Source organism: Hermetia illucens, chromosome 3, assembly GCF_905115235.1.
Source record: "Hermetia illucens chromosome 3, iHerIll2.2.curated.20191125, whole genome shotgun sequence".
Classification (NCBI taxonomy): Eukaryota; Metazoa; Arthropoda; class Insecta; order Diptera; family Stratiomyidae; genus Hermetia; species Hermetia illucens.
This window is the reverse complement of record NC_051851.1, coordinates 26,685,699-26,750,515: the sequence shown is the minus strand read 5'-3', so window position 1 is coordinate 26,750,515 and position 64,817 is coordinate 26,685,699. Positions and strand designations below refer to the sequence as shown.

Sequence of the window (64,817 nt, the reverse complement as noted above, 5' to 3'; positions counted from 1 at the left end):
CCATTAAAAATCTCTTCTTTTTCAGGAACGCATCGCGTCCATATAACTCAAGTAAGAAACTAACATCGCCCACGAGCCCATTCCAGGTGGAAGAACGAGCGAGCAGCAGCGGCACAGGTGAGAATGGTGGCTAGCAACACACAGCATACGCTTGTGTTGGTGTTATGAGTAAACATCAGCTGATGACTGGTATTTCTGCAGGTCTGCACACAACACAACACTTGCGCAGCGATGCGGGTAAGCCATAACATGATGCGGTGTGGAAACTCGCTTCCGACGAGCTAATATACTCAGAGATGGCGTTCTGTGTCGAATTGAAAAAATATAGCGGGAATTATGTTAAACGCAGCCAAAGGCGTGTATAAGGACAACAATGGATCACCACAGCCCAAGAAAAATGCTCTGGAATGGAAACTGCGTCATTTTACCGTGGAACAAAAAAATGTTTCAGCAAGGAAAACTACTCTGGAAAACACATGTCGGAAAGCCACAAGGGCTCTGATGACTTGCAGATCCATAGCAGGAAAAAATGGGATCGCAGCCTGAAGATACTATAATACTTTGATTACTTATGTAGGCAAAAAGGGCAATATTCAGGATCGCCGGCAGTTTCAGTGAGGCGGGAAGCTGCCTAAACTGATGGAAGATTGATATTCTTCGGCAGTATCCCGAATTACTGATACCAAGGGATAACATGACAACGAGGATTCACTTCGATAAGAAGTTTGAAACACGTTGGAGTAACAAGGCAAACTGGGAGAGTGTGGCTGCGACATACGGCTTAAACCAGCCACTGATTACTTGGTACACTGATGGATCCCTCACAGTAGAGGGAGTGGATGTCGGTGTCATTGGTCCAATGAAAATGTACTTTGAGCCAATGGGCAGGTACAGTAGCATATTCCAGGCGGAAATATACGCCATAGACAAATGTGCCTCCTTTAATCTGCAAAGAAACTATAGGGGGCAGAACATAGCTATTCTCACCGATAGCCAAGTAGCGATCAAGGCACTTAGGTCCAACCAGGTGAACTCTAAACTTTTATGGGAATGCCTTTAGAGACTGAATACACTCGGCTCGTTCAACAAGGTCTGGATACTTTGGGTTCCAGGCCATGCTGGGTTGGAAGGCAACGAAGCAGCGGACGAACTAGCCAAGAAGGGAGCAGGGACGCCTTTACACGGGTCAGAACCCTTCCGTGGGATCGGAAACGGAATTCTCACTGGTCATTGTCGGTTGAATTGTCACGTAGGGAAGCTAGGGATATCTATGGACACTGCCTTCAGGTTTTGTGAGGAGTATGACGAAATCTCTATACACGTCCTGGGACAGTGTCCGGCACTTCTGCAAAGTAAGTCGAGGAATCTTGGAGAACACTTAATACCAGATGCAAAGCTGAAAGATCTGGAAGTAGGGAACATACTAAAGTTCCTAACGGTTATAGGCCTGCTTGAGATACTATGATCAATAGGTACACCATAACCAGTAAAAGGGGCACAATAGTTCTCCAAGGACGCGGTGGGACTTTCCCTTAACAGAATAATGAATAAGGAAATGTTTAACGTAGTACGAGGACTTCCTATGCGATAGAATCCATCCTATGCGGAAGTGAGGCAGCGTCTGACGAATTGTTTCTGCTCTGGATGAAATCGCCAGCCATTCTTTTTTAAGGTTTTGTGTGAAACAAAACCTTATTAGAATCGATTCGATATCTGTCTTTTTTTTGGCGTTGGAAAGTGCAAAGGTTAAAAACCTACCGCTAGCTCCTACCATATGATTACGTGAAACTTTTACTCAACAAAACTACCTCCTTCGCTTACCCCGCGGGACTGCCACTTCGGTATTACGTCGTGGGGCAGCATCAGTTACGAACTGCGGCTTGTGCCGTTATTTACTACTTTGTTCCGATCCTCTTCCTTCTTCAGCAGGATCGCCTTCATGAATTTTTCTACCGCTCTCCAAGTTTTTTCAGAGGTTAACATTTCATTCAAGATATTCTCGGGTGATAACCGGCGAACCTGGGCCTGTTAAAAATAATATGCTTCGCATCCTCCGGAGACACCTCGCATGATGGGCAATATGAAGAGTCGTCACGCCCGGAGTGATAAAGGTATGCACGGTACCCTCTGCGCCCGCTTAGGAATTGAGTCAGGTCGTAGCGAACTCCACCGTGCCTTCGTTTGATCCATTTTGAGACCTCTGGAATAATCCTATGAATCCAGCGTCCTTTAGTTGAATCATCCTATTTCCTTCGCCACTCCAAAATCGGTTCACTTCGGGTTAATTGCCGACGACAGGTGCAGGCCTCGCCGATTGCATATGGTGAGTCATAGAGGCGTCGACCCTCGTTTGCCAAGATGTCGATGCGGATCATGCCTGCTATCACACATGTTGCTTCGTCTTATGTACAGTAAGCGCACGACGTTCGCATTGCACTCAATCGATATGGGGTTGCGATTTTTCTTCTATTTGCTTCTAGCTTTAATGCCGATGCCCAGACTGGAGCTGCATAAAACAAGATTGAGCTGATAACTCTCGAGATAAGAAGTCGACGGTTGTGCCTTAGACCACCTTTATTCGGTAACATTATTGCCAACAATGTAGCAACCCTAGAAGCCGTTGTTACCAAACTCTCAAGATGGCGTTTGAATGTTAGTCTTTGATCAGCGATCACTCCTAGGTATTTAAGCATTGGTTGCCAATGTATGACGTGTTCGCCAATTCTGACTTTTATCGATGTTTGCTTCCTTCGCTGAGTGATCAAAACTACCTTGGTTTTATGCTCTGCGAGCACTAGACCAGCGTCTTTAGGCCAAGACCTGTAATGAACTTAAAGGAAAATTGGAGGATCAGACGATCATCCTGAGTGGCTGAAGACAAAGGGAAGAGTTATCCCAGAAACCTAAAAAGTTGGCAAAATTGACCGTGAAGGTCCCCCCGCAAAGACTGAAGCTCCATCAAAGTGCTCGGTTGACAAGTTCTTGCACGCCTCTGTGCTAGCCAGGCTCGAGAATGGGGCGGGGGGGAGGGGTCTTTTAAGCTCTTTGATTCTTCCTTGATCCATTAGTACAAAATTAACGTGTCTATACCGATGCGTGAGTTCACACCGTATCTAGAAATCTAGAAATGTTTGTTATCAAACGAAGGAATTGGCGACGGCCTAACGAAAAAACTAGAACGCGAGCTGAACTTGGAAAGTAAAAAAACGCCTCTGGACTCGAGTGCCGCGATCGAGAGGGAAGAGAGGGATCACAGGCCCGATCATTGCTTCCTCTGCCTCAGATAGTTATTGAGAGGGGGGGCCATGAGGTTCCCTCCGATCTTTGACATCCTCAGGCTATTATTTACAGGATGTCCCTATAAAGGTTTTGCAGGGCCAAAGAGAAGAAAGGGAGGAAGTCCTCATGTTAAAAAAATATTGACTCCATTGACAGTAAATCTTGTCTTTCGGAATCCGAACTGCCTATATGAGATTCCGTGATCGGTGTACGTCTATCGTAGATGCTCTGTTCGAAAAGCTTGCCAACGCCTTTTAATAGGCATATAGGCCTATAAGACGAAGGAACACCCAAAGGTTTATTTGGCTTTGGGATTAGGAAAAGCTTCTGTTTCTTCTGCCATGATTGCTTTATATACACTTCCCCATGGGTTGGAGTCTGCTTCCTGGATGGCTGCTTGCAGTTCTCCCCTCGTCTTCTTACTTCGGTTATGCAACTCTTCAGCTTCATGCTGATTTCTGCTACGTTAACTGTATCCCCTGGCTTTGAGGTAAACTTTGCGAAGTTCATCTAAGTTGGGCATTCGTTTCTTGAGCACAGTGCCGCATGTCACGAAAGCGTCATATGCTTTTTGTATCCTTCTATGAGCTTGCGTCACCTTTTTTTCTGCGTTTCCTATTGACATCGCTTCTTGCAGAAGTATTTCTCCAAACATTTGCTTGTCAAGTTTCATGGATGTTTTATCTACTACTGCAGTTTTCTTGATACGTTTTGCTCCAGCCCTATGCTCCAACTGGAAGATAATAAACTGATGGTCGCTGTAAGTATATTCCCCGCTCACCTGTCATTGGAGATGCTTAGATTGAACCGTATAATCGCAATTATCTTTAGTAGCTTTGTACTGATGAAAGGGGTAAATTGCTCCCGAAATATATATTTACATTGAAAACTTAAAATTGTAGTTTGGAGGAAGCTACCCTTGTCTATGTTGGTTTTCTGCTTCTGTCTGACATAAAAACACCACTATGGAGATCTTTGTAATATTCACATACGATTGCAACATCAATTTTATTTTCAAGCACGCTTTGGGAAAGCAGGTCCTAGCTGCCTGACATGGTTGGTTTGGTTTTAATGGTTTTAATTCAGCTGTAGGAATTTCATTTATGAAAAGCTGAAATTGTCTTCTCGAACGTTGGATACGATATGACTGACATTTCTCTCCTGTGTTTCTCTGCAATATTCCCCTCCACGCCGTAACTTTGGCGTAACTTCCTATCGTGCTTGCTTGAACAGTTTCTCGAAATATGTCCAAATTATAGGTATTTGAAACACCTCTTTGGCAATATCTGCTCTCGGCTCGTCCGAGTAACACCATATGCATTAAGTAGCCACATTGGACTCAAGGATCGAATCTAGTCCAAGTTGAGTTTTTAAAAGGCGGCGCAGATTTCCGCTCTTTTGGTGATCTCATCTAGGTCCTTGCACTCAATCAACATTGAATCCTGGCTGACCTTTACCTCCGCTGCTTTGCTTAGTGATGATTCGATCCTCTTATGGAGATCGTAAGACTTACTCTACGTGCGTGTTATCCTGTTCACCCAAGTCCAGGAGGGAAGTGTCTGCCTTAACTGTCCCCAAAATTTTCGCTTGTTTTTATAATCAACGCATCTGGCCGCTTTCTCTTTCGCGACTCAAAATACATCTCATTCCGATATCTTCACAGTTAGTAATATCCGGAAACCCCCCTTAAGTTCATCCTAAAAGTACAGGCAGGGGGGAAGGTGTTGTTTGGCCACGTCTTCGATGTCTTTGCCAAATTCAGCTTTTTCCACCAATCGAAAAATCTGCAGTCTACTTCTATCGTCCTTTTTTGAAGAGATAAATCCATTTTCGTTCGTCATAAACCATAGGGAATATGCCGTCACCCTTACCAGCTTCAGAAATGACGAAAAACCTTCTTGTATATCGAACTCCTTGAACACGCTGGAAAAACACATCACGTTTTAAGCTACATCATCGCCTGCGAGACATTGAGGAGGCGGAACTAGGAAGGGCTAGGGCGTATGTAGTGTGATCCGGATCCTGCAGCCATTCAGCGAGCAATACCGGACCAAGCACTCGAGAAGAAAGTATCACTGACGTAACTTTTGCGTTGAAATCTCTAGCATCATCAACGGACGGGCAAGTGACCACGATTACATCGTACTCGGTGTGGTTAACGCTATTTGTCGACGTGCACCAACCCGGCGCTCTATCTGCACGTGAAACGTCGTGAGGGTGAACATCGGGAGATTCGTCGAAGCTCTTGGAGCAGGCAGAGTCGCGCTGGAGGATATTTCGGAAGCCAAAGCATCGCCGTAAATTCAGTGATAAATCTGATACCGACAGCTTGTGAAGTTTCCACACCCCGGACCGCCGCGGTGCTATTCCCTATTCCCTGCGCATCCCTTACGACTTGATGACGGCAGCGTGGAATACGCCGAGGACTGCTCACTTTTCTCTATACAAGAGTTGGAAGAGGCAGTCGTTTCTATGAAAAACAAGAAGGACTCAGGACTTGATGGTATCTTGGCAGAGATAAGCAAACTGGTGCTCCAATATTGGTTAGACTTGCTGCTGGGTATATTTGGCGCTTGCCTGAAAGAGGGCAGTTTTCCTTGTCGCTGGAGGTGGCGGGTTCGCGATAATCAGTAAAGGGAAGGGGAGACCCTGAGCTGCCGTCTTTATATCGACTGCTGTGTATGCTTGACACGGCTGGGAAAGTGCTCGAAAAGCAGGAGATTCGCTGAAGCAATCCGTGCTGCTGTGGACTTATGCCTAAAGCAGTTCGGGTTTTGAGTATGGAGATCCATGGTAGATGCTGTTATGGAGGTTGTGGACGCGGTTCATTGAGCCGAGGCCGATTTCGACGGATACTCATAACGTTTGATGTCAGAAATGCCTTTCAATTCCGTAAGATAGACAGATATGTTAGACATATTGGAACTCATTACACGTTCTGAGCTACCTCTGCGGATATTTAGAGATTATCTATGAGATCGCTTCCTACTCTATGAGACGCTAGAGAGCCAGAGAGGGATGGAGATCAGGACGGGAGTAGCACAGGGATCCATCTTGGTCCGGACGTCTGGAACGCTTCCTACGATAGTCTACTTAGACTCGACATAAAGAAGAGTCGCGCCTGTTCGGTTATGTAAACGATTTTGCGGCGATTGTTGCCGGAAGCAAAACAAAGGCGCAAGTGGGTCTTGGCATATTGATGCGATGGGTAAACGGATGGATGACTGATCATGGTTTCAGTCTTGCGCCGGAATAAAATGAAGGAGTCAGACAGAGAAACCAGAACTTGCCTTTAATATCGATAGGCGAGTTGATTGCAGAGTCAAAACCATTGGTTAAATACTTTGGTTTAATGCTCGACCTCAAGATTCTTCGAGCAAATCAAAGAAGCAGCGGACAGAGTTGCAGCTGGGGTCTCGACACTGAATGAGCTAACTGTGAATGTAGGGCCCCTATATCTACATACCAGGAGGCATCTTATTGGTGCAACGCAGTCCGTACTATGCTTCGGCGCGGAGGTATGGGTTGATGCCGTTGACAAGGAGGTGTATCGTAAACGCCTTGTTGTTCTCTGCTTTCTTTTAGTAACCAATTGCAGTTTGGCAGCCCCAGTTTAAATAAGTTCAAATAAATAAATCAAGCCAATTTCCAATATAGTATAACCAGCAACAACTTTATTCCAATATCTCTATCGCAGCCAGAAAGAAAAACATTGCCTAAATTAAACTTTACATCTAAAGTACACAATCTTTTTAAAGTACACATAATTTTACCATATTCATATCATTTAATGAATCTTTCTTAACTTACATCACTAGTTCGTGCGCTTTGCGTTCGCATTGGATGCAGTCAAACTATTTGCCCAATGGTTTCCGACATTGAATTTCATTTACTAAACATTTCCTCGACCCACTTGTCGCCTATTACGTCCAAATGTTGCAAATAGTTCGAAATGAGTTTTGTATTTAGAACATAACAACAACTGTTTATATACATACAATATAAAGTTTAGATAAATAAAATAATAAAAATGCTATCAAGAATATTACTATCAAAGTAAACGAGGCTTCGTAGAAAGGAATGTATTTTGTTCATTTATCCGAGCGGCTTAAAGAATAAGTTGAGTCACAAAACATTTGGGGTGAATTTTCGAGCTGTTTCTGTTCAACGTTCGACGCGGACAGTATCTTCCTCTCAGCTCCCGATAAACTAATTGTATTTTCCTTGCGGTACTTCGACGACTAAAATAAGATACACTGGTTCCATTCGCTGGTATTGCTTTTCGCCAATTGCCGGGGACTATTTTGCGATCTTTCCGTCACGGTGAATAATTTATGAATTCGACTATCTAATATCTGAGTAACTTTTCCGCACCGACCGTTTATACAAAGCAAATATAAAATATGAAATTACAAACAACTTAATAGTCGACACCTAAAAGCATAGTAAGAAATATTGAGTTGCATCCCTTAAAGTGTGTTTTGAGCACAATTTCTCTTGAAAATTCATGCGGCAGTCCCTTTACTGTCACTTCCAAGCATTGTCGTCTTGAAGTCTTATTGAATGCGCACTGGAATGGCGTTGGCACAATTAAAAACACGTGGGCGTTGGTTGTTTATGTGATTTCTAGGCAGATGCCGCCGGTTTCACTGGCCATACACCGAAATTGAAGCGCAACTGCTCGAGGAACACGAATGTAAGGATAGTTTGTGGCGCCAAACGGATGAAGGCTGGAACGTAGCCTTTGAAAAAGCCTAGGGGGCCAAGTTTAGCCGTGTGCAGGACAATATGCCAGAGTCCTCGGAATTCACCCGGCTTCGCGTTCATCGATCGTGTTTTGAGGACATCGAGTGGTTGGGTTAGGGTGGTTGCTATTGCGCCAGCTATGAGGGAGGCAGAAAAGTGAGTGATGAGGTTGTCACCAAAGACTGAAGTTTGCAGGAGAAGGTACTTAGTCTGAAACGAATGGGGATGGTCAGATGTTTGGAAGTTTTTGGTGGGGAAAGTCTAATATTACCTGATCGTAGAAAGCTATTTGTCCAATTGTCATGAGGAAACCTCGGCCAGTTGCTGTAGTTGCACCTGAGAATAATCGTCGGAAGCCTTCCTCTCTGTACACTCGTATAAGGCCATCAATTGCATGCTTGTAACTGGAAAAAAGTACAAAAAATCAGGTTAGGTTTGAAGAGGAAATAGTGTTCACATTGGAATATAATTTGCAAGGAGAATCCGTTCAGTTTGAAATTGAATACTTGATTTGAGCTGCCCCTTTGAAAAAACACTTATGGATTAAAAATATACCTAAAAAGCTACTATAATTACTTGTATTCAGGAATCCTACGCTAGATTTACTTTGTTTCAATTACGACTGAAAAATTTTTAGATAACACAGACCTCAAAGAGATTCTATGGGCCCTTGGAAGCAATTACATCCCATTACACGATGTTGGTTCTATTAAGCAGTGAAATCCGTTTTCAAAGGATGATCGGAAAGTGCTTTACATCAGAAATACATTGTGCGGAATCGTAAAGGAAACGTATAAGTTTCTCGGAAAGCGCTGAAAGGAGGTGGAAATACATGGCTAAAAAATTTAGATTTTGAAGGTGTTTAGGCGTGGCTGACGTGCTATGTGCCACGTAACACATCTGTTTTTTGGAATCCCTAAGCTTTCTAGTCGCATCTCTTTAAGTGCGGTATGGCTTATTTTTTTGGAAAACTAAATCGGGAGCTATCTAAGGGATATTCTCCTGTAAGAGGTAACTTAAGGGATAAAAAAATGTGACTCTAGAGTTATCGGGCTTCTTCATAAAGATATATACTTGCCTGGCTTTTTTTCACTATTTAGGAGTCACTCTTCCCGACAACGACTAAGGGAGCTATATCAAATATGTTTCATTAAATCAACCCAGTTTCTAATGTCTATCAGGTGACGCTTTCCAATGCCAATAGTAGCAAGTTTATATACTTCTAGAAATGAAAACTCAACATCGTCTCTGTCGCTAAAAGTAATTTTTATCCGGCATATATCGATATTTGGGGAACAACTTGTTCCCTTCTTCAGTGCTGGGTGTATATATACTTCGTTAACTCCTTCCTTTTCGTTCCTTTTGTAAATGAACGGGGGTTAGATAAGATAGCTTCAAGTACCATTTAGGCATTCAAACCTTTGCATCTGTGCTGGGAGCTTTCTGTTTTCATATTAAATTTGGCTGATAATGGATATCTTACGGGCTCCGGAAGACCAAACTTTTTCGACAAAATAAAGGAAAATTTGGCTAATTACAAAGCAATCAAAATATAACCACCAAGATCGATCAGATCGAATACATTGGTCTGCTACTGACGAGCAGTCTTATTACATCACATTTCTCTGCATTACAGTTATTTACTTCTTAACCAAGTGGAACTTTGCATCTTTCCCCGACTTTCTAGATTCCAAAATGGGCTAAGCAACGCCTTTCACTTTTTACTGTCGCAAAAAGAGTTCCTATTCGAACATAGAAAAACTCTTCACTCCCTAAGATCCGGTATAAGCGCTCACTTCCTGATGGCCGGCGAGTGGGTTGCCCTAGAGCCATGTGGGGCAGAACAGTGGAAGTATGCAAACTTCTTGGAAAATCGTGGGACTCCAACAATTCGGACAACTGAGCCAACAACGACGGACGTGTTGTACGGAAGTTTCGTCTCAAGTTGAGAGGATTGTAGTCTTAAATTCAACGTAACAAAAGCTAAAAAGTTGCGAGTTCATCACTAGTTTATTAGTGCCTGGTGCAGTGAAAACAAGGCAAATAAATGGCAGCAGAGCAGGACGGCAATCACGCAAACGCCACTTCAAGCAGTTGGTTGTGCGCAAATTTCCGTAACGGGATACGAACTGATTGCGAAAGAAGCGGAGTTTTTGCAAACGGGAACCATTGAAATTCGGTTGTTGAATAATAGAGTAAAATGCTGCAATTGTGGAATGCGTTACTGATTCTCGGCGGCCGCAAGTTTTCCACATTTTTCATCAACCGATGTCCGGCCTAGGCCTGCCTTAATAAGGAACTCCAGACTTCCCGGTTTTGCGCCGAGGTCCACCAATTCGATATCCCTAAAAGCCATCTCAGGCAGGGCCTGCCTCGTCTTCTTTTTCTACCACAGATATTGCCCTTATTGCTGGATCATCCTCATCCATACCGATTACCTACTGAGCCGTATTTTATCCACAACTTGACGGTTATGGTATCGCTCATAGATTTCGTTGTTATGTAGGCTACGGAATCGTCCATTCTCATGTAGGGGGCCAAAAATACTTCTCTCGAACGCGGCCAAGAGTTCGCAATTTTTCTTGCTAAGAACCCAAGTATCCGAGGAATACATGAGGACTGGCAAGGTCATTGTCTTGTACAGTAAGGGCTCTGACCCTATGGTGAGACGTTTCGAGCGGAACAGTTTTTATAAGCTGAAATAGGCTCTGTTGGCTGCCAATAACCGTGTACGGATTTCATCGTCGTAGCTGTGTTATCGGTTGTGATTTTCGACCCTAGATAAGAGAAATTATCAACGGTCTCAAAGTTGTAGTCTCCTCTCTTTATTCTTTCCGTTTGACCAGTGCGGTTTGATGTTGGTTGGTTAGTTTTCGGTGCTGACGCTGCCACCATATATTTTGTGTTGCCTTCATTGATCTGGATGAAGGCGGATTTATACATACATAAAATTTGGCTTTGTTAAGAAGGTCAATCCACAGTAGGGCTGGATTCTTTACGTATTATGGTTGGGAAAAATGAATATCGTTGTCGAAAGGACAAGACTGAGACAAGGCGCCTTAGGCGCTGTCTTTATGGAGGATTCTTTCGCCATTGTTATTGCTCTTGGTATTGGATATCTTATGACTTCCGAAAAAAGAGACATCTCGATTGCAGGATGCCTGGTAAGTGGGTCTTCTTAGAGGTACATGGGACTCAACAGTGAAGGGATTGTGCAAACTTCTTGAAAATCGTGGGAGAAGCTGAAGCACATTACTAGCAACCGGCTGCATAAACATGATTGATGCGCTATGCTTCACACAGAGGTTTAATGGCAATCACATACACGAGATTGAGCGCAACGTAGAATCTTATCAAGTTTTCTAGTATCTTTACTCAGTTGTTTAGCTGGTTTAACGGTAAACCAGCGACAGTTGGAGATTAAGTCCGCGTGCTTTACTCGATAACAAAGTGAAATCGGAAAAAGTCCCTCGCCGCGAGTACGGAACCCACCTTTACTCGAGGGACGCAAAACCACAGCGCGTAAAGGATGCATAACTAACATACACAATCGTCGCCTAAGGACAAGGCATTTCTAGCATCACCACACGCCTATATTCCCAGGGGTTTTTTTCTTGGAAACCAGGTCCCCTTTCAACATGTCATTCTCCGCCCTCTGAGCCACAATCTCTAACTTCTATCACAACTACTTTCGTCTTTTCCGTCAGAGTGACCCAAAGTGTATTTACAATTCCTCTTCAAATTGTTAGACAACCAAAATGAAAGTGCTTACACTCAACACTAACAACACTAATTTCAAACGACAAACGTTTCGCCCTTCACAATTTCCTCGAGGAAAATGACCCCAATCTCGCTCTCCTAAAGGAAACCAGAGTTGGGGAAACTACCAACGTCAAACTACACGTTCCCAGGCACATCACATTCGCAATGACGCGGACAGAGGCACAGCCATTCTAGTCAAATCAAGACTAAGAGCAAACACCATCCCATCTGATTCACTTGCATCAAACTGCCTGTTGGCAGTGGCTACCCGTCAGAGGCGGCAACACCCTTCGAGTCTTAATCGGCTCTCTCTACTTCCCGGATGGTACAGGTCGCCACGTCACTCCCGTTCTTTCCAAACTCTGGGAAATCGCGACAGTTTTGACGCTTTCCTCCTGGGCTCAACGGCAAGCATAAAATTTGGGGCGACTTAGTCAACAACGAGAACGGCAAAGTTTTCTTCAATTGTCATTCAGTCCCATTTCTAAGCGCGGATATCATTAACGCGGGAGTACCAACCTTTCCATGGGGATCCTCTTTCCTAGACGGCTTTATAATCTCGTTCAAGCTCTCAGCATGCATCACTAGCTGTTCCTTACTGGCAGCTCACTCCGACCAGCATGCTCTCAGTCTCTCTATGCATTGACAGCAAATTCTCCCCCCCCCCCCCCCCATCCGTACAAATGCAGATCCTTCATTCTGACAAACTGGGACGATTTTCGACGCGTTTTATCCAATGCACTGGGTCCGCCTCTGGACAAATCGTGTATTCACTCCAATGAAGAGCTAGCCACTTACGTTAGGAAATTCAACTCTGCCTTCGAAACCACAATTGATAAACATGCGCCCGACAAAGAGCCTGGGTAATATAAATATGGGTGTCTTTCCCCATCAACCCTCTTCCTAACTGAATGCCTTCTACAAGAAACTTCTTAAATCTCTCAAACCTGGCCCACCAAGTTTTCTCAATAATTAATCGACTGGCTAGAAGATCTCAACTACTCGCCGATAAAAATAGGAAACCTCCAGTTCCACTTCCCAGAGAAAAAAATATCTGCTTGCGTAGACTACTTCAGCCGCTTATTCAGAGCCAAAGCGCCCGCGGAACCCACCTTGAACTCGGTGGTGGCCACTACTGTCAACGACAGTTTGAAAGGGTCTCATCTTCGCCTCTTTTCCCCTTGCCACCCGGCTAACATAGTCAGAATCCGCCCGTTCGCCTCTTTCTTCACCTCCCAAGAAGAAGTTGAACTTGCAATCATCCGCTCCAATAATAAAAAATTATCGGGTTCTGGCGGTAACTCTAACTTCATCCTGCGGAAGTGTGCGGCCACCATCAGTGAAAGTCTCGTCATCCTCTACAACAATTGTCCAAATAACCGACACTCCCACTTCTAGGATACAGCCTGGAAATCAGCCCTCCTAATACCTATTCCCAAGAAAGGTTGCTCTAGCGATCTCAAGGATATGAGTCCTAACTCTCTCTTATCTGATATTGGAAAAATTGTCGAACCTATCCTACTAATTCCCCTCAGCAGACACTACTCCTCTATCATTCCACTTAATCAATTCGGCTTCGAAAACCTCAGATCCACCGAACAGGCAATCCTTTACTTGTAAGACTACATCTTAAATCACCTGAAAATTAGGCAATGCACCCGTAGCCTACGCCCTAGACCTTGAAAAGGCATTCGATTCTGTCTGGAAAGAGTTCTTGCTTTTGAAGCTAATCCAGACTAATTATCCCCTCCCTAGAATATTTGTAGACTTCATACCCAACAGAACTTGTCACGTGCGCTTCGCTCCATCGACTTTCGCGTAGACTCAGGAGTTCTTCAGGGCTCCATTCTAGGACACAAACTTTTTAACATCTTTCTCCAACGGCAGCCCAGGCTGAACCATTGCCGCCCTTTCTCCCCAACGATAATGGTCCTACCGCATCAGGAGGGATCCTCTTCGCGGGTGACACCAACCTGTACGTGAGTCGGCTCAGGCCCACACTAGCCTCTCTCTTTCTCACACAGCTAACCAATAGGGTCATTGCTTATTTCAGCCGGTGGGCCCTCACCTAACTCTCTGTAATTCTCATAGGTTGAGGTTATTTGCTTCAGAAACCCCAGTGGGAAGTGTTACAAACGCACAGTGCCAAAAAATACGGACAACATTAAATACCTGTGAATCTCTCACAACTATAAACTTGAATGCAACTTCTATGTCAGATCATCTATAGCCAAAGCTTCTAAGGCCTCAGTTGCCTTAAAAAAACCTCCTCTTCTCTCGGGCCCTGTTTCCTGCCATTACACCCCTTCTATAGAAAATTCTAATTTAACTAATCCTAACCTATGGTTTCCCATCATGGGCTACCATGTCACCTAACGTAGCTAAAGCCCTCCAACGCTTCGAAAGGACGATCTTCAGAAAATGCACGGCGAAATACAAGGGGCTGAACCTAAAATTCCACGAAAATTGTCTTCTGTACACCCTTTTCGGGGTTTATCCTAAATTTACGCATATGATCAAACTGTCATGCGTCAGACTGAAGAAGCGGCTGTCCCACCCTAATCCACTGACAAAAAAAAACGCGTAACGTTTCGTTGGGCGAGCGGAGGTACTACGGATCAGGGCTAGCCCTCCTCTCGGACAGTAATTCTCCTGTCAACCAACACGCCTTCCCTCACTCTTTTATCGCCCCATTTTATCAAAGCTCTTCCCCGCACTTTCACAGAGGCTAACCGCGTTAGGCCAATGCTCCAGCAATCAATTCTCGCGTAGGTGTCGATCACTTATTCATTACAGATTGCCTACTCTCGACTAAGCCAGTCAATATCAATTAGTGTTTCCTGTTCATTCCTTGGTGGAGTATAGTATCATCGCACTTAACGCTGTGTAAGTGATAAGATCACAACAGTGAGACAAATATAAGACGAACACAGACACCCATGACGATTGGGATTCGAACGCAGAGCAGTGAGATTGGGAGGCTGACGCTTTACCTTCTCAACCATCGCGCCACCTATCAGATAGCTTCTCTAATATGAGATCTCTGTCACCATAAACTTCTCCCCTGAGTTAAGGTCACTCCTTCTATACAATTAGGCTTCCCAATCTAAGTCTCCTCAATCCTCCCAACTTCTTCATTCCTTCCGTGTTTGGTCACTGTTCTTCCACAGGCCCAAATGGAGTAAAAGGTAGCCCTTTCCCCGGTTGCTATTACCAATGAGAAAGGACTGTGTTTCACTCTAAACCCCTCATTGAATCCCGCGTCCACCAGTACGGATTATTGTTTTACTTTCTTCTCTGTTATCTGATTATTTACTTACTTTCTTCTCAGTTCAGGTTTTATTTTGACATCATTCTGCATTCGTACGTTGATCATATCAGAAGGGGTACCTATGAATCCGCCGACGGCTCCTGATATACCCGCTAGCATAATTTTTCCAGAAAACGTATCAGTGTTGACTGCCTTCTTGCCTACTTCATACATCCCAAACCGAGTGGTCGAGTAAGTTAATTGTCGCATTAACGAAGCTGACAACCCATTGTAGAGAGCTAAAATTCCTGTAACCACCAAAGTAATTCGACATTAGTATCTTTTTATTAAAAATGGGTGAAACTACTACTGTATAATAATTCAAGTTTGAGATATCACCTTGCTGTCGAATTACTTTTGATGTCAACTTTATCATTGAGATTTTCCCCTCCTGTTGGGTTTGAAGCGCGACTTTTAGCAAGTCGAGTGGATGCGTGCAACACGCGGCACCGGCACTAGCCAGACCACCAAAGTACCATCGGCTTGTCTTCTTTGTCCGGTCCATGTCTGGCTCTGCAACAGTCTGAAACACAAAATAAAATTTTAAATTATTTTTAAAACGGCCAGAAATATTCATTTATAATCGTAGACACAAACCCTTTTCCTAAAATCAATGAACCACCCACTCGAAGCAATTGGAACGGGCAAAATTCTACACGTTTCACCACCCCAAAACCAATAAAACGAACATGGAACGACCCAGATAGGAACACGTTTCAGGAATTTTTAACTACTTGGAATTTGCGAATTTTCTGACAAAAATTTTGGGAGACGACGAACCGGGAGTTAATACACTTTCGGGAAGGGCGGGTAGGGACACTCCTGGTGGACAGTCATGGCGGAGAACGCAATTAAAATGAACCGCGAAAGGCACAACTGACCGCGCCACTCGACAAAACCGAAAACATGACAACGAGTGTCACTCGGGCGATGACGTTCATGCAAATTCCCCTCAATGAAACGCCGAGAATGGTGTGATGCGGACGCCAGTATTTTGTAGCGGGCACTAGTCGAAGTGAGTGTGCGAATCTGCTTGACGACCTTGTGAAGTGTGTCGGAATTTGGAGAGACGTCGCGAATTGGGGTGAGTTTTGGGTCTGAGTTTCAAGTTCATGCACGTTTGGTGGCTACGTCGGAAATTCATTTATTTATGCAAAACGGAGTCTCATTAGATGTGCACGCCCTTATCAGCGAGAATTTGAGTTTGTGAGGTTATGGCTTGAGGAAATGTGCTGTCTAAATTGTGTTTGCTGATGACTTCAAATACCTTGGTTTAATGCTCGACTCGAAGATGAGCTTCTTCGAGCAAATCAAAGCAGCAACGGACAGGGCTGCAGTTGGAGTCGTGGCCTTGATATCAACTAGGAGACGTCTCCTCATGGGAGCAACGCAGTCCGTTCTTCTCTATGGTGTGGAGGTATGGGCTGATGCCCTTGACAAGGATATGCATCGTAAACGCCTCGCTCAAGTGCAGAGGCGGGGAGCTTTGCGAGTGGCGTCTGCTTATCGCACTGTCTCCGAACCGGCTGTGATGGTGATTGCGAGAGTGATCCTCGTTGTCCTCCTTGCCAAGGAGCGCAAAGTTATCTATCGCCGTAAGGGCGAAAATTTAAGAGAAGTGGTTGCCCGTGGAGTACGTCAACGCACCCTTAGCGAGTGGCAACTTTCTTGGCAAAATGAGCCAAGGGGCAAGTGGACTGCGCGGCTCATCGACAAATTAGACCCATGGTTGAACAGAACGCACGGTGACATTGATTACTTCCTTACCCAACTTCTAAGTGGGCATGGAGGTTTTCAGTCTTACCTGCACAGGACTGGGAAAGCGCGATCTCCTGACTGTGGGTTCTGCAATGGAGTGGCGGATGATGCTGAACACACCTTTTTCTCTTGCGAGAGGTGGGGTGGCCTCCGCCAGCAGCTTTATGGAGACGCAGGGGAGCTCTCTCCAGACAACATTGTCAGAGAGACGCTGAAGAGCTCTGGCAACTGGAATCGTATTGCGCATTATGTTCGGGTTCTTCTTATTACGAAGAAGATTGAACTCGACCGGCGGAAGGATCGGACGGTAAGGGGTTCCCTGAACTAACAATAACTCCCTTCCTCCTCTCTCCTCCCGTTGGGGAAAGGAATTCCCTGACTTAAGGCTCCCAAAGCCGGGAGAGCGGGAGGGCTAGCCCGAAGTAATGTGTCAAACGGTTCAAGGATAGTTTTCTGATGACAGGGAGTTTAGTTGGTAGTCCGCGGGAATCCAACACCCTGTGCATAAACGCATTCACCTACCCTACTAAAAAAAAGTGACTTCATGGGGGCAATTCAGAAACAAACAAAGCTTGTTTCTGCTGTCCGGTTTGATTTGTACTGCGTTAAATGTGATGATGGTGAAACTGAAGCTCAGTCTTTTTGAAAGAACACGTATTAAGGAAATGACATGAGAGTGGAAGGGTTATGTGAAGTTCCACAAAGTGGATTGTGAAGCATGAAGTGGCTATGAAAGCCATATTGATGGAAGGAGGTGAAAAATAACAGTGAAGCCATTATCCGGCGCTACCTTTCGATTCAAAAGAGAGCTCCGACAAACCATACTGGATGATTATGGAAAACATGATTTTTCCACTACAAGTAGGACTCAGATGTCGCCACTTTCGGTTACGTTGCCCAGTGGGCAGAGGTGAGACAGCGTCTGATGAGTTGCCTCCGCCCTGGACGAAACCGTCAGTCAAACTTTTTTTAGGACTCAAATATTTCAAGAGATATCACTTGAATCCGTTTTGAAGCCATCATCAAACTAGACTGATCCAACAATAATCGTGAACCTTTTAATCAGGAGAAGCTTGGTATTCGAACAAAGTTCCCCAAAAACATATCTTAACACTTGCCATGACGCCACGTCACGCTGTCAGATACAGCTGCTTAATAAACAGTCCTCGACCTTGGCAGCCATTCAGCGCGCCGTTGAGGCTTCTGCTTTGGTACCGAAGTCGGATGGAGTCGCTCTACCGGCGGCTTCTACTGTATCTTCAGCTGTGTCTCTGCCAGCTTGTTCTGCCAAGGATGACCATACCAAGTCCATCGATTCGGCACAATCACTGAATTCCGCCGAAAACTTGAACCGCAACATTGGTTCAGTGCCAAAAATGCAGCGATCTACTAAGTGGCTATCTCTGTTTCCGGCGGCTTAGGAATTCGTTAGATGAGACTCTGACTTCCGAAAAGGCGCTTCCTACTGTGCCTAACAGTGGTGCTTTGAGGTGGCGGTGAGGAAGATGGGGCCGCAACCCTATCGGCCAAACCGAAACCAAGTGGCCGAGGAGAACCTTCATAGTGGTGGCACCGGGAGACGCTGTATTCACTTTGGTTTGCCGGCCGTGATGCAGTAGGCGAATGCTCCAAAGACCTAATCAGGGCGATCAGACCCGAGTCTGCACGGGGACTCATCTGAAGTGGCAAATTGGTCACGAAACCTTACCAGGGGTATACTGGTACCATGGGAACCGGGAAAGCCCCTGGACTCACATACTTCGGGTGAACTCCTGTTGTATGTTTGGACAGCTCGGTTATTTGCGGTTGGCCCCTTAGTGGGAGTTTCATGGTGGTTGTGCTCAAGCGAGAAGAGACCTTCGGGCCTCGACGTGGTGTTGCGTATCAACACGGGTGCCGTACTCCATAGTTCGGTAGAGATTTAGGTAATTCTTGCATCCACCAGTATGAATGCTAAGCCATGCACTTGGTATAGACTGGCACCGTTGTTGCTTGTCTCAGCGGGGCTCTGATTGTGGTCACAAAATCAATCCGTGTCTTAAGAGGACCGTAGGGTTAAGTCTCACGACAGGTACCTACGTTAAACACCATGGACGTAACTGTGCCTAACAGTGAAGCCTCAACATCATCTCCGGAATCCATGCACCAGGCCTCTCAATCTGAGTTGATTTCGTTTGCAATACCTTCCTACATCAGGGTTGCTTCCACTGGCTCTACATCCCTGATCCGGCGGTCCACCGAGCCTCCGATCCTGTCTCGCTCCATCGCGCCTACAACGGGACAATATCCGCAGTCTCCTCAGCAAATCACGAATCGGAACACAGCCGCCCCACTTTTTGATATCGTTCTTGTCACCAACGAAACTCCACTTCCCGCCGCTGCCATATATCCTGGCATTTCATCTACCCATACCAGTGGCTCCAAGCTGAAGGTGACGTCCCTACTTAAACAGCTCTTTATCTCCAGGCTAGCGTTCGCAACTTCTACGGACGTTGTTCTGGAGTATACAAAGAGCAAAGTTGGTTTACTTTCTCCTCTGTCCTGCGTTAAATTGACAAAAGACAACAACACCGACCGGGTGATTGCATCTTTCAAGGTGACTTATCCACACGAAGTTGATGTCCTCGGCAACTCTACTTTCTGGCCTGAAGGTGTATTCATCAAGCCATTCAAGCGCCCCAATTCGCGGGTAAATTTCAGGGCAAACCATCTGCCTCGCCGAGCTATATAACTGGATTCATGTTTACTGTCCGCCTGTTTTATCAGAACGTTAGGGGTTTAAGAACCCCAGGGCCTTCAATTTATCCGCGCTGGTTCAGCAACACCATGCCATATGTATCTCCGAAATCTGGCTGGCCGGTGCCATATTAAACTCCGAGTTCCCCGAAGAGTATTCCACTTTCCGCTGTGACAAGGACCGGGATACATCTCGAAGTCCACCGGCGGTGGGGTCCTAATTGCAATAAAAGATACACTCCCTGCCGAATTCGTCTTCTCCTCTTCTGGCTTTCCTTCTGATTGTGTTACTCTTCGTGTCTCCCCGCCCAACTTCCTCCCGTTCATTGTATCTTATGTATATGTCCCCTGTGCCTTCCCCTTCTCACCTGTATGAAGAATTATTTGACAGTTTGTCTGAAATCCTTACTGTCAGATTCCCTTCCCTCCCTTTCTTTTTGCGGAGATTTTATCCTCCCCATGCTTCACTGGCCTAATCATCCTCGCCTTCTAAGTCCTTCCAACAACCTCTCCCATTCTTCCCTTCCACTTTCTTCCTTTATGAACACTTGTTCTGCCCTGAATTTCAATACCACCAAAAACTCCTTGGGCCGCACTCTCGACCTCTTCCTTTCCAACGTCCCCGAGCGTCACCTCTCTTTATTGCCTTGCACATCCCTGTATGTCAAAATTGACGCTCACCACCCCGCGGTTGAATTTGAAGCGAAGCTCCCTCGTTCAAAACCCAAAACCAAGCGTAAATCTACTAAGTTCAACTACCTCAAAGCCAATTTTGACGGTTTGAACTCAGCTTTATAGTCTCTCAACTGGGTACATATATTAAGCAACTCATCGTGTAATCAAGCTTTAAACACCTTTTACAATATCCTGTCCAATCTCCTCTCCTGCTATGTCCCTTCTTCCCCTCCCTGTCTACGTTCGTACCCAACTTGATCCACTACGGAAATTCTTATTAACATTCGCTTAAAACATACACTTCGGAAGAAGTTTCGGGCTTCTAAGAATGACGCCGACCTTGCTCACGTTAAAGCCATACGCTCCAAAGCGGGTAAAAGGTACTTATTGAGCGTTGAAGCCGCCCTTCCCCGCGGTAACTTACAACCCTTTTGGCCTCACGCTCGCAATTCTCGTAATCCCACTCAATCTCTCCCTTCTTCCATCAGTTTCGCTGACTCCACTGCCAACTCCCGAAAACAACAATCCTCCTTAACTGTAGAAAACACATTTTCCTCCCCCTGAGTATAATCTACAACAAAAGTCTAGAGGAATGCTGCCTTCCCCATCTCTGGAAGGAGACCCTTATCATTCCTGTCCTCAAGAGCGGAGATCTTTCTCTTGCTGTGAACTATTGCCTCATTTCTCTTCTCTCCTCTTGCTCCAAAATCCTGGAAAGATACGTCAACGACTGGTTGACCGCGCACTTCGGTCACCTCATTGTCAAAGAGCAGCATGGTTTCGTGAAACATAGATCTACGTCTTCAAACCTTCTGGTCTTTACCAACTTGGTTGCTAAGTCCTTGAATTCACGACAGGGGGTACATGCTAGTTATACCGATTTTTCCAAAGTCTTTGATACCGTCCATAACATTCTCCTCTCTAAGCTTTCATTACTAGACTTCCCTCCCTCAGTCATCTCCTGGCTTTCCTCCTATCGCTCATACCGTTCCTGCAAAGTTTCTTTTCATAGTTACTCATTTGGTTCTTTCTCTCCTTCCTCTGGTGTTCCCCAAGGCTCTACAATTGGCCCTCTACTCTTCCTGTTTTTTATCAATGACCTCGCCTCCATCCTCACCTGTCCGTATTTGCTTTACGCAGACGACCTTAAATAGTTTGCCTCTGTTTCGTCTCCATTGGACTGTGCTCTCTTACAATCCAACCTTGATAATTTAGCCCGTTGGTGTTCGGTGAACAAGCTAACACTGAATGTCAACATGTGCTGTATCTATTATGTTGATAATTATACGCTTCTCAGAGTAGAGAAAGTTTTATTAAGAATGTCTTTGGTTAGACTCCATTGCAGGGGATTGTTTTGACCTGAGAAAACATCGTCTAAAGTTCCGGCGCACGGACTCGATTCACCCCCACAAATTGCTGCTCAACATCGCCTGAAACCACTGTTGGGAGAATTGATGAACCCGATTAAGAAAAACCAACCCAGCAGCCGAATGGGGAAAAGGCTGGAGAGCAGAAATTAAGTTTCTCTACCACGATCTGAAAAGTAAATTTTGAAGTGTGGCGGGTGTTTCAACATCACTTCGTGTTTCTGTCGGTGTTCATCAAGGAAGCGCCCTCTTATCACCCCTCTTTGTCTTGTTATGGACACTCACGTCATCCAACACCCAGCGTCCTATAGACTGCTTTATGCAGATGATGTTTTCCTGGCGTATCATAGCAAAAATGATCTCGAGCAACTTGTTCAAAAATAGAATGATTGCCTTATGTAACACGGCCACAGATGGAATTTGAATTAAACTGATTTTTTGATGACCGATCCCCATGAAACAGGCACACTCACTGTCAGCGGCAGTGATCTGCCCAGAATTAGGCGGTTTAAATATCTCGGGTCAATGCTATCCAATCCATTAACCCAACATGGATGAAGTGCCGGTCCACAACTGACCTTCTTTGTGATCAACGTATTAACGAATGTCCCAAGTCTAAAATTTACCGCAATGTCGTCCGTCCTGTCGCCCTCTATGGTTCTGAGTGTTGGCCGACTATAAAAAACAATGAACGGCGTTTTGCGATAATGGAAACGAAGATGTTGCGTTGGACTAGTGACGTGACACGTTTTGATCATATCCGAAATGAGGACATCCACGATCGATATGGGGTTGCACCGATCGTGGAAAAATTGCGAAAGAGCGACTTCGATGGTATGGTCGTGCAATTCGCGCTAACGAGAATTCCCTAGCCAAGATTGGTCTGAACATCGAAGTCGTTGGTAAGCGACCGAAAGGCCGTCCGAAACAACGGTGCTTGATACGCTGGCTGGGGATTTGCGACTGCATCTAGATCTGAGGCCTTTGATAGAACAAAAGGGCGCAATCGATCAAGACGAGACGACCCCAATGGTTAAATTCAGCTTGTTCATCTCGGAACCTTTTTCTTTTTTAGTTTCTCCGAAACGTTTCATATGACCTGCAAAATCGATGCAAAAATATTTACCTTGCAGTAGCGCGAGTGTACCCAGTCATCGCACATATTTCCACTCTTTGTAAACTATTTTGAATTTAACATTGTCAAATTATTCTATGTATTGTGTTTTTGACCCTCTAATTTGAATGGGGTCTTCAAAAATTTAGAATAAAGCCGGGATTACTTTATACAAATTTTGACTTTTTTGAACCAAAAAATGACAAACGAAACTGATTTTGATTTGATATGCTCAACACAGGATTATTTGATGTGACAATTTTAATCCGGATTGGGAGTATTTTATTTGATAGTTTGATAAGAAATTTTGCGTCTCTTTGCACTTCCTCACGGAAAAAAGCCCAAGTTTCAGCTTAGAGCTAACTTTTCCTACGGAGCATAAAAGGACTTGGACTTGGTATTAAAGTTGACATCAGCTACTTTGGTTAAGAAAAGTTTAAGGCTACGAATTATATGCGCAAGGCTGTCGTACGGAAGGTGGCGGTTCAAATCTCGCTGGTGGCAGTGGAATTTGTATCGTGATTTGACGTCGGACACCAGTCGACTCAGCTGTGAATGAGTACCTGAGTCAAATCAGGGTAATAATCTCGGGCGAGCGCAATGCTGACCACATTGCCTCCTAGTGTACCGTTACGGTCTCGAATGAAGTGCTCTAACACACTTCAAGGCCCTGATCCAACATGGATTGTTGCGCCAACGATTATTATTACGAATTATAAGTCATCAGAAACCGGTGGTCCGGTCCGTCACCAAGTGGGTGCGGTCTCAGGACTCCCAGCATCGTCAACAAAAAGACTTTTTAATATATAATTATATTTAGATTGTACCGCATATGCGACGACTTCTATTTTCGAAGTTTTTATTTTGCTCTGCATATTAGTTGCGGGGTAGTAACTAGACATATATCTTTCATTAAATAAGTTGATAACTCTCTTTTCTGACAGCTAGAGGAGAGCAGCCCTCACCCTACTGTTCAATTTTGCGGCATTCCGATAATCATTCATGTTTCTTTTTTTTCTTTCGCGTTTGTGCTGATCTGAACGGAGGTGGTTTGCCCAGATCACGGGTTCGGCCCATGAGACAAAGTATCCGCTAATTGCTCAGCAGCATTCGGTCTATACAGGGAGCGCACCTTCCATGAGAAAATGCGCAAATCGATTATCCGTTGTCGTTGCCAGGTTCGTCGTTTTAAATTCCATCCTCCTGTGGCTCCGTAACATCGGTCTTCCGTGTAGGGTTGTCAGCCCTACTGAATCCCTGTGGCTCCGTAACATCGGTATTCTGTGTAGGGTTGTCAGCGCTACTGAATCCCCAACCTGGAGGACTAGTTGTTACAATTTGTCTCGTTTTTAGGCGCCCCTTCATCTTTCTCCGTCTGCAGCTTTTCGTTAAGAAAGAGCTCCCAGCGGTCACCACGTCGAGGTGGAGATAGGGTTTGGTGGTAGAGCTGTTGGTGTTTGTTCAGTAGGCGTTTCCCCGGTTTTATGCTCCATCGTGGGTAACACTCCACTTTTCGCCCTGGGATCAATACTACCCTTTGACCGCTCACGCATCGGTATAGACACGTTAATTTTGTACTAATGACAAGTGAGGGATCAAAGTACTCAAAAGACGGGGGATTCACTGAGCCAGGACATTGCTAGACTGATTTAGATCAGCACTGGCAATGCCAACAGACGGGTGAGAAATAAAGTGCAGAGGGTTTACAGAAACTATGCCATCCCCAGTGGGACATCCGTAGTTGAAATTCTGGACACACTAAAGCATAAACTTTCTGTCATATGCCGTCGGTTACGACGATATGGCGAAAGTCACTCCAGATGTGTCCAGAATGCAACATATGCGAGGAGGAGTGGAGCTTTTTCGGATCTCTCAAAGAATCCCAACGTACAGTACAGTTTTCGCTAACGGAAGCGAAAGAATATTGGGGTGAACTTTGGGGGTTATCCGCCCAGCATGTTGAGTATGCTGAGTGGATCACCGCTGAAGGCACCCGCCATGCTAATACGCCTGGCATGAATTTTGCGGATGTTACCGAAGAGGAAGTTCGACGAGCCATAAACAGCTCGAAGAACTGGAGGGACCCAGGTCTGGATCGGGTGCAGAACCTCTGGTATAAGAAATTTCCCAGTATACACAGTTGGTTGGCACACAGTATAAATGAGGTCATGAGTCGGCCGGAGGAATTTCCACCCTTCCTCAATGCGGGGATTACTTACCTTATCCCTAAGAAGGACACGGTGCAGGATCCCGCAGACACAACCCTTCCCAACCCTCTCCAAATTCATAACGTTCATTATTAGTGGAAGGTTCAATGCGCACCTCGAGACCAATAACATTCTGTCCAAGGAGACGAAGGGCTGCCGGGTTGGGTCAAGGTTCATAACGTCCATTATTAGTGGAAGGTTCAATGCGCACCTCGAGACCAATAACATTCTGTCCAAGGAGACGAAGGGCTGCCGGGTTGGGTGAAGGGTTTGTAAAGAGGAACTCATTATCAACTCGGTAGTTGTAGGACAAGCAACTAGAGGCCAAAGAAACCTCTAGTTGCTATATCAATTATGCCAAGACTTTCGATAGCGTCCCGCATCCCCGGCTAATCGATGTCCTACATCTGTGTCGCATTGATCCGAAACTAACAAAGTTTTTGGCGACAGTCATGGAAGGGTGGCATACCAACTTATCATTGCGTACATCTGAGGTTGCTAATACCTCCACATCGAAGGTATGACCGAGACAGACTTCTACAAGTACCTAAGAATTCTGCAAGGAACCCATGCTCGAGTTGGTGATCTGAAGGATGCTGTCGAATTTCTGCGACGTGTAAAGCTGGTACTAAAGTCGCATCTCTCGGGGAAGAATAAAATAAACGCATTGAATGTATTTGCTATCCCTTCACTGGCTTATGCATTCGGAATATTGCCGCGGACGAAGACTGATCTGGAAAACGGCCAGCGGCGGATACGGACAACTATGTCCAAATTCCGAATGCATCATCCAAACTCTGTCGTGGAGCAGATGAAATAGCCTCGTGACATCGGAGATGGGGGCGTGGTTGACGTGGCGGCACAACATCATCGTCAAGTCGACTCGCTGCGCGATTATTTTTACAGCAAAGAGCAGGCGAGTCTCTTGCATGCGGCTGTCTGTTGGACAGACTGTGTTCTGATTCCACCTAACTTGAAGGATCGATCTTTTAATCCTCTGAGTGGGTCAAAGTCAAACCAAGAGCGGATCGATGAATGGAAGTCGAAGGCAATGCACGGTAAACACGTGAATTGTCTTTGGTAGCCATTTGTCGATTTGCATTTGTCGAACAGGTGCCTGTGAGCTGGGGAGCTTTTTGCTGAGACGGAGGGGTTCCTGTGTGCTATTCAGGATGGTGTGTTTGCCACCCGAGCTTGTAAAAAGCTCATCATGAAAGAATGGGTGGAGAGTGACCAGTGCAGAATGTCATTGCTGGCTACATTGTTATGGCACCGGTGTAATACACCACCAGGCATAATGTTGTATGTAAGGTTATCCATCAAAACCTTACATACAAGCATGAGCTGATCACGAAAACATGTCCGTTTTACCGATATGAGTCGTGTGTGTTAGTTGAGAAGACGGATCGCTCCGCGTATATTATTGATGTTGCTCTCATGAAATATGAGCCACTGGCTCGGAAAATCAGAGAAATTTGGCGTCTCGAACGGGTGGTTGTAGCTCCCATAATATTGTCAGCTACAGGTATTGTTCATAAATCTCTCACGGCTTCCCTTAATGTCCTGTGACTTTCGCAAAGTCTGGTTCAAACCATGCAGAAGTCCACCATTCTGCATATCTGCTCGATGTTGCTGGGAGTTCTCGACGGATTCTCCAATTGATCTAACACTGGCCACTACCACCAGCGCCCCTTTAGTTTTTAAGTAGGCATCTGTCGAGATTGTGACAACTCGGAAGTAACTGTCAAAAATACATATTTTGTGTATTTTTGTGTGTGATGGAAAAATGACAGCCATATGGGACTACTTGACTACCGCCGTAGTCGTTCCCAAGCCCGGTAGTGAGAGGAGGAGGGATGGATAGCTTCAGTCGGAATGGCTGCAGATCACCGCAGAGTCTCAGGGGGTAGGTGGAGGAGCTTGCAGACTTTCAGGTTACTCATCGAGGAAGCTATCACCACACCCTACAGTTAGATATAAAATGCAAATCCATTAGATGAAGAGAAGAAGAAATGTAAGGTCCGGTACGGATAACCGACGGGAATTGTTTGACTTGGTGACTGGGTCGGGCTCCCATCATGGACAGCACGGCGACGAACTCGCTAAAGGTGGGCCGGTTGGAAGTTTAGGTGCCACGATGAACAGAAGCATGGCTCCGGTTGTTGTAGCTGTTTCGCAACAACTTGTGGCGACCACTTCAACAGTGTTTCCCGCAACATGCGCACGTGATTTCGCAGCGAGTTGCAGACCAGTACCGCTTTATTACTCGGAGCGACACAATTCCGACCGTCATCAGGGAGCTTGTTCAACTGGGGGTCATCGTGGAAAAAAGTGACTAAGAATCGATAGGGGCAGAGGCGGCGGCATCAACAATATCACACCGTAATGCGGACAACAGTTTCAATGCTCGCCGAAGCAGTTTTCTTTATTGACCGGCTGAAGTCTCCGCTGAGGTCCGGGACAAATTCCAAAGAGCGTGTATAGAATTCTCGGAAATGGATCCTTTGCATAGACAAAGCAATAATAAACTTGCGTCTCGACTGTGTGCTCTTGCTACTGCAGTTACAGTCACCCGGATATTGTGGTGCGGTTGCCAGATTGGAGGGTTTTCTGGCGCTATGCCATCCCATGCAGTCCGTTGCAACGAATGACGAAAGCTACTCCAGCCGTGTTTATAATGCAACGTGTGTAACTATCGAAGCTTTTTTTAGATCACTCAGAGCGTTCAGCCAGTACAGTTTTTGGTAATGCCACAAAAGAATATTCGGGTAGAATGGGATACCCGCACAGCGTGCTGAGTGGATTACCGGCGAAGGGTCCCGGCATGTCACAATGCTGGGTGTTAATTTTGCGGATATTACCGAAGAGGACGTTTGGCGAGCCATAAACAACTCAAAGAACTGGAGGGTCTCTGATCTGGCCTACTCGTGAGTATTGGCTGGCGCAGGGAAGAGGCACTGAGTTCCGCTATTCACAGATGATAGAGGTCTAAGATAGGCCTCGCCTTCACTGCAATAAATTCCAAACATGCCCCTAATATGAACAAGGGCTTGAACCTAAAGATGGAACAGCGTCAGGGGATGAATTCCTTTCCCTATTTTCTGCACTTTCTTGGGGGGTGGAGTTAGGCTTCTGAAATGGGTATACGTCGAAATCTCCTGTTTTATCTTTGCATCTACTTCAAATTATTGCTTTTATCTTTAAATTAATGAAATTCAAATAATTGCATGATTCCCTTTGGGATCAAGGTAATATTTCCAACCCTCCACGAGCTTGAAACTTCGACTCGTTATAACAAAATAATAAGGTCTATTTCCGGGGGCTAGCGTTTTCTGTAAGTCAAATCTTACATTTTTCGCACAAATTAGTTCTAAGTAATTATTTACATTACTCACGGAACTAGTTAATGCTCGGGTATGGGTCATTAAGTTAATAACTCTCTCGGTAACAAGAGTCAACATTCGGCGAGTCTATGGCTCTAAATCTCGCGTTCTTATCGTGCCATTTTTTCGTGATGTAATAGCATGTTTCTGTTTATATAATTCTACAACTTTTCCGCGGATTACTGATTGCTTTTAGGTGACTTTGAATCTTTTTGTTTTTCGGATTTTCACTATCAGATCGCCAAAAGCGCTGATAACTGCCTACTGACTATCTACAATGAAAAGCTCATAGCAGCCCAGCTATGATACTATCGGATAATTGACTATTTAAATTAACACAATTTGGGGAAAGGGGGGGGGGGGTGGGCAGTTCAATGAGTTGCATTGAAAACTGCTGTGTCTATAAAGTGACTTTGCCAGAGCACGCTTCGAAAGTATGACTTCCAGCTCCATAAGAGATAGCTGAACGCTTGCAACTTGCAAGTCTCACGTCCAATATCTGATTCATTTCGAGAAACTTATCTTCCCAAATTCCGGATATTCTAAATATATGTTAAGGCGAATTGACGTAGTTATGGCCAAGCGACTTCTTCAGAACTTTGCAACCGTTGCGGTGTAACATTCAGGTCAAGGTTTTGGTGAAGGCAAGTGACTCCGGGGGGCCGTCACTAAGCTTGCATGTAACTAATCCGAGATTTATTTTACCTTATCTTGCGAATGAAATACTGCTGAGTATATCCAGAGAGATTAGCAGGTTTCTGCCGGCGAAGCACTTTCACTTGCACTTCTATTCACTATTTCGCGTCCACAAAACCAGTTTCAGGGAAAGACGAAACGCTGATAGTGATAGCGACCAACTGACAAACTAGATGAATGCTGTCTGTAGATATGACGACACGCTTTTATCAGCGGAGTATGGTTCAGATACTATTCTCGTGTGAAGCCCGGCACTCTTTAAAGTTAGTCAATCTTTATTGTTGGCGATAATAAGGCACTAAAGTTTAAATACGATAATCGAAGCACACTTGGGGTCGTATTAATTCCCGATTTTAGCTATTGTAATTCTCGTTGCTTGTCCGCTTGATACTGAGGCTTTAGCTTGGAAAATCTAATCGTCTAGCGCTAGATAGTCCATGGGGGCTACATGGCTATCTGGGCACATGAGGAAGGAGCTTTGGCTACGTCCACGAAGTAATTTTTCACAATTTTAGTTACAATTCCGTCACAGTGTTAAGCCGCCGAAGCTGTGGGGAAGTTGGAAGCAATAATCAAGTGTGTGGTCGATAACCGCCAGGGGTGAGCGTGCTGTTCATCAAAGTCATCAGAGTCACTAGGCAATCGAAAAGATACACAGAGCAAACATCATAAATATGTATTTTGCCGGCATTTTATTTTCGTGGAGCTTTTTTGTTGGCTCGATCAGGTGCTAACATTGAAGTCAGGTTGTTGTTGTTTTTGAATATCGCGAATATCGGTGACGTCTGGAGGCCCGTCTTTCGATAGAGTGGGTGACAAGGTTGGACTTGGGAAAGATCTTGAAAAAATGTTGGGAAAGCTACGTGGTGATAGTGATTTCGTTTAAAAATAAATCGGAAGAACGTAAGTGGCCAAGTTCATTTTCTATTCTTAAGTTCAAATGGTCAGATGTTTCCATATCTCTATAGATGTTTCTTGACTATGTGTATCTTCAGCTTGATTATGATCACAAGCTTTCACCGAAGTTGTAAACAAGGAAAAAAGGCAATTTAGAAGTGATATATTTTTTTTGAAATGTGTTCCATGAAGAGCAACTTATGTTTTCACTTGCTGTTGTTCCTTTAGACAATTACTTCCAGTCTAGAAAGCTTTGTGTCTCTCTTATATATATTAACAAGTTTTGTTGAGGTACTTTTTACAAATTCTGATATCTGATAACATCCACTGCTGGCCACCCTCTGGCTCTGGAAACATAGCACTTTATACTCCACAACATATTCCTAACGATCACCAAAACTATGTAAATTTTTCCTGATCGCAACTTTATTAAAATCGGAAGCATTTGCACCAAAACTTTCAAGTATTGAAGATTTCGTTATTTGTGGAAAGGAAAGCCTGGTTGTTTTCCGATATATTATTGAATTTATTTAAATCCGGAGACCTGTTATTTAGGGTCAAGGCAGATTTAAGATGAATATTTCCTGAAAAGTAAACGAAGTTAGATTGAGGGACTCTGGAATGTATTCCTTCACTTCCAGCGGCATTCTACACCGAAAGGCGTCATTACAATCGTCATAGGTGATCTAGATGCCAAGGTGAGTGCTGGTACCATCTTGCCCGGACATGTGATGAGAAATCACGGTCTTGTCGTCTAATAATAAAGATGAAAGGTTTGCAGCTGCTTTCGCCGCCTGGTTAGTGGTGGCAGATTTCTTCGAGCACAGAGCCTGGCATGATGTTAGTTGTTTTTTAGCTGATGAAATCGACCAAAATCCGGAGTTTTCCTCTAGGCCACTTACGCTGGCATCGAGAGGAATGGTAACCTGGGACTTGGCGTTGCTTCGACCATCCGAAACCGACCGCTCGTTTCTCAGGTGCTGCTTCGGCCACATCCCGAAAGGACCTCACAAGAAGTAGCTGACAGAAAAAATGAAGAGGCAATAAACATAAAGGTTTGAAGGTTCTATTGATTGCTGCAACTGGTAGCGATCGTGGCTTGAACTCCGAAACCGTGACAAAACAAGGGAAGTGTATTGTGCACCGAAATAAACGAAAATTTACTGTAATCCTGTTCACGGAAGCAGAAACTGCTCTAAAAAATAATGATTTCAAAATCGTACATTGTACCACGAAAAAACTTGCTGGTGTCGGGAAATGTTTCGATGGTTTGTTCGGGGACGTTTACGGTAGGTTCTTCATCCGCCTCCCAGGAATTGCGTGCGAACGGGTCGCTTACTATACAAGGAGTAATGTCGCCAAACTGCCCGAGTTAGTAATTCTGACTCTAGCTGGCTGTATATTTACATCCTAGGTAGTTGCCTTAAAAAGCCTTTCGGTGAAGAGCGAACCGCGAGTGACCGGTACATGTCGGGGCAAACTAGGAGCCCTCGGAGCTGGCAACAGCTCTCTCTCTCTCAACGTCAGCGGGGTGATATTAGTTTAGCTGGTAGTTGTGGCGTGTATCAGAAGCTAGCCCCTTCGGAACCCTGGTCTGGTAGTACCCATCGAACCGGTATTAGTAGGTAGCGTCGCCCCGAGTGAGCGCTCATCCGTCTGTCAGTTTCGGGATAAGCTAAATGTAGGAGGTAGGAGGAGGTAGAGGTAGAGCTTTGTCTTCAGGGGTACAACCGTTCTTGACTATTGCGTCTCGTCCCTTGCAAACGTGTGTTATTAAAATTTCCATGGAGAAGAAAGAAACCATAAAATACACAAAATACACGATAAAATAGAAAAGCAGGCGGAAGAGTCGACTGCATTTGGGCGCTGTACGTAAATGCATCGAACACCGCCGTTCCTAGCAGCGAAAGATGCAGCAAGGAGATAAGCACCCAACGGTACATCGAAACGCTCAAATAAAAAGTCCTGCAATGTTCCTTTTCCAGAAAAACGCCTACCGAAAATCGCTAGAAATGAGCAGATGGATTCAGACATAAGTCAAGTTTGACCCCGATCGACTGACCTTGTCGAAGCCGAAGAGGAAAGGCTTATCAGTGAACATGCGGCAGTAGAGAAGCGCATGCTTTTGGCAACATGGCCAGTAGGGAAAGACGCGCGAAAAACAGAAACAGCCGCACTTTCCGCCGAATTGCAGACAGTTCCCTGCAAAGCAAACTGGTGAAAAAGCGGAAAGAGGTAGACGCGTCTGAAGGAGACTTTATACAAGTAGCTTCTACGGCTCCAATAAAAAAGAAGGCGAAGAAGGACAAAAGGAAACCACGCAACATCGCCATAAAACCGCCTGTCCAAAGTCAAGACGATTATGGATCGTAAATTACCAACGGTAATGACGAGGAAACAAAGGACGACCAGACAGCTTGCTCATTACCCCGACGGAAGGCAAGACATTTGTGGAAGAAGATAATGGTGCAGAAGTGTTTTCCATACGGAAAGTGAAAGCTGGTGGAATCTTCGTTGAATTAGGCATGAAAATAACTAACAAAAATATATTCGGCGAGACGGTCAAGGGGCTACTGGAAAAGAAAGCTTTTGGCTCCAGTTTAGATACTGTGTGCTCTTTTGTAATCCGATATCTTGGTAGTGGTATCCCGTCTTCAGGACGGAACTGGAAAGTCACATGATCCGCATCCTACATGGTTCCCGAGTTGCTAGCGCAGTTTGCTACAGATGTAAAAGCTGCTCCTGTGCTAATCAACGCACAATGTCTGTATTAAGACCCTGCTTCATAGGCAGGTACCGCCGCCATCTGGCTTGCCCAATGTCAAAGGGATGGCTTTGTTTCGATTCAGTTTTTATGGATAACATTTTTTACGGTTTATCTAACATCGGATGAGACGATGCCGGACTTTCGCCCAGGCTCTGGAAGATTCGTTGAAGCACTTAGAAGAGGTATAGTCGCGCTGAAAGGCTGGAGTAGTGGCATTGTCGCTGAAATTGTCGTAACTTTTTTCATTCGATGGACCCCATCCTTGATAAACTTTCTATGTACTGATGGACGGTGCTAGTTGTCCTGCGAAAGAATATAGGCTCCGCCGTTCGGTGCACTGTTTATACGCCCGAGAGGAGGGAAGCAACAGAATGGCAGAGAAGCGATTCCTTGGTTTGGGTACTTATCCTCAAGGCAGTTCGACTTTAGAGCAGGCAGATCCACGGTCGGTTCATCGATCTGAAGTACATAACCACCGATCTCAACGGGTAGTACTCCTCGTAACGATTGATGTCAGAAATTCCTCCAATTAATTAAATTAACATCGTCGGGATACTGATTTATTTCCTCCCTGCCGCTTCTTCGCAAGCGCTCTAACCTTCGAAGCTCCTTCTGAATACAGCTTATGGTGCCGCTAACTGCATTCCATATTTTTCGGGATTCGAGTATTTGCAGAATGATCGTCTCCACTTGGGAGGGTCTTCTTAAGGGAAGTTCACGTTGTTCCTGCTCACTATCATATCTCGGGCATACGAATATTACTCCCTTTATGAGATTATCCCAATATTCCGCCCGCACATGGTAATTTATCACGTTCCAGAGAAATAGGTCTAGCATTGGTCCTTGAGGCACTCCGTCGGTTACAAAATAAGAATAAAAATAAACCACTTCGGTTTTGCTTTTATCGCCGCCTTCAAAACTATGTTTACCTCCATCCTCTGTTATAGTTGGAATATACTTTTGGGTGTTCTCTTTCGACGGTAATAGTGCATTTACTGTGCGGGGCCCTACTCCTTTTCATTTTAACCATTACCGATCTATAGGCTTGTCATAACTGATCGATGTTGGCCTCTTTGCATGCCATCTGGGCCCGGAGATTGATATGTGGAGAAGCTGTTTATAGTCCAGTCGATCTTATCCTCGGTAATTACCGATTTGATAGTCTCGCACGGCTGGGGTGACCGCAAACCCTCCAAGCCGACAGTTCTTGTATGGCTGCCAATATTTATGTCTGTAGCAGTTGCTGTAAATTTCATTCTACCACGGTGGCAGTGTCTTCTTGCTGTATTAGGTTGATATCAAGGACCTCCTCCCAACCGTCACAGTTCTCCGAGCTGGGGAAATGGAAGGTTGGTGTACTGTCCGTGTTACATACCGATAGATTTGAAGTAATAATAAAATCAAAGAATGACTCACCTCTTGTTGATTTCCGAGCTGCCCCAAAGCATATGCCTCGCATTGGGGTCGCAGCCTATTAACAGGTTGGCCTTCTTTGTTGCTATTGCGTTCGTCAAATGTTGTTGTCCTCCTGGTGGAGTTGATCGGTCGTGAGCCATATAAGCCGATGAAATATATACGTTCTCTGTCCCTGCCTGCTCCAGTTTGACCACGACTAGGTCGCTGGAACTCAGGTTCGGACACAGAAAAGCGTGTAGACACTTCCTCGCGAGGATACATGGTCTAGGTTCGTCCTGATCAGCGGCTCCTGTGCTGTGGAATTAGTTAAAATATTTGATTTGGAGCCCTTTGGTGGTTCAGTCGCGTCTGACCCAAGCGTGCGATGTCGATATCTTCTTCTAGGAGGAAGACAAGCAGATTAACCGAGGCGCACTTCGAGTGCTGCAGATTTATCTGCGTTACCCTCAGCATTATCTGCTTGCGTGGGGGGTTGGCCAGTCCCCGTCGGACTGCCGATCCTCATCTCCTCCAACAGCTCGTTGGCGGCGTCGATTGGATTTAGGTCGTCGTCCCGTTTTGCGGAGGGGAATACTTTTATCTTTGGGTTCCTGACTCCGGACCGCACTTTATAGTCGACCTTTTCCAGTGCCTCCAGGCACCTCCGTTTATACGGAGTAGAAAAGGTTGACTGTTTGTCTAGGGTCCTCCTCCTTGATAACAACCCAGTCGTCCATGGGAATCCTGGCGTTTTGAAGGCGCAGTGATTGGACGAGCTTGTTCTTATCCATGCGGATCTTCGGCAACCAGATGCGTGCAACCGGTCTCCCGGGAATCTCGTCGTAGGGGATGACATTGAGCTTTACTTCCCCCCCAGGCGTCGCTGATCTTAGCAACGTACGAAACGAGAAAGTCCCTAGAGAATCGTACCTCACAAGCTATAACATGGAATCCACGGACCGCATTAGAGGAATCAAAACAGGGGATGGCTTCTATGTGTTTGCCTTCGGCGTTCAGGAGATGCTCAATGACAATCTCCGACAGCCTGGCCATAATACTGGTCCACACCTCCGGCGCTAGTTTGTCGCTGACGGAATTACCATTCGCCACTGCCCCACGTAAGTGGTACCTGGCCACGTAGCTGAAGGGTTTCGCAGTTCGTGGCTCGTCGGCTGGCTGTTGCCGCGTAATTTTCTTCAGATGCTGCTTAGCGTCCGAGCTTTTGCCCACTCTGCTATGCTTGTGATCTTGTTCGACCTTATCTTGAGATCGATTGCATTTCAGAACGATGGGCTTTGCCTTCTTCTCGCCTGACAGGCGTTTGCTGTTGTATTCGTCAATAATCGCCTGGTATTTAGCGAAGTTTTTTCATCCCGCTCGTCGACAGTACCGGCCAGCAATTTTGCTGAGAATATGCATGGGGTACTGGTTCTTTAGCAGGACACCAGTGGAACCTCGCTTCTTAGTTGGTTTCCGGTGACTGACGTTCTTATTGGTCTTTACTTTTGAGGGATGCCCCGACGTCGAGGGTTTCGGATTAGGAGTAGTATGTACTTGTTATACACTCAGCTTGACGACAGTAGATTCCAGGTTGGAAATCACTAGTTCGTGTGTCGCCTCGCACCGGGAGGTCCCTCTGATTGGTTTCAGCACAGCGGTGCTACGTCTGGCATCGAGTGTACTGTTCTCGACGACTACTATATCCTGGATGGATGCCAACAGCTCTTCCCCCGATGATGCGCCTGGCATCACCTCCTCTTCGTTGGTTTATTTATTTTTAAAATTGAGTCCATGGTCCCACGAGTATTCCAGGAATAATTTCAACTCTGGCTAGTCCGGCCACCAGGGTAAGGGTCTTATTTGAAACTGAAAGTGCCCAAGTTATTCAGAGTTCGCGTACTAAAGACCGAGGTCCCCATTGGAAAAGCCTACTCCCAGCCCGACCCTACACACTCTTGGTCCGTCCGAAGATGGTTTCCAGCGGCCACCGCGAGGAGGTCGTGTGGTCACTTGCGGAATTATGCAACTTTAACCTGAAGTATAATTAGACCAGGTCGCCAACAAAGCTATAGTATTATAGATCAAAATTGTATTTCTCCCGGAAATTTAATTCAGCTTAATGGGCTCGCCAAACAGAAAGCGGACTGTCCGGTCCGTGCCGTAGTCCTTCGCGGGTAGGTGATGTCAAACAGCACGCGGACGGTTTACAGTGGAATAGTTTTATTCAAAAAGTTGTTGAATGTACACCGCTGCGAATTTCGTTTCCAAGATGATGTCTAATGAAGAAGAATGTTTATTTTTTTTCTGTATTCATTTTTCCTGTCCGTCGCGAACTCTGTAATTTTTCACAACGTGCCCACACTCCGCCGCGGACAAGACTGGTTATGGTTTTCAACTTGTTTACTGTTTTATCGTGAACACAAGTATCCATGAAGGCATGGGGTTCGAACTCTGGGCAAGGGATTGAGAAGCTGACACTTAGCCAATTCATCCGTATATATGGTTGCCATTTACCCCCTCATTTATCACGCCATCGTTCGCGGATACCTGAAATGCAATTCAGCTTCCCCCGCGACTTGTTGAGATATCTGTACTCCTTCCTTACTGTTTTACGCCAAGGGGGCAACCCACCTGTCGGCCATCTTGGGAGAGTGGATTCCACTGTATGTCGTAGCTAGTCAAGCAATTATCGCCCATTCTGAATGAGTGATCCTCATTTCCGCCTTCCGATCACATTGCGTAAGATTGCCAGGCCGGTGTTCCGACCAAGTTCCTCCTTTGTAATTATATCAGGCTAGTGTACTCCGATGATATGACGCAGGCAGTCGAAGACATCGACATTTTTTGCCTTTTCAACTCCCTCTGCTCATCCATAGACGCTATCGTTGGTTAATGATGATGCCGCTAGTCCCGGTGTAGCCGGTTGGAAATAGTTCGTTGCAGTGCCGGTATTTGATGTTGATCGTTTGAAGGACGCCTTGTTTTGACATGAAATTCCCGGAACATTAGTGTATCCCGCAGTTTAGTAACGGTTTTGATTGATAACTTAGTTTCCTTACTGAGCGTGAGGTAAAGTATGAAGTATTTTATCCTCGCCTGTCAGTTGGAAGTTGTTGGGAAAATTCGGAATCGTTGCTGATTAGGTCCTGTTCGAACTCCATGTTATCACCTGGGGTATTGTCAGAAGGAGCGAAGAAAGAGAAATAGAGATATGTGGGCCTATGAGGCTGAATGCTTGTGGTCTCATGGTCCCCGCGGGTATTTGAATGACAAGGCAAGCTTCCGGATAAAGCGGTCAATAAAAATCAAAAAACCTTCTTGGTTTGATTCCGAAATGATTGGATGCGATCTGGTTACTTTCATAAGACCTCAAAAAACTCAATGGCAGTCGAAGCTGTTCGCTGACAAGACTTACTATCAGAACCTTTTCGTCACTGAACAATATTTATTTTACTTGTAAGAATTATCCTTTGGTCCATGGGAAAAGAATCCCATTTGACTCCATCATGACGGATATAGAATGGGATGATTTGATTGGCATTTTTTGATGCTCGTTTCTAAAGCTCTCAGCCTAGGATCTTCATCGAGTCTTCCTGTAATATCGGAAACCCCTAAATATTAGCTTTCAAGCTCACAGAAGTTCATGAGTAAATCCATCTTTCTGTATCACACTTTCACTGATAAATATTTATTGTATCACGTTCTCTTATCAATCAATCATGAAATTTAATCAGACTCTTGAAAACAATGAAAACATTATTTACCTAACTCTATTGCTTGGGGTTGCCTTAGTGTCGTAGATAGTATGAAGTTCAGATAGTGATAGTCAGTTTTTCCTTTGAACCTAGATTACTTACACTATTTGTTTGCTGAATGAATATTCATCGCTTATCTGTTGCCACCATCCATAAATTCGTAAACATGTTCGATAAAACAAATTAATGTATTAACGAAACATATTTATCGGGCTCAATTTAGTTTCCTGATAAAGCTGCACCAATTACTCCAGCAGTCTATTGTAGGTTTTATTTGAGTAATCGAAAGGGGCCTTGTTTTTACAACAAAAAGCCTTATATCTGGTTATTTATAGAGTTACCTTGTGATCATTGGAAAGCAGTATCAGATAAAGCTTCTGGAGAGATTACCGCTCAAGAGGGGTCAACTCTCGCTAGTGAATCAACGGGGTTGATTTTAACGTCAATCACATCACATCTTACGTCTCTTCTTTAAAAAAAAAACACTCTCAGGACTCCCAGCAACCTCAACAAAAAACACCTAGTATTATTTTTAACTGAAAATCCTTTCCTTTGAAAGGATAAATTCAACCAGACAAATTGGCCGGAATAACGTCTGCATATTGTGCCAGCAAAACTCCTGACATTAAATCTCATTAATAAATTGTCAAGCGTAATAATTTCTGGTTTAACTAAAGTTCTGTAACCTCATCACGGAAATAATAGAATACACAACTTTTATCGTTTACCGAATCTGATTTGGATAATACAAGAGAAACGAGAAACTTTCTCTTTTCAAATTCAAAATTACAAACCAACAGAATATCCTTGTATTTGAGTAGCGGTCATGTTAAACTCCAGCAAGGAGAACTTTTTGAATAAATTCACAAAACTATTTAATGGTGTTTAGGTGGTTTTACTTTTCCGGTGAAATTCAATGGTGTAATTGTTCATAATATGGTAGTGGGGGAGTTCCTAGTTGGGGGTTTGTATCCACCGAGTTAGTGACGTTAGAGGAACATTTTCTATGGATGGGAATTTTAAGGAAATTGTATGCATGTTTATTTTTCAGGTATATTTTTGTACAAATAAACATCATAAGAAACTCACAAATTCTTTAAATAAAACCTTTCACGTAACGTAATGTAGATGACGTCAAAAACGCGTTTCGTGTGCGAATTCAAAAACAAATCTTCTCTCAGTATTTCGTTGATAGCCAAGGTCGTAATGTTTTTTCTTATGTCCGTACACGGAAGTGGAAAATCTTGCGCGAACGTCGGAGTTAGAGCGTGTGTGAGATTCGCACTCACTGAAAATGACACCTGGTCTCTCCAGCCCCAGTCTCACGGAACCACGATTTACTTCGCGGAATGGATTTGCCTTTAAGCACTCGTGCTTCCGCTCGTTTCTGCTTTCCTTCTTATTTCTTCTTTCAGCAACTTTTTCTGTATTTTGACAATTGCTGGGGAAAGCATAAACCAGTACTCCTTCAACCTTAGCATCTCTGTAACTATATTTTCCGGACTCACGCTCTTACTTAGCGCTTGATTCAGATTCCTCCTCTCTATTGCATATCTTCGGCAGTGAAATATTATCTCTGAATCCTCCGGTATGCCACCGCATCTGGGACAATCGCGGCGAATCACCCAACTCAAAGCAGTGCAGAGACTCTGTAGTAACCACCTTGTCTTGTGAGGAGCTGAGTGGCGTGATAGTTCGTCTTTCGTTTTTCCGCTGGAGTTATATCCTAGGAATGAGCCAGCGTCGTTCCATCTGTATTACCAACGATCATACAACTCTGATCAGTTTTCTGCACTCTCCTCTATACATCTCGCATGATACATCAGTCATTTCTTTCGCCACAATGTCAACTGGGATCATGTCCGCCACCACCAGTATTGCCTCGTCTGACGTGGTTCTAAAAGTGCTGCAAACTCTCAAAGCCATCCACCGGTAAACTGAATTCATGTGCTTCCTTCTGCGAGAGTTTGAAAGCGTCTCCGCCCACACAGTTGACGCGTAAAGCACAATGGATCGCGCCACTCTGGCTAGAAGCAATCTTTACCATTCACTTTTACAGTATTGTTGTCTTTACGGTTCGTTATTAGGACCACTTCCGTTTTTTCATCCGCCTAGTTCAGTCCAACGCTCTTTTGCCAGATTCACCACCATGTTTATTGTATACACCGTAGAGTGCGCGCGCCGAAACCCATACTGGTGCTCCGATGAGCCGTTGCTGCTTTCGACGATGGGTACCAGTCTGTTAGAAATCACTCTCTCCATCATTTTCCTCATTGTATGCAAAAGACAGATCGCATGATATGATGCTGGATTTCCGAGTGGTTTATTGGGTTGGGGAAGCAACAACAACTTTTGCTTTTTCCACTGAGCAGAGAATATATGGGTCACTAATTATAGCCACATCAATGTTTTTCGCGTGGATGTTTTCCGAGACCCAACACCGCCTGGCGATAGTTGAAGTTGATTTGTTTCAACCTTGCCTATGATTTGCGTAGAGAGTTCTTCTGTATTCCGGCCAACTGCTGCTGCCTGCAATGTGTCGATGGTCCATAGTAAGCAATTTGGGTCAGCTTAACCCTCCATGTTGATATGTCCTTCCGCTCTGCATCTTCTGAAATGCTTTGACCTGTCATTCGAACTATTGCATGCGTTGGCAATGTGAGCGAAGGCAACGCTTCAGTGTCACCTGCTCTCTAAACGACACATAACCTTCTACTTGTAGTCCAATAGGGTTGAATTGCTTTTCCAAGCCCTCCCGAACCTCCTCCTTCGTGTTGAATTTGTCTACATAATATATCCTTGGTAGGGCAATCTAAACCAGCGCATGAATGTCTCTGCCATCAAGTTTCGTTGCAAAGCACATCGGACGAATTTGTGCGGTACACGATCAAACTCCTTTTTTAGAACCGGGAAATGAATGTAGTGTTTCTCCATGAGCAACCAAGCGGCATATATTGTGTCAGCAGTCCCGTAGTTCTTAACAAGGCCGGCTGAGTTCACTGCCATTCCCACTATATCCTGAATATCATCATCATCAACAACGGCGCAACAACCGGTATCTGGCCTAGGCCTGCCTAAATAAAGAACTCCAGACACCCCGGTTTTGTGCCGAGGTCCACAAATTCGCCATATGCCATTACTCTATCTCAGGTAGGGTCTGCCTCGTCTTCTTTTTCTACCTTAGAAATTGCCTTTATAGACTTTCCGGGCTGGATCATCCTCATCCATACGAATAAAGTCACCCGCCCATCACAACCTATTGAGCCGGATTTTATCCCCAATCAGATGGTCGTGGTATCGCTCATAGATTTCGTCGTTATATAGGCTATAGAATCGTCCATCCTCATGTAGGGGATCAAAATTCTTCGGAGGATTCTTCTCTCGAACGCGGCCAAGAGAATCCAGGTTTCCGAGGAATACATAAGGACTGGTAAGATCATTATCTTGTACAGTAAGAGCTTTGACCCTATAATGAGACGTTTCGAGCGGAACAGTTTTTGTAAGCTGAAACAGGCTCTGTTGACTGCCAACAACCGTGCGCGGATTTCATCGCCATAGCTGTTTTCGGTTGTCATTTTCGACCCTAGATAGGAGAAATTTTCAACGGTCTCAAAGTTGTAGTCTCCTATCCTTATTGTTTTCGTTTGACCAGCGCGATTCGATGTTGTTGGTTCTTTGGTCTTTGGTGCTGACGTTGCCACTAATCAAGGTTGTTTTTCCCATAATCTCAATATCGTCAGCGTAGGCCATTAGTTGGGTGGGCATGGAGAGGATGGTGCCTCTCGCATTTACATCTGCATTGCGAATCACATTCTCCAGGACCATGTTGAAGAGGACGGATGATAGGGCATCCCCTTCTCGTAGACCGTTGTTGATGTTGAAAGGTGTCGAGAGTGATCCTGCTGCTTTTATCTGGCCTCGCACATTGGTCAGGGTCATCCTAGTCAGTCTTATCAATTTCATCGGGATACCGAATTCTCTCATAGTCGTGTACATTTTTACTCTGGCTATGCCCTCACAGGCGGCTTTAAAGTCGATGCAAAAATGGTGCAACTGATGCCCATATTCCAGCAGTTTTTCCATCGCATGCCGCAGAGAGAAAATCTGATCTTTTGCTGATTTGCTTGCGGTGAACCCTTTTTGATATGGCCCGACGATGTTCTGGGCGTATGGGGCTATCCGGCCTAGTAAGATAGAGGAGCATATCTTATAGATGGTACTCAGCAACGTGATACCTCTATAATTGCTACACTGCGTGATATCCCCTTTTTAAGTATGAGGCAAATAATACCTCGTTGCCAATCGTCAGGCATTGATTCGCTGTCCCACACCTTGAACATTAGTTGATGAACCACTTAGTGTAGTTGGTCGCCTCCATTTTAAGTCGGTAAATTGCACGGACTGCTTCTTCTGTGCTTGGTGGTGGCAGCATTTGTCCGTCTTCAGTTGGCGGGACCTCCTCCTCATCCAACTCGCTGATATTTTGGTTGTTGAGCACTTCATCAATATACTCAACCCATCGCTCCAATATGCGCATTCTGTCAGAAATCAGATTTCCCTCTCTGTCTCAGCAGGAGGTGTGTAGGGCTTCATCCTGCTGACTTGTTGATAAAACTTCCGCGCCTGGTGCGGTCACTTCTTGTACTTTTCGAGTTCACAGATCTTTGGTTCTCCCAGGCTCCCTCCTTCCGTCTGTGAAGTCGCTTCTCGGCTCCACGGAGTTCTTGGTAAGTCTCTGCGCGTGCCTGCTTTCTTTGAGAATGCAACATTACTCGGTATATAGCATTCTTCCCTTCCGTTGTTAGCTCATCGTCGAATCAGCCGTTCCGACTTTTCTTGCGGCTGGAGCCAAGTATGTTTGTGGCCGTATCAATGATAATGCTCTTCAGGTGATTGTGAAGATTATTTGTTGATGCTTCATCTCTAGGGCATCTGTTTGCTGTGGTTATTGCGGCATCCATTACCCCCTCGTAGGTGTTACGGAGGGCTGTGTTGTGAATGGTTCCAGTATTCACTCTCACCTGATTGTCAGAGGGGATTGTAGGTGGTGTTGTAATTCGGGCCCGGAGCACTATGCCAATGAGATAGTGATCTTAGTCTATATGCATATTGGCTCCCCCTATATGTTCCGACATTCATCAAGGCTGAGAGGTGGCGGCGTTCAATCTGCATGTGGTCAGTTTGGTTGAAAGTGGTCCCGTCTAGAGAGGCCCACATATGTTTGTGGACCGCTTTCCGCGAATCAGGCGATAATATAGGACATAATTCCCTCCAAGTTCAACATTGACTGCTTGTATGATCCAGCTGTTATTGGACAGTGGTATCGGACGGCAGATAACCCCAGAATAACCGGTCGGAGAATATCGATGAGCATTGGGCCTCCATAAAAATGCTCTTTTCTCGGATGCTATGCAGGTCGTCGGCCACTTTTTGAAAGGGCGTCACAAGATCTGGTTGACTGCTGAATCTTGGAAAAGGAATCAATGAAAGGAAGAATTTGAAGGTTCTGTTGACCCACTCGAGTTGCGATACCGTGCGAGATTCCTGAATGTTAAGAGTAGCGTGCGCCATGAGAAAAGGGAATTTGTTATTGCGCTGCTTCGGGAAGCGGAAGTTGTCGCAGCTTGCAATAATTTCAGAAGTGTACATCCCATCTCGAAAGAACTTGCATGTGGTTGCAAACATTTCGATGGTCTTTTGAGGAACGCTAACAGTTGACAGCTCATCCACTATAACGAGCAGCTTAGGAAGTGAAGGAACACTTCACCATGATTCTTAACTGTATATCGCGAAGTTCCTCCTCTTGTGGATGAAATGGAAATCCTGGGGATCTAACAGTGGAAGAAGGGGATGATCGTTAAGATTCCAAAGAAGGGCACCTGTTTTTTTGTGTGAAAATTGAAGAGGTATCTGCGTCTTTTCTGCCGTCACAAAGTAATCCTGGAACGCATCAAAGAACGACAGAGAGCCGGCTGGTTACCACTTTGGATCCTCCTGCCTTGACCACTTCTACACTCTACGGATCATTTTCGAACAGTGCACGGAGTTTAGACTTTCGCTCGCCCGGGTCTTTTTGCTATGGCTTTTACTGAAACTTATGCGCTTTGTTCTTGAATTTCTGTGCGGTTTTTCCCCACATCACGTAAGTGCTAATGCGAATGAATTGTTTCTCCTCGTCAAATATTCGGATAATCTTTACCCCAGTTTACTGTGCGACAATCGCTATTGTATCCTTTATTTAAATGTGGTATGGATTTTTTGTTGTCCCTGGAATGACGGTGTTCTATCGAAGGTAGTCTATGCGTCCGTTGCTTTTCAGGTGACGGGATTCTAGGTTTCCAGCTTGATCACTAGTTGAGTTCTTTAATATTCTGGATACCTTAAATTTGTGTTTAATGGTTCGAGGGATTTGTGAGTCCGCTATTCACTTGACGTTGAACCGGATCAACCAAAAAGAAACTTTCTTCCTCTGTCTCTGGGTCATGGACCCCTTTATTCTGGGCTAGAGACCAAATTCATACCAAAATACCTGACGGTTTCGTCAAGGGCAGATGCAATTCATCAAACGCTGTCTCACCTCTACCCTGGGAGCAACGTGATCGAAGTGGTTGTTAGGTGCTGTTTGCCCCCTTATATAGAATTCATAACATGACAGGTGAGGCAGCGTCTGATGAGTTACTTCTGGCCTAGACGAAACCATCGTCCATTTTTGCTTGAATACCTCGTTTTCTACTTCCAACTAATTAGGGGCTTCTAACTCTTTCACCATGTTTCGAAGATGCCAGTGAAGGACAAAAATCTGTTGGTTCACTTAAAAAGTAATCGGTATTCGTCGGGGTTGTTTGGATTCAAGACTACCACTTTGCGGTCTTTGTCTATAGAAAAAAAACCCCTCCCTTGGCAGAGAGGGTAGAGCTAAGGAGTACAACTACCTCTAAAACTGTTGAGGTCTGGCTTTATACAGATCGAATTGTTCTTGTTTTTTTTTCTGGTTGGAATTTGATTGTTCTTTAATTTGTGATTCTTGTGATACTTTAGATATCCCTCAATTTTTTCTCCTGGGTGAAGTAGTTACCTTATAATGCGAGAAAACTAAATCAATTTTGAATAATTTAGATAAATTAATTTAGTTGTTTCACTTTGTGTAGTTTCCTTGATTTTTATTATTAAGGTCATACCTAATTAGTTTCTCGTGGGATCCATGATCATGAAGTCATCGACTTATCAACTGTTCCCAACTATTTTTAAGTTTTACAATTCCTAATCGCCCCCACGATATTTGTTTGGTTCAATACCGCGTGACAATATGACATTTTATTATTTTCTGTGGATTTTAAAAAAAATCAGTTGTTGGGGAGGTCTCTTCACAAAAAATGGCCAGACAAACACTAGGCATCAGTCAAAGGAGAGTGCCGGGTAAAAATAGCATCCAAATCTAAAAGCTCCTTTCGGCTGTTGTTCAGATTGGGGAAGTATCTGCTGCTGTTGTTGTTCTTTGGACTCCTATCATGTGATGATGATTTTGATTGAGATATTGTCGGATTCGTGTTTTGATAATTATTTATTAAAATTTATAACACCAACAGGTCACACTTTTCCGGAAGATACACTGCACGTGTTGTTTTGCTGTGTTATTTGTAGAAATAAACAACAATTTATGTAATAAAAGATAAGTGATAATTTGTAGGGAACTTTTCTCGGGTCTATCACCAACTGACAAACGATTAAATGCTTGGGTTTTCGCTATTTTTACTTTAAAGGCATTTATTGGACTTGTGGAACCTGTTCGGTAATTTTGGTGGCAAACATTGCAATATCTATTCACGTGAAAATTTTATTGGCAAACAAATGGGGTAGCACCCATTCGTTGCGATAATAACTGAAATCGGTTCATGAAAAACATTTTCATTAGCTCTGGAACGGTGCGAAATGTGAATAGTGATAATTCCTTATTCATCTCCGAAGTGGTAGACCAAGTGTTAGCTGTTCGCTGGGGAGAACCTCAACTTTACAATTTGTAAATATTTTTTGTTAAATATCTCTTATAGACGTTATAAGTGTTTGTGGTAACATTAAAGATACTTATTTAGAATATTTTTTTCATTTTGGCATTTTCTGCTTTATCTATGTTATCTGTTGTAGCAAGAAGAGCAACGATTGGTTGCCAATATCCATTGAACACAGAGTTCATCCTTTAAAAGAAATAATTCGTGATATTTGAACCTAATTTAAGCTTCTCTCCCAATATAAAATTCTAGGGTTTGTATTGGTATTTGCCTGATTTCAGTTACAGATAAGTATAAAATCCAATCTGAGATTTTTTTTTAGGCGCTCAAGCTTTTGTTGAATTTAAAATTTCAGTGGTTTTTAAAATAATAAACGGCATTCCAAATTTTTTTACGATTATGAGTATGAACTTGATAAGAAGTAATATTCTGGTCTGGTGAGCTGAGAGGTCAGTTAAAAATGAATGGAATTTACGTTTCGATAGAAAATGAAACAAGTCGGGAAACCGGAAACTGGACGCTTCAGGTACGAAAGGTTTTGTGTATTTCTTAGTACGCAGCACGTAATATATGCATATATTATGTGAGAGTATCCACTTTTGGGTGATGTTGACATTCATATTCTTGAATTTGCAAAGAAGTAACAACTTTGACGTATTATAACTTTGTTAGTAATAGTGCGATTTCCTCCAAACTTTGTAAGATCCTGCTCCATATTATAGCCTACACCATTCGTGGTACTATGATGAACTTAAGGGGAGTTTTGCAGCCAATTACTAAAAATTATAGTAATATTTTATTATTAACTTTAACAGATATCGGTATGGAAGGTATTTCACAAGCCAGGTACCATATAGTGGCAGCCTTCTGATTTTCTTCAGATTTTTCGGTTTTGTAGTTTCTGAGAGCCTCTTTAAAGAAATGATCAGTTTCAACCGCCCGCACTCCCCACCTTCCCAACAAATGTCAAAACTAAGACCGGCTTCGAAAAGTACTAATCGAGACCGAGAATTTGATACCTCACATGACTATATTTGATGAAAAAGAAAATTTACACCCCCCTTTTGCAGGTATGGGGATCCCCATTTAAATTCGACGTAAAAGGATATAACTCACAGTATGCGTGAGCATTCACAATCCCCACCTTTCTATCGAATTTGGTGTCAATCGCTATAACCGTCTCCGAGAAAAATGCGTGTGACGGACAGACAGACAGACAGGCAGTAAACAGATTTTAATAAGATTTTGTTTTACACAAAACCTTAAAATGAGTGTATTGAAGTAGACTTGGTTCGATGTAGACAGATCTTGGTCATACGGTTTACTTTGGCTTTTTTCCACGAGAGGGTTGGACTATGAAATTTAGAGAGCCTAATCGTGGAAACCGACGGATAGGGTCCACTTGAATAGTAGTCCACATGAACATGGAGTCAATTTAACAAGCTGGTGACGCTTTCTCCAGTCATGTCTCTCAAAAATTTTGAAAAAAAAGATACAGCTCAAATGTCAATGCAAATAACTAATCAGTGGTGATGCGACTCGGGCCATTTATTTTAATTTTTAAAATTGGATTTCCTCATCGAACGCAAATATACTATTAGTTGATAGTGCATATTGTGGAATTGCACATAAATCAAATATAAACAACATGATGCCTACAACATTTTGTATCCCTGAGTCTAATTTAAAGGGATTCTCCATTAAATTTCAAATATTTAATAATACTTTACTTACCAGATGATTTATTTCAATTTTTTTTTGGTCCTCCCTCATGTTAAATCGGTTCGTTCAAATTCCGCCGCACCTTTCAACAATAGTTAAAACCAAGACTTATTTCAGAGAGTACCAACTGGTACCTCCCATCTGATAATTTACATAGATGCACTAGAGACAAAATTTCACATCCCCTGGTAATAATTGTCGGCTTCGCAACTTGCGAATCAACGCTGTTTCATTCATTGTATTCATCATTCTCCTTTCTCTCCTACGTAGCACTTTCAGCTCCCCCTCGGACACCATTTTCCCGTGGTGGGGAGCCTGTAGCCGTGAACCTGGAGAGGTCTCGAGCCGGCTTCAGAAGAAGGCACTGTGAAGAAAGATGAAGCCCCTTGGGAATGAGGACATGGACGAGGCACTACCACTAGTTGCCATAATGTCCAGAGAAATCGGAAGCAAGGAAGCGGGATCTTCGGCGGAAGGTGGCCCGGGCCCTCGAAAGAAGGCAGATGACATCATCCGCATGTTGGGTGAACAGAACCCGGGCATGGACTGGGGGGATAAAGTAATGCCAAGACAAGAGCCATGGATTCGATTTAATTGAATCTGTGGCATTGGAGGTGAAGGGGCTAGGGTTTTCTACGATGAAAGATCTATAAGACCGAGGGCTTGTGTCCTGGTATCAAGACGGTTAGAGACAACCATGCTGAGACAGTTCCGTTCCCAGGACTTAGTTACGGTCATTGAACAATATCAGATTAATGGCGACCGATGTAAGAACTAAGGGATCTGGTAACGTATGTAGAATCAAGTGGTCTCGAATTCTTAATAGGTTGCGATGCCAATGCTCAACATATTAGTTGGGGCAGTAGCAAATGCAATCCAGGAGGAGAGAATCTATTTGATTTCATCACTTCAGTTGGTCTCATGACCGTAAACGTCTGGTGCGTCCCTATGTTTGTAGGACCGAGAAGAAGGGAAATAATTGGCCTAGCAATCTGTACTTCAAAAGTGTTAGAGTTGAGTACACACTGGCGGGTGCTAGACGAGGTCTCACTGTCAGATCACCGATGCCTAGAATTCAATCTGACTATTGCGAAAGACCAAATGCTAAGAAAACAGATTGGACACAGTTTAATGAACTTCTTGGCAACAAAGTACACCTCCCTAGGCTACTAAGGACTCCCTTGGTGCTTCAAGATGAATTGCAAACTCTGAACTGCATACTTTTAAAGTGCTATGAAGAGGTTTGTTCTATTTCTCGAGGCCAAAGCCGTAAAGCGATACCTTGGTGGAATCGGGAACGGCAAAAACTCAGGAAAACAATGTTTTGAAGCGTGCTTGCAAAAGCAATAAGAACGAAGACTGGTTGAACTTCCGGAACTCACAGCCTGAAAATAAGAGGCTCATTATGTGTTCAAAAAGGGACTCATTTAGAGCGTACTGTGAAGAACTGGAAGACGAAAGAGAGTCTATCTCAAGGATATGCAGAGTCCCTAAAAGGGATGAGTTGGCCAAATTGAACTCTCTTAGAAAACTCGATGATACTTTCACGATTTCCAGAATGGAATCAGTACAGACCTTCCTGGAAGTACACCATCCGGGAGTTATTCTAAATAAAAAGCTTGTTTGAAACAAACCTGTACAGATAAAGATGTAACGAGCTTTCGCAGCTTATGGGCTGTCCAGATGGACCTTTGCCTCGACATGGAGACTTAGGCCTCGTATAGTAATGTGGATATGCTTTGCTATCATTAGGCCGATGTTCGCTTATGCATCCGTAGTATGGTGGGTTAAGGTGAAACAAAAAAGTTTTCACCGTAAACTGCAAAGAACTGTGTGTCTGGGTATTACCGGTGTCATGAGCACGACATTCGGCGTAGTTCTAAATGCATTAATCACTTTGCAGCTCCTGGATATACATATTTATTCAAAGCACTGCAATGATAGCAGCTCATAGATGAATTCCATTAGATCTATGCGGAAACAACGGATGTGGGGAGTATTGGAAGAGTTGGTGGGAATACTGAACCCAATTTTCGCAATGCCTTCCGATTCTCGGGTCCCCATACATCTGTTTGGTAGAAGATGTGAAATTTCCCGAAACATAGGGCGAACTGGAAAGTACCAGAGGAATGCGAGGCGGGATATACGGAAGTCTTCTACACCGATGGCTCAAAAATAGAACAGAGTTCTGTAGCTGCAGTCTACCTCTCGAATAAAAACGAGAAGTTGCAATATGCAACGGTTTTTCAAGTCGAAGTATATGTGATCCTAAAGGCGACAAACTGGGTGATTGATGAGTGGGTGAAGGGCAGGCGTATCGCAATCTGCACTGATAGTGAAGCTGCATGCAGGGCGTTGAGTAGTTCTTTGATCACCTCGAAAATCGTTCAGGAAAGCAGAAACCATTTGAACTGTATCTCTAAATTCAATACTCCGGTTACCTGGTCACTGTGGCATAGAGGGAAAAGCAGGAGGGCTTGCAGTAGTATTGTCTCTCCTGTAATGAGGATCCATGTCTGCGTAGACTTCGTCGTTTACTCCGAAGACTCCTTGCAGCAGATTTCCTAAGAGCCCGCGCGGATTCCTCGATTTAACCCATGGTTCAATGGTATCGATAGTCATGTTAAATTCTTGTTCTAGCTGAGTTATGAGTTCCATACACCTTATATCTGGATGTAGTCGTAGGCCTTCCTTACAGACATTGGGCATATTCTTATATATTTGTCGAGTGTGCTTCAGATCAGACACGATCTCTTCAGTCGTCGATATTGACGTTCAGCCGGAATTGTCCTTTTTCGGCCTATATTCCTGGTTCAGGGTGTTTGATGGTGAAGTTGCCTTTTGCTCCCGTAACGCAAACTAGCAAAATGGCTGAGTTCATCATCAGTTTGGACAATTTGGATGTCTTTCCACAGGCTAGGATTCTTGTTTCCTTTTCTGTCGATACGGACAGATGCCAATGCCAGCCATCGTTGGATCTACTTCACACTCATCATTGCTTGGCAGTTGACAAATTTTCGAAATAGGTCGTTTGATGATATTATTCTTGCTCTTTAGCGTCACGACCCTAGTCAGTCCATTGTTTCCAGGATGAACTGCCATAATTATTCCTAGAGGCCGTTGATCAGACGCTGAGCCCGAGACTATCGAATGTACTAGTTTGGACGGACCGTGTGGTCGGAATCGAGGAGTGGTATTAATCTAATTAGCGAGCTAGTTCTTACCAAGGGTTTGTTGGTTTTGAGCAGATCGATTTCATCTGCAAACGCCTCTTGCTGGATGATCCTAATAAGAGTCGTTTTCGCTTGTTGCAGTTCATCTGAAAAAGAATCGTTGTGACAGATCTCTCTTCTCTGCTGTCTGCGCGGTCGTCAAGCACGTCGTTTTTCCCGCAATTCTAAGTTAGCAACAGCTTCGTTGCAAGAAAATTTTGATTTTGGCCACTTGTACTGATGTTCACTTAGCCTGTCTGGTCCATTCCACCATAATCTATGGTTAACTAACAGTTTCGGGAATATTACACTGGGCAACATCTGCTGGATTTGCTAGGCTGCTTATATGTCGCTATTGTTTGATGTCAGACGCAGAGTGGATATGACTCATTCCATGCGAGGGCTGAACTGTTGCAGTGTAACTACCTTGGAATTGAAATCTCCTACAGAACTGGTAGCTGTGATCGGAACGTTCGCCATTTCGCATCGAGTTCCTTTTCTACTGGTTCATCCCAATTCGTTTGTTGTAGCCGCAATTGCTGGATCCATATTTTGCCTACATGGTTGCAACCATCCCATCGGGTCAAATAATTTAGCGATCCCAGAAAGAAGCTGACGTTTCGTTAGCGCATTATTGGTAATTTCTTCCAGCTTGACTTTGAATAGGAAAGAATCCCTTGCTGGATGTCACCGTAACCCTAATATGTTGACGTGCTCGTTCTCATCGATGTTTAGTGGTACATTTGCTTCCCGGTCAGAAGCAGGAATTTTCGCAAATTAAAACCTCATTTTAGTAACACTTTTATGAGGTCCTGCTGAAGTGCCTGCCTTTCCTTGAGGGTATCTCTACCGGTCAGGATATCGTCCACGTAGAAATCTTCTTTCAGCACTCGACAATCTTCAAGATGATGAGTCCGGATTGCCAAGTAAGGAGATCTAGTGGTACCATACATCACTGCAGTTAGTTTGAAGTGTTTAAGGGGTTCAAATGGATAGCTTCTCCACAAAATTCGCTGGAAATTTTGATCCTGGGGGTGCACCATTATTTGGCGGTACATCTTCTTCATATCAGCTGCCATCACGCACCGATGTTCTCCACTTCATCAGTATCCGCGCGATACTGTTCTGGATTCTTGGACCAATGAGTAACGTGTCGTTGAGCGATTTGCCTGATGGTCTTAACTGAGATGCATTGAGCATGATTCGCAGTTTTCTAGTTGTACTATCATCGAGGTTTAAGTATTCTTCCATGAATGCTATGTGTTGACATCTCAAGGATTCTTTGTTGGTCAGCTCCTGGATAGAATTGCACAAGGTTGTCCCGGGCTCAGCGTCCTGCTTGAACGGAAGCCGGACAACGTACCTCCCAGCGCTGTCTTGTCTGGTGGTTTGCCGATACCATTCGATGGCTACTTTTTCGTCGGACGTCACAGGTTATTCAGTCGGTACTTCATTTATTTCCCGAAATTTTTTAACCAGTTGGTCAGTAGTGTTTTCCGTGGCTATCAATGAATGTATGCTCGGTTGAGTGTTTTGCGAAGAAATTTGGCCAAGCAAAACCCATCCGAGTCTAGTGTTCATTGAACAAGGAGATCCTCTCCTGAATCCTGGCAGCACGATGTCACTGTCGGTATCAGCTCCTAGTAAAATGTCGATCCATGCTAGGGTTCCGCTAAATTTTTGACAAATAGCGTCACTGGAGGTTTAACTGGTGCCCCGCATAATTGGACCTTTGCATATCGCCTTCGTAATCTTAATAACTGAACAGTTGACTCTGTTATGAAGCTTCGTTGCGACCCGGAATCTATCAGAGCTCTTAACGTTATCAAATCGCCTGAAAGGTTTTGCACCCTGATTCTAGCTGTCGCTAGTAGTATCTGAGACTGGCTCCCATCCTCCGCCAACAATGATTGGGTCCTTGGGACGAATGGCTTGGCGTCGGCTGCCAAATTCTTTGAGTCATTCATGGTTCCATCACTGTGTACCAAAGAATGGTGAACATACACAACACCTGCCGCTTGATGGGCACTGATTAAGGCCTGTCCTTTCTTCAAACAGTTGTAGCACAGGTTTTTATTTTTCGCTACATTTCTCCGTTGCTGCGAATCCATTCCCTTGAATTTGTCGCAGTGAGCCAAATAGTGTTCCTTTCCGTAAATGTTGCACGTTGTTGATGTCGTCACTGTTAATGTTTCGATCTTAGCTGGTTTCTAATGTCCTGAACCGACTCGCCAGGAACGCTATAAAAGCGTGTAAGTTGGTTAAGTCTGCGCTTGCTCTCAAAAATGTTTCCCACAATCGTCGAGATTGTTGGTCTAATTGGCTTGTTGAGTAGATGATCAACAAGTCTCAATGAACCGTATTGACACCGATGCTGTTCATGCTGACAATGAACTTCATTCCTCCTTAGTCACTGCCAGTTTGTGGAATTTATGTAAGTAATTCCATGCCACTTGTGCTGAAGGTATGGGACAGCGAATCAATGCCTGACGATTGGCAACGAGGCATTATCTGTCTCATATATAAAAAGGGAGATATAACACAGTGCAGCAATTATAGAGGTATCACGTTGCTGAGTACCATCTATAAGATATTCTCCGCTATCTTTCTAGGCCAGATAGCCCCATACGCCCAGAACATCATTGGCCCATACCAAAGAGGCTTCACTCCAGACAAATCAGCAACAAATGAGTTTTTCTCTCTGCGGCAAGCGATGGAAAAGCTGTTGGAACTGTTCATCGACTTTAAAGTCGCCTATGATAGCATAACCAGGGTAAAACTTTACACGGCCATGAGAGAATTCGGTATGCCGACGAAATTGATAAGACTGACTAGTCTGCTGCAACGTCAGCACGGAAAACCAACCAACCAACAACATCAAAAGGCACTGGTCAAACGGGAAGAATAAAGATGGGAGACTACAACTTTGAGACGGTTGATAATTTTTCCTATCTAGGGTCGAAAATCATAACCGATAATAGCTACGATAATGAAATCCGCGCAGTGTTGTTGGCAGCCAATAGAGCCTATTTCAGCTTGCAAAAACTGTTCCGCTCGAAACGTCTCACCATAGGATCAAAGCTCTTCCTGTACAAGGCAATGATCTTGCCAGTCCTCATGTATTCCTCGGAGAATTGGGTTCCTTGCAAGAAGAATTGCGAACTCTTGGTCGCGTTCAAGAGAAGAATCCTCCGAAGAATTTTTGGCCCCCTACATGAGGATGGACGATTCCGTAGCCTACATAACGACGAAATCTATGAGCGATACCATGACCGTCAGGTTGTGAATAAAATCCGGGTCAATAGATTACAGTGGGCGGGTCACTTAATCCGTATGGATGAGGATGATCCAGCCCGGAAAGTCTATAAGGGCAATATCTATGGTAGAAAAAGAAGACGAGGCAGACCCTACCTAAGATGGAGCGATGGCGTAGGTCAGGACGCCAGACAGCTTTTAGGGGAATCGAATTAGTGGACCTCGGCGCAAAACCGGGATGTCTGGTTCTTGCGCCGTTGATGATGATAATGAATTCCATGCCAATGCCCTCTAGTTGCCAAATCGCTCCTGCAACATACGTATTGCTGCGGCGTAATTCTCATCCTATAGATTACGAATGGGACATGTGGACTTTTTCAAAAGATCCTTTTCGGCCTGGATGTGGAAATGTCATGCTGGTTGCAGCTAATACCCTATATCGCTGGATTCAGCTCTAAGTTCGGTGTGGATTTGGAGGACGGGTGGGGGGAATACGGAGGAGACGTTAAATAGACCTTACATTCACTGTAATAAATGTGCACGTGGCATAGACCGGTACTCTCACCATAATGTCGGAGGGCTGCATTTGCTTCGAAAGAGACTAAATCTGAGAGCGCCCAAAGTGAAGAGAAAGTGAAAAGCCCCTGCCCCATGCGCAGACATTTTTGCTGGTTTCAACATGGATATGCCACCTGTCGTCTCGAAAATTGCAATCAACTATCACCACTAGATTCCATCAAGACCCAGCACTAAATATTATCAGACTTACACTTTATACCATCTACCGCAATTTTTCTACCCAACTCCACAAGGACAAGGCCAGAAGGCAAAGGATGTAATCTACTCTGAGTAGGACAGCAGAGCGAAGGTATTCGTGTCAGGCGAACCCGATATTGACTTGTTGGTTTAGATGTTTGTTTGATGTTGGAAGTGAAATTTAATCTACAAAATGCACAGATTGGAAGTATCAATCAAAATTTAAGTAAAAATTCGATTTAGAAGCCACAAGATATCAATTGACTCAGCATGTGTTCCGCAGCATGACCCTTCGTTTAAATTCACCCTCTTGGAAATTTATCGTCACCGTTGTTGTCCCCATTTTCATGGCGACTTTTCCACAACAGGAGCCACGTGGTACGCCATAATAAAACACAAGATTGGCTTCACCGTAAAATTAGCGTCCATTTTTATTTATAAACTTTGTTGGGGGCGATTTATTTGATTCGCTTTTGATATTTTTTTTTGGGTGGTGTTTGGTATGCGAATTGGAATCCACGCGCATGTGGATCACACGATAAAGTTCAGGAGCAAGATGGCATATTGTATAATAGATCAGACAACAAAAACAAACATTCAGAGAAAGTTAGCGTAGTCTAGAATGATGTCCTCGAGATGTTGATTGGGGACAGATCACATGCATGGAAAACTTCATTGTTGATGCTTTTGTATGATTTTTCCGGGTGTTATTTTCGCATGTAATGAGCTTAGAGGATTGAATGTAATGGAAGTTTGGTGGTTTGAATGGAAAACTTTTCAAGTGGTAATGGAAATTTATTCGGTTTTGTCGTTGGATGATTTGCCTGGAAGTTAGATGGTGCTGATTTCATATAGAGGACGTAATATGAATGCAATTTTGTATGTCTGAATTTCAGAATACGTTTCAGCGAACTTTTTAATACCTAGAACATTTGCGGTGTGAGATTTTCACGTAGCTGCTTGACGAATGGAAAACTTTCGCTTTGAATTTCTTGTAATTCTAATAATTTGAAGTTTGCTTGGGTAGAAAAAATCGCTGAAATTCCTGTACTAAAGTTTTATCATAAGTTGGAATTTGCTTCGTATGGCTGTGCATCCTCTAAGGAGATGTCTGCTAGAGAGTATGGAATATTACATTGTCATCATCATTGATCAGTCGACAATGATATGGGCGAAGATTTCTAACAAAGTCCGGCAGGCTTGCTTTGGCTATTCCCAAACATCAACTCTGGATTACCATCTCACATGCCGCAATTGTGACCAGGCCATTCCAAATAGTATACATCCCTCTTTGGTAAAGGTTGAGTTGTCAACCCCATTCCCGGAGCGCCTGAGTAGTTTATGCAGCGGGGGTGTGGAGGTCTCTCTTCTTCAAACCCAATAAAAACTCGCGGCGGTCACGCCCCCTTAAAGAGTCATGGGCTCCTAAAATGGGGTTTCTTTTATATTATTAATTTTGAATTTTCAACCCTACCCCATTACGGGAAAAGGACAGAGAGGGTATGTATATTTGTAGGCAAATATTTTATTGATTCTCGGTTGAATTTTGTAGCGTAGTGTAACGAATCTGAATCGGCGCGCTCTAAGTTTCTCGATTCTCGGCATCTTCCATGGCTCCACGCTGTCGGATGCGATACAATTTCTACGCCGTTGGGCCTTCTACTTTAGTACCGCAGTGGAATGTTGCCCCTCTAGCGGCGGTATAAAGTATATCTTCAGCTGTTTCTACTTATCCTTCTCCCAAGGATGACTTAACCAAGCCCAGCAATTCAGCACAATCAATAACTGAATGCCCTCCCCCCTCGAGAATCGCAACACTGCTGCAGTGCCAAAAATCCCACGATCTAATAAGTTGTCGCTACCTACGTGTTCCCAGCGGCTTAGAAATTCATTCGACGAGACTTTGACTTCTGAGAAGGCGCACCAGGCCTCTCAATCTAAGTTGATTTTACCTGCAATACCTTCCTACATCAGGGTTGCTTCAACTAGTTCTCTATGCGACGATTTACGGTCCACCGAAACTCCGATCCTGTCTCGCTTCATGGTGCCTTCAACGGAGCAATATCCGCAGCCTTCTCAGCAGTTCACGAATCGAAACTCAGCCGCTCGACTTTTTGACATCGTTCTCGTCGCCAACGAAGCTCCACTTCCCGCCGCTGCTATATACCCTGGCACTTCATCCCCACCCATACCAGTGGCCACGGGCTAAAGGTGGCGTCCCCACCTAAACAGCTAGTTATCTCCAGGCTAGCGTTCGCAATTTCTACAGACGATGTACTGCAGTACGTAAAGAGCAAAGTTAGTTTACTTTCTCCTCTGTGCTGTGTCAAACTGACAAAAGACAACACCAACCAGATGATTGTGTATTTTAAGGTTACTTATTCTCACGAATTCGACGTCTTCGGCAAGCCTTCTTTCTGGTCTGAAGGTGGGGGTATGAATACTTGCTCTGCCCTGAATTTCAATACCACCAAGAACTCCTTGGGCCGCACTTTCGATCTTTTCCTTTACAACCTCCTCGAGCGTCACCTCTCTTTACTTTTTTGCACATCTCCGTATGTCAAAATTGTTGCTCACCACTCCACTCCCCCACGTAGGGTCGCGATTCTTTTTTTAGCTTTCCAGCGCAAACCATGAACAGTAATTGCGCCTGTTTAACAGCGCGTCCAGCAATAAGTGTCGCAGCGTAACCTTCATAACCGACCAGGCGCGCCTCTAGCGTTCTGGTACTAGGATGGAATCCTACGCTATCATCAACGATGGGGATGGAGATCACTCCATCGTTTTTTGGCTCTTTAGCTAGTGGTTTTTCAGATAATCACTCAATGCCGTAAGAGATAACCCGCCATGCACAATTAATTGTTCAGTGTGCCTAGCATGTCCTTACATCCTACGGAATCAAGGACATTTCTAACATCGACCGTCGCGAGGAGCACCACTCGTCGAGACCGTATTCACAACTTGCATGCTAGCATCCACCGTTGATCTTCCTGCTCTAAAACCGAACTGTCTTGGAGATACGTCTCCGGCAGCGCCTGTCACTGATGAACTTTTCGAACATTTTCCATGCCGTGTCAAGTATTCAGACTGGTTGATTTGCAGACAGTAGCTTACGGTCTCCTTTTCCTTTGCTAATCACGCGAGCCTCGTTACCTTACACCGGGAGGGAAAAATACCTTCGTTCAGGGGAGTGTCGAACTTGCCGATAGTCGAATACCGGTCTGATTATATCTGCCCGGATATCATAATGTCAAAGGACCTTCTTGTTTTTCAGAGAGAAGACTGCTCCTCCCAACTCTTTTATTAATCCTCGTCGTCCCGACGCGAAAGTCACATGGGGAACACCTCCTTTGCAGCCTGGGCGCCAGAATGTGGCCGTGAACTTGATGTTCAAAACTAAGAACCCGCTTCTTGCTTTCATTTCGAGTATTCGTTCCACTCTCGAGTGCCCTGGCATTGAAGTCGGTCTCCAAAGCATCCAAACCTGCTTCGAAAGTCCGGCATTGTCTTATATGATGTTAGATACATGCTGAAAAACGTTATCCCTAAACACAAAATTCAGAGAAAACCATTCCTTCCATCTCGGGTACCGTCCCGAGCCCAGACAGCAACGCTACCTGAAAAGTCGAGGTGCTATGAAGCTGGGTCCTTGCTCCGATATTGATCACTAATGAGCACTAGATCAGCTTTTAGCTCCGCAGCGAACTGCACTAGGAACTCATGAGTGATTGCACTCCGATATATGTTGATCTGTATGATGGGGATTGTTTTAACCGCGTCCTAATTCTTTCCAGTTCTGCTCTGAAGACTGGAAACCGCCCCGAGTCCACATTATGTGCAGCGCAGGGAACCCGACTTTCCTATTTGATGCGGGTGTTCGCTTTATGATCTACTTGGCCACATCTACGGTTTGCTGCCTTCCTATTAGATTCCCGGCGGATGGCTGACGTATGCTCGTAATCTGAGCATCTGGAACAGTTGGTCATACATATTACACGGTCAATTTTGACTTTTCCGCTATCAAGAAGTCTCTTCACATATTGCTTGCAACTTCCACCATAGTGAGTTTTTGACTTGGAGAATTCGCAGAGGTGATACCTATCAATGGTTACCTCTGGGTATTTACATTTGATGTCTTCTTTTACTTCGGTATTTTCTATGGGACAAAGCTTATATCTCCGTTAATATTGAGAATTTCGCAAAAAATAACTTATGCCGTGATCACTACTATTGGGAGAGGGTCTGAGCTTCAAAATGGTATATAGGTTGGTGGGTCTGAGTGCCAGGAAAATTGTTGGTTTTTGGGAGGAATCTTGGGAAAAACTTTAAAAGTTTATATCTCCATTAATATTGAGAATTTCCCAAAAAGGAGTATAACTCGTGATCACTACTATTGCAAAAAGGAACCTAATTCGTGATCACACGCTGGGATTTCGAACTGGCAAAGTTCACGTAAGTTCTAGGCTAGGAACCCTCAATGGCTTCTTGGCCGCTTGACAGAACGTACCTTTGTCGAATGGAAGACACTTTCACTGTCTTCGGGCTTGATCTTATATCGGACTTTAGGCAGATGGTTTTCTTACGGCATTACGTGTTGTTTCCTCTTTTTCTTCTTCGTTTTCTTTTTACTGTCTTGGGGGTTGCTGGGAAAAGTCTCTTTCAGATGCGTCTTCCTCTTTTTACCTTTTCCCCAGTTCGCTCTGCAACGGACTATCAGCGATCCGTTTGGCGCTTACGCTACTCTCAGCGAGAGGCACGGTTGCTTCTGCTTTTCGCGCATCTTCTGTTGCCCTCCATGTCCACCTGCGGAAGGAAATGCAGTCCAGGAGTTCTTCTAGCTCCATTAGTCCATTTTTCATACCTTTGATGACGTTTTTTGGGAGAAAAGCTGCAGACCGCATGCGCGTCACAGCTGCCGCGCATTTTTTGATAGGCCTTTCCTCTTCGTTTTTTGTAAGGACAGTCGGCTGCGCTTCCAATTGGCTTATAAACAAAGCCATTTTGAGCACTATAGGGTACTGGTGTTGTCGTACCTGCCATGACTGCCGCATCACTTTGCGAGTCTTCCTCTGTATTTGGCTGTACGCATCCTGATGTCTCATTGGGTATTTTAGCCTTTGTGGTCCTTTTCGTTGGTCATTGCGATGAGTGACGCATTTACGTGCGTCGCTTAAGCGCAGCCAACTCTTTCTTTGTCCCTACTATCCCCTCAGTTTTACATTCTTTTTATTCGTGTAAAGTGTTCTAGCGTATCTTGTACAAGGAAGTGGGCTGCAAAAGTCAGAAACAGGTGTACCCTCTGAGAAAAATTCCTGATGCGTGACCTTCGGAATTCATGGACTTCTCAGCGCTCGCTCGTAGCAACACAGTCGACTGATATTGGTTCAATGGAAATTACCGGACGAGGATTTCGAAGGAGCTGGCTCCAGATATGTACCAGGTGTACTCCTAATTAATTTCCGGTTTTTTGTGAATAAAACACATAATTCCAAGGGAACCGTGATAGTTATTTTATTCGAAATATTTTCCATCGCTTTCTACACATTTTTTCCACCTTTCTGGTAATTTGTGAATACCACGCCAGTAGAATTGCCTGTCTTTGGAGGTGAACCACTCAGTGAGCCATTTTCGCAAATTTTCGTACGAGTCGAAGCGCTTCTCAGAAAGTGAGTGGCCCAACGAGGCAAAGAGGTGGTAATCCGATGGGGCCAGGTCTGGTGAGTAAGCAGCATGGTTAAGCACCTCCCACTTGAGTGTTTCCAACGTTTCGCGAACGACTTTCGATTTCACACGTCACTTTTCGGTTCTCTCCCGACGTATATCGGTCATTAGCGGTTCGCTCTTCACCGAGAAACTTTCTCATGACTACTACCTAGGATGCGGGTATAATCCCAGCTAGGGGGTCAGAACTACTTGCTCCGGCACTTCGGGGTCGCTACTCTTCGTATCGTAAACAAGCCGTTAAGGATCGCTGACGGCTGCTGAGGATATGGGGACAATATTTACAATTGGGTTTTCTTTGTATATTGTTATCTTTAAGTCAATAACTCTTCTGTCTACTCTCGTAGTGCCTATATTTTTCAAACGTCCTTATGACCACTTTTCGAGGAGTTACCCTTTGAATAAATATAAAAGACATCAGCCTCGTGTCGGCTTCCAAAAGTGGTTCTCCCATGAGCCAGTGAGCAGACACAATTAGAATGGGATAATGAAAAGACTTGCTTTATGGACGGTCTAGCCTCTTATACAATTTCCTCTTATTTGTCGAACCACAAAATTCAGCACATTCTCAATGCTTCACCCACCCTACCCTTCTCCAAAGGAACATTGATTTTCTTATCACTTGTGAGTAATTACCTTTCACCACGTTGCTGTTCAGAGTATTTTTGTCTTGATGAGCTATAGCCTTGCGTTTAGAGGAAGAGGCAACTCTTCACGTTTCCTACCTTAACAAATCTGGTTGCCATGCCATTGAAACCCTCCAGTGATGCACAGTTCCTGAAATCTAACTTTTCCATTAGCGTCTTGGAATATAAAAAAAGACTGGATTAATTGCTTCTGAGATTTGATATTATTTTTTCAAGAGCAAGTTATTAAAACTGAAGCTTCCAACGCGTCTAACTCGAAGTGGTTTACCTTCGCTTACCACTTCCTTCCAAATAAAATTTATCATCTTTAAACCAAAATGTATCTCCGAAAATAATGAAACCATAATAACTTTTCCAACTTTTCTATCATTTTAGCATCCAACAACTGAAATAGTCCTCAAAGGATGGCCACCTCAGTGCTCCTTGCGTGTGGCCTTAACGAGCAGCGTCTTCAGCCCTACACCCATCTGAGTGAGGAGAGTGGGGTGGACGGTGGCTTCTTAATTAGTTCAATTCTGGGACAACGTATTCGTGTGCCAAACGCAGGCACGATTCTAATTTGTTTACACCAAACTTTCTCGCATTACTGCAGTGCAGGAATCCGGCTGGGCTACAATTTGCAAATGTCGCTTGGGAAAAATTTACGCGTTATCGACATCCTTAACGACATTGCTGGCGATTTTGGAAAGTCGAAATGGACAACGACGACAGGAAACTTTCTCCAACTTCTGTGGGACGAGATTCAAACGCAAAGTATGGAACTTTTTGCGGCCAAATCAACGATTACCGTAATTATCGATGACTTGTCGGTACTTTTGAATTTGGGGGCGAGTCCTGGTGAAATTATGCGATTTGCCAATCGTCTGAGACAGTGGTCGGAGGGACGAAATGCGGATGTGGCGATAGTAACAAAGTTGAATACTTGCGAGGCCTTTGGGACTCTAATGAATCAAATTGGCGAACTTTGCGATATACACGTTGTAATTGAGCGATTGAAAAGCGGAAATTTCAAGGAAGTCGATGGGAAAATTGTCGTGAAAAAGGACACGTGCTCAGGACCGTTCGATTTTCAGGAGACTGAGAAAACAATTTTATATAAAGTTTTGGAGCGGAATATTAAAATATTCAATCCTGGTGAAGTTGGAATAAAAGTTTGAAACTAAGGAATGAGCGGTGTTCATTATATCTACGTCTGTATTGCACAGAAATCCTTGCTGGCATTGTTTCAGATGGAAGAATTCGGTGGTGAGTAATTGGTCTGAAAATCAAGTTCAACTTTCTAGTATGAGTCACTGGAAGTGAGATTTCTTAAGAAATGGGAGGTCTTGCCTTAAGTGATAGCGAGATTATGCAGATGGGATTAAACACAAATAGGTTTCTGGAGAAAGGACCCTTTATAGAAATTTGGCAGCAGCGACAGAAGAAATAGTCACAATATCCTCCGCTGACGATCGTTATAACCACTCCCCTAAATGATTTAAGAATAATGTAGTTCTTTAAATATTCTTTTCTTTCATTTTAGGGGCACTATTTTGTTTGTAAAGAAGATAGGAAATCTCAATGAAAGTACAGGAGACTCATCCAGTCCATCACCATCATCAACGGCGCAACAACCGGTATCCGGTCTAGGCCTGGCTTAATAAGGAACTCCGGACATCCCGGTTTTGCGCCGAGGTCCACCAATTCGATACCCCTAAAAGCTGTCTGGCGTCCTGACCTACGCCACCGCTCCATCTTAGGCAGGGTCTGCCTCGTCTTCTTTTTCTACCATAGATATTGCCCTTATAGACTTTCCGGGCTGGATCATCCTCATCCATACGGATACATCCCGCCCACCGCAACCTATTGAGCCGGATTTTATCCACAACCTGACGGTCATGGTATCGCTCATAGATTTCGTCGTTATGTAGGCTACGGAATCGTCCATCCTCATGTAGGGGGGGCCGAAAATTCTTCGGAGGATTCTTCTCTCGAACGCGGCTAACAGTTCGCAATTCTCCTTCCTAAGAACTCAATTCTCCGAGTAATACATGAGGACTGGCAAAATCATAGTCTTGTACAGTAAGAGCTTTGATCCTATGGTGAGACGTTTCGAGCGGAACAGTTTTTAAGGTTGTGTGTGAAACATAACCTTATTAGAATCGAGACGGTGTCTGTCTGTCCGTCTGTCCGTCTTTTTTTTTTTTTCTTTCATCGTTGGAAGGTGGAAAGGTTCAAAACCTACTGCTGGCTCCTGCCAAACAGTTATGTGAGACTTCTACTCACTAAAATCACCTCCTTCTTCTTCCACTCTCCCCACGGGACTGCTATAAGCATTGCATCGTGGGGCTGGATCAGTTCTTAACTGCGGCGCATTATTGTTCGCTCCCTTTCTTGCTTTCTTCGCAGTTCTTCATGCCTTAGCTGTTCATGAATCATTTTCAGCTCAATTACCACTTGATTCCAAGCCTCCGTTGATTCCAACATAAACTCCACTATATTTCCAGGTGTTAAGCGCCTGTCTGCGATCGCCTCAAGCCTAGTTCGGTGTGCTGTGAACCTTGGGCACTCAAACACAATATGCTCCGCATTCTCAGCCACGTTACCACATCTTGGGCACCATGGTGACTCGTCGTATCCAAATCGATAAAGATAAGCCCGATAACCTCCATGTCCACTTAAAAATTGCGTTAGCTCGTAGCTTAGTTCCCCGTGATTCCTTTCCATCCATCTTCGAATGTGTGGAATGATACGGTAGGTCCAACGGCCAGTTTGTGCCTCGTTCCATCTCTTGCCATTTTGCTATGGATTCTCGCCGTGCTAGTTGCCGTCGAAGTACAATAGACTCACCGATTACATACATATTGTCGTAGAGACGCCGACCTTCATCCGTCAAGATGTCTATGGGGATTGTCCCTGCCAGTACATATGCTGCTTCTCCTGATGTCGTTCGATAAGCACTGCATACCCGGAGTGCACTTAGTCGATACGCCATTCCTAGTTTTCCACAGTTTGATTTGTTTTCCAGAAAGGTTGCCCAAACTGGAGCTGCGTAGAGTAGCACGGAACTAACTACCCTTGAAATAAGACGACGTCGACTTTGTCTTGGTCCACCAATGTTCGGTAGTATCCTCGAGATCGTTACAGCGATGGAAGATGCTTTAGTTGCAGCGCACTCAATGTGTTTTTTAAAGTTGAGTCTTTTGTCAATCATTACTCCCAAATATTTAAGCGACTCTTGGGAGTAAATTGTTTTTCCACCAACTTTAATTTTCACGGTCGTGTCTTTCCTTCTTTTGCTGATTAGCACTAGTTCCGTTTTATGTTCAGCAAGTGATAGACCGGAGTTTTTCAACCAGGAATTGATTTCCCATATCGCTTCATTTGCATAGATTTCGATCTCGTCTAAGCGTTTTGCCACTATTGTTACCCCGATATCGTCCGCAAAGCCAATAGTTGTCACGCCGTTAGGAAGGAGTAGCGTCAGCACTCCGTTGTACATAATTAACCACAGTAAGGGACCTAAGACAGACCCCTGTGGTACGCGGCACGTCATTGGGAATAATTTCTCTCCATCGTCCGAGTCGCAATATAATCTTCTTCCAAGAAGAAATGCAACAACGATGCGTACAATGTACTTTGGAACCTTTAGTTTGGTTAGAGCCTCTACGA

At 44.4% G+C, this 64,817-nt stretch overlaps 2 protein-coding genes across 7 annotated transcripts; one reads left to right on the top strand and one right to left on the bottom strand.

Moving 5' to 3' along the window:
- Window positions 1-6,924: 6,924 nt before the first annotated feature.
- On the bottom strand, window positions 6,925-29,404 carry LOC119650782 (mitochondrial dicarboxylate carrier). 3 transcript variants are annotated; one of them, XM_038053895.1, is made up of 5 exons: window positions 29,043-29,404; window positions 15,437-15,620; window positions 15,108-15,345; window positions 8,297-8,429; window positions 6,925-8,235 (listed from the first exon to the last, which is right to left on the bottom strand). In XM_038053895.1, the coding sequence occupies exons 2-5, from the start codon at window positions 15,600-15,602 to the stop codon at window positions 7,906-7,908; spliced, it is 867 nt and encodes a 288-aa protein (XP_037909823.1). In that variant the 5' UTR covers window positions 15,603-15,620; window positions 29,043-29,404; the 3' UTR covers window positions 6,925-7,905. The 3 variants fall into 3 exon arrangements, with proteins under 3 accessions (XP_037909823.1, XP_037909821.1, XP_037909822.1); XM_038053893.1 differs by lacking the exon at window positions 29,043-29,404 and adding an exon at window positions 22,760-22,937; XM_038053894.1 differs by lacking the exon at window positions 29,043-29,404 and adding an exon at window positions 15,695-16,032.
- On the top strand, window positions 16,054-62,333 carry LOC119650783 (elongator complex protein 6). Of its 4 annotated transcripts, none has more exons than XM_038053896.1 (2): window positions 16,054-16,181; window positions 61,542-62,333. In XM_038053896.1, exon 2 carries the CDS (start codon window positions 61,571-61,573, stop codon window positions 62,321-62,323), a length of 753 nt encoding a protein of 250 aa, XP_037909824.1. In that variant the 5' UTR covers window positions 16,054-16,181; window positions 61,542-61,570; the 3' UTR covers window positions 62,324-62,333. The 4 variants fall into 4 exon arrangements, with proteins under 4 accessions (XP_037909824.1, XP_037909827.1, XP_037909825.1 ...); XM_038053899.1 differs by lacking the exon at window positions 16,054-16,181 and adding an exon at window positions 29,386-29,528; XM_038053897.1 differs by lacking the exon at window positions 16,054-16,181 and adding an exon at window positions 29,554-29,936.
- The last annotated feature ends 2,484 nt before the right edge of the window (window positions 62,334-64,817 follow it).

Coding starts and splice junctions, on each gene's coding strand:
- LOC119650783 (XM_038053896.1), top strand. CDS start 61,571: ATGGCCACCTCAGTGCTCCTTGCGTGTGGCCTTAACGAGCAGCGTCTT.
- LOC119650782 (XM_038053893.1), bottom strand. CDS start 22,795: ATGTGCGATGACTGGGTACACTCGCGCTACTGCAAG. Junction 15,621..22,759: donor TACACTCGCGCTACTGCAAG/GTAAATATTTTT, acceptor TTTGTGTTTCAG/ACTGTTGCAGAGCCAGACAT. Junction 8,236..8,296: donor AAATAGCTTTCTACGATCAG/GTAATATTAGAC, acceptor CATTCGTTTCAG/ACTAAGTACCTTCTCCTGCA.